The sequence below is a fragment of the Porites lutea genome, chromosome 8 (genome assembly GCF_958299795.1).
Source record: "Porites lutea chromosome 8, jaPorLute2.1, whole genome shotgun sequence".
NCBI lineage: Eukaryota > Metazoa > Cnidaria > Anthozoa > Scleractinia > Poritidae > Porites > Porites lutea.
In genome coordinates this window covers 17,737,629-17,808,164 of record NC_133208.1, presented here as the reverse complement: position 1 = coordinate 17,808,164, position 70,536 = coordinate 17,737,629, and the positions used below count along the sequence as shown (strand labels likewise).

The window sequence follows — 70,536 nt, the reverse complement described above, 5'->3', positions numbered from 1 at the left end:
GGCAACGGATTCCGTGGTAGGGAAAAAGGCTTAGGAATAATACTTTCGACGTTATTTCAATTTTACCACAGATTAATAACGACCCGCTAAATTTTAGTTCGCGGGAGGGGCAAGGTATTTTTCGAGACTCTAGTCTAATTTTTTGATGTTTTTGTTTGCCAAAATCGTGTTTCCAAATAAAACGCATCTTAAGCGAAGATAGAATTTTGGTCCTAATTTCTTTGAATCAGGCCGGTTCTGCTTTTATTTGTGGAGCAAACATTTCTTTTGTTAGTCTCAGTTGGGTACCAAAAGAAAACAGTGGATTAAAATTAATCCAACTTCAGTTTAAAAACAATGAGTTCACTAAGCATGCAAACATTTTCTCTTTGGCTTTACATTTATTTTGTTAATTACACCTGTCCAGTGTTTGTATTTCTAATTAGAGAAATTTCCCTTCTAACGAAATATTATTTTATCCGCTAAGATTCTTAATCTGTCGACTACTAGTGATAAAATTCAATGTTGGCTTAGCTTAATTTAGAATTCATAGTTAATACGTTCCAGTGATTTATTTTTTTCCCTTTGAATTCACCTTGTCCATCCAATCCAAAAATTCTGTGAAGGAGACTGTACCACTGCCATCTTTATCCACAACACTCAGTGCTTTTTCGATCACTGAGTCATCACAGCTCCGCCAATCTTTCCCACCAGCAGCCAGTAGCGCGCGGAACTCGTTCTTGTCAATCACTCCGCTTCCATCTTTGTCGTACCTTTTAAAAGCGTCGGCAACTCTTCGGAGGAAAGAGTAACGGTTCGGATCGTCGACTACCTTATAGCCTTCGCCTGCACGAAGCCAGTCCATCAACTCTTTCTCGGACACGTTATTGTTTCCGTCTTTGTCAAGCATCATGAAACAAAGCTCCGCTTGCTTTTCATCCAGTCCCAAGTCTCCCATCATCGCTAGAACCTCCTTTTTTTCCAATCTACCGCTACCATCTTTATCATATTTACTAAAAATGCTTTTGATCACCACTTGTGGAACATCAGGCCCAAATAAACTTTTACCAGACATAATTTTTTTTATCTGCTTCTCTTGCACCGGATCGATAAAATCGTTCTTTTCATGCGAACTCTTGAAAACAACTGTCGAAACACTCTCTGTTAAGACATGTTATTGAAAATTTGGCCTTGCTGATGTCGTTTGCAGTATATTTTCATCGCGTGGTTGGTTAAAATACAAGTGAATGTTAATTCAGTTTAATTGACACTCTGGGGAATCTATTCAGAAACTGACTCGTTAACGATTCGGAATAACAGCTGCTAATTACCACTTTGAACCTACAGTGTATAGGGTTTTGAAATACAAAGAGTCAAGTTCATTTGTACGAGTGACTGTTTTAAGTAACACTTTAAGGCCTGAGAACGAACATACCAAAGATTTTCATAGAAAAATAAAACAAAGTAAATTTCAGCTTTTAATAAAGAGTGGAAAACAAACAATACCGTCTAGAAGAGCAAAGGATTCTGTCAAAAGATTAAATCTTATTCGCGCTAAATAAATAGTAACTTGTGAAAGTGTTTCTTAGTAACTTCAAGGCCTATATGCCGTCCACGGGTATCCATTTCCGAAAACATTCTCGTATCACACGAAGCTTATTCGAATCGTTTTCTCCCGTCCACTGCACGAAAACTCTAAAACAATAAAAATACGATAGCATCTCTAACAGGGCATGCGCTGTATGATGTATGGAATCGTATTCGAAACCTCCGTTTTCGTCCGGCCACCCGAAAACGATAAGTCGGCGTTTCAAAACCCTCCGTTTGGAGACCGTTTTCGAAAATCTGCATTTTTAGTGCCCGAAATTGTTGTTTACGTTTGGGCGGAAGACTAAAACGGGGGAAACAATCTGGATTAAGTGGACTTATTTGAATGGTCAAACCTTAGGATTTCATCGCAAAAGTTAGAATTGACTCATGACATAACCGACTTTGAAAATAAATGGCTGAACTATTAGAGGCTTCAATGGATTTTTAGGGGCAATACCTCAAGTTTGAACACTAAAAATGGTTAAGGTTCAAACTTCGCATTTCATTGAGCCGAATCATGCAAATGAGAATGAGCCAGAATTATAGACCTTCCTCATTAGCAAAGATAACGGAAAACGATCACCCTAGCCTTGACCCTAGCTGTCTTGGTGAGAGAAGAAAATCTGTTACGCACAATGCTTTATTGACTGCGGAGTAGTCATAGCAATGTTATGACGTCACTACCTATTCTGCTTAATTGCGGCTGTATCCTTTGGTATCACCTGCAGACATTTTCACTTCAAAAACATTTACGCGAGCTGCTACCAAACATGCAGGCCTCGATGTAGGAAAAAAGTCTATGAGAGTGCTGTCGAGTTATTTCGAGATGAATATTTGAGGATTGGAAATATAGTAAAAACTTAACGATCGCGATAATTGGTAGGGAAGCGCTTTGGATATGCTATTCACTTCTTAGTTGTTCCATTATATTTTTAAAGTGTGTGAAAAGTTCATGGGGATAGCTCATTGGGAGAAGGATCTGACTAGAAGGGGTTGAGGTGCTGTGCTCTTTTTGGCGTTTGTAGATAATGTGGTTAACTCCTACAAATGTGATAAACATTTACTAACTTTTTTTCGTGTAAGCCAATAAAATAAGCCCTCCAAGGTACAAATTTTGTTGCAAGTTTCGTTTCGTGTTTAAGAGTGAGTTAGTCATTGTTGTTGGTTAATTTGCCGTTGACGTCACGACGACCATGTTGGTTAATAAGAACAAAAGCGTTTCCAGCGAGGCTAGTATTAGAAACATCGCATTGGCCAAAAGTACCTTGGACACCTTATGAAGTTTACACAACGGTGTACTTTTAATCGTTTCGTTTTCCCTTGAACTGTAGAAAAAAATTGTAGAAACGATAAGGAATACTTCATGGTGTAGACTTCATGGGGGGTTCAAGGGGTTTTAAGACGATGGTATCTAATGCTAACCTTTAAGCGGAAACAAATCTGTTTCGTGAAAACTATTTAAAGGAAAAATTGCTTTGCTTTGACCTCCAATATGGCGGCATTGTCACGTTGGTTGCAAATCAAGGATTCATGGGTAATGTCTCCGAGGCTAATACTGAAATAATCGCGTGAACAAGAGTTGCCTGAGTAGCTAAACATTTCTGTTTTATTTCAAAAGTCATCTTGTTAGGTAATGCTGTTCACGTAAAAAAAAGCAATCTTTTAAATTTCACGCTCAAGTTGAAAACAAACTTTTCCGTCTCCACCAAACTTTCACGTATCCACCAAGCTTGGTATTGCCCGGGCAATTCTTAGCCGTTTTGTCAGTTTTAAAAGGTGATGCTGGCTTTGTCATTGAGCTTAAATAACAATATTCGCAGGCATTATCGTTAAAACAATTCTACAACTCACGGCAATTAAATTGACCGCATCAGCGATGCGCTATGTGAACTAATCAGTCCAGGTCAAGTGACTTCTTAGTCGCCTAGTCTCAGGGGAGAGTGATAAATGTCCGGGAGGTTCAGTCCCTAATTCCTTTTCAGGGATGTTTTTCCTTTTTTAATGCTCGCAACGCCTTATGGTGTCAAATTGATTGCTCTGTGGAGTTATGAAATTCTTTCAACCCTGTGCCTTCGTCACAGAGGAAAACAATAATATTCACAGGGTTTTGTCTAATACAGTAAATGCTCGAATTAGCGTCCGAGGCGCTTATTTGATGCTTTTAATGGAGAGGGGAGCGTTTTTTCGAAGCGGGGGGCTAATTTAAAGGAGGGGTGCTTATTTCATTCTTCAAAATTCGGCCCTGAAGATGACTCTTGTCATCGTTTCAAATGAACGAAAACTGCAACCTTAACATTAAAGGGCCTGTGTCACGGCTGTATGGTTCATTTTCAATTATTAATATTGCCAGTTACGCTTCCTTGCGGGCTATCAAGATTGTGGCTCTCGGAGCTATTTAACTTAACGCAAACGAAGGAATTACTTGCAAACGATGCAAAAGGGGGAGGCGCTTATTGAATACTTTTAGGCAAGGGGCGAAGGAGACGTTAATTTGAGCATTCACGGTAAATTATCTTAAAGTATCCCGGCCTATCATGGGAGTTCTTGTCATCGCTTTGATCTAAGGAAAAGCTGCTTTAAGTTGTCAACGAAAGCTTTTTTCCGCTGACTAGGATCCCCATAGCTGATATAAAACTTGATAAAGTTTGACACTAGTACAGGTGTAGGAAGACAGAAGAATACCACTCCACTCATTGCACAAAAAGACCCTACAAATTTCCCAATAGTGGTGGTGGGAGTCACATCGCCATAACCAACACTTGTCATAGTGATCACCGTCCACCAAAAGGCGTCTGGTATACTTGAAAAGTTCGGGCTCCCTTCCACGTAAAATATAGCACTTGAAAAAATAACTACGGAAACCATGAAGCAGAATCCCAGAGATCTCAACTGCTCTAAACTGGAATATATTGTATTTACTAATAACTTGATGGCATCGCTGTATCTTGTGAGTTTAAAAACACGCAAAACGCGTATGAGACGAACGGCGCGGATCACGGCGAACGAGTCCACCTGGTTGGTTCTTTTTTCAAGCGCCAGAGTGAGATAAAACGGAAATATGGCTAGAACGTCCAAGATACCCATCCATGACTTAACGAATTTCCAAAGCGATGGAGCGGAATAGAGACGCACAGAATATTCCAGTGTAAACCAAGAAACGAACACGCCTTCCGTGACAAACCAATAATCCACAACCTGATCTGCGGTTCCACCATTGCTTGTGTTGTGGTAAGGTTTTTCGTGTTTTATTTGCAGTTCGGGTACAGTTTCGAGGCAAAACACAATGGTAGAGAATATTATAAAAAAAATACACCACAATGCAAGTATGCGTGCGGTGTGGGAGGACCTGGGGTATTCAAACCAGAGCCAAAGTTTTCTTTTAAGAGGATTCAGGGGTAGAATTTCTTCCATTTGCTCTTCTGAACCCGAGAGGTGATCCATGCTGTCCGAATAATACTTATGGGGTAAACCATAAAACTCAAGCTCCTCTTGAAATGTCTCTTCGCTAACGTCTTCCGGTTTCGCTAAAATGCCCCGCGATTGGTAGAAAAACAAAATGGCGTCAAACGACGGTTTGTCTCGGGCAAAGACGTATTCGTCGCGCGTCGGGTTGTAGTACTCGCTCCGTTTCGTCGGAGAACCGAGCAGAGTCTCCGGATAATTGCCGAGGGTCTCCTCGTAAGTCTCATATCGTATTCCGCTGACGTTGATGATAACTCGCTGGCTGCTATAGGCTGGAACAAAGCATGAACTTGAAGTGCGAAGTCTTCGCGGGCGTGGAGTCTGTAAGCCAGCAGATAACCCAGTGTTGTATGCTTTTAACATCTTGTGGAGTCTTTACTGATTACTTTCCTTTGTAACTGCTGACCATGAATGCTTCCGCGGTTCTTTCTTGATAAGGTCGCGAGTTATGCATAATTAAAGCACAGCACAGTACATCTTACCCACACAAAACTAACCACGAACCATTCATTGTGCATCGTAAAGGACATTGTCTCAGCAGGGCTGACCTTGTATTTTTGTAAGCAACGCCACCATTCTTAGATCGAATACACAAGCAGTACACACTTAGGGCTTTTTGTGCCTGAAAGAAAATTTTTGACAAGTAAGTAAGTTCACTTGATATGAATTTGCCAGAAAGCTGTTCATATTAATTTATATTACTTCAGTAGAAATGTCTATGTTATGTACAAATTGAAACAAAAAATGTGTAAAGGTGTTTTTGTTTTTAGAAATGCTTTCTGGAAGTATCGAAGATTTACCTTTTTTCAAACGTTGCCCCTGAATTTATCGTCATCGCGAATTGACAAGTTGCGGGTTTTACGGCCCTCGTTCAGCCCTCTAATCCTGATGTCCCCAAGATATCCCCAAACTAGCTGTTTGCCCAAACGTTAAGAGTTTTACGATTGTGAGAGCAATGTTCATAGTCACCAGAAGCCAAATTATGGAACATTCGCAGACTTTTATGGAAAGACAGCAACACACCCTTTTCTCCTTTTTTACAAACTTGTCACTCTCAAGTATCTTACTAGGTTCGAGGATTGCCAAGATCAGTCAAGCAGTTTCAAAGATACTTAAAGAAGTAAAGATAATGAATTTACTGACTTTTTTATTTTCCTACCTGAATCCAATGACTAACACAAATGCAGTATCAATTCTTGCCAGTCTGCACACATTCTGTTCAGCTATCAACACAGCACATACCAGACTCCTACTAAGTTTATATTTTTGTTTATTTCGCCACCTGCCCACCCTTAAAAAAATTTCGTTAGAAAAATAGAAAAAACAGCTAAATTTTACACAGTCATATTATAAAGGATATGTCTTATTTTCAACCTAACGGTAGATCTACACGACCCATTATCTGTTTTAACAAACCGCGTGCACAAAATCATGACTGTACACCTATTTGCTTTGTAATGACGAATTTATAAACCCTCAGTTTATAGACACTGTTAAACACACACAAAAATATACACATATATATCAATATATATTAGGCAGTAGCATACCGCAGCATATTTTCTCTTCTTGCAACTCCATGCAAGTATTATCGTATAAGCGCAAAACAGCACACGGGCAAAATCAGTTTATACACATTAATCGTTTAATACGCAATTCATGAAGCCTCGAACGAGAGAGAAAAAAAAATCAAACATGTTTCTCTCGAGAGCTGGTTTTCTTTTGCCTACACTATCTGAAACGGCTATTATTAAACGTTGTGGGTTTTCTCCTTTTTCGTCCTTCCTTCGGTGCAGTTAAATTAAAGTTATGTTTTTGTAGGTCTCTAGAATATTCTTTTGCATACTTCGAGGCGTGTATATTTGTTTTCACTAATGCATGGTATTAACCACAAATTAACAACGGGTAAATAATTACAGGTCTTGTTTCCTTCCGCGTTACCTCCGCCTGATTCACAATTTACTCGCCACAACCCGACTGATTTATCATTGAACGAAAATCACAGGAAAATATTAATATTAAAGAAGTCGAAAAGAGGCTTTAGCAAATTTTCCCTCATCGGTACGTACAGTCAGTATTCAACTTGATATTATTCTTTTTACTCAGTGCTCTATTTGAAACCGAATAGTTTAAACATCGTTTCCTTCGTCTTGGGGTTGCTTTGTCTGCTAGACAAACTCTGCATTCATTCGTATACTATACAAAAACGAATATTGTATGCTTTAGTTTTGTACTGCAATTTAGGCTAAAAAACTAAAATGAAATAATTACAAACCTTACGGGCAACTCCTTAGATAGAAAATAGATCAGTTTTTTTCGGGGAGTTTACCTTGAAAAATAACTGCAAACAAATATAATGTATACTACCGATGACAGCTATGAAGTAATTTATTTCTCGTATATGACCTTGGACAAAATAACTAGAGGAGGTTATTTTGTTTTGACGATAAGGAAATTTGGCTTTGCACCGTTAGACAAATGAAATATCACCAACCTGCGTCATGTCGTCAGTTTTACAAACTATAAAGTTAAATTACATAGATCATTGGAGAAAATAAGAAAAACCAAGCAGGGCTCATGAATTACAATATCCTATAGTCTGTCAACAGTAATATACATTAGAATGTTAAATTAGCCGTGGTTGTAGTTGCCATGAGGAGGAAAATTTCAGGAAATTTTCTGAAGGGCTGCAAAGAAAAAGACTGTTTTCAGGCGCCAGTGATATACCCGGTAGATAATTCAGTTATCATACGAGCTTAAGCCTCTCATGATTTGACTTTTACCGTGGCCTACAATATCTTTGAAAAAGCAGTAGTATAAAACGACTGAACTATATTCGGAAACACAACTGGACAAAAAATGCAATATACGTGATGTAACAGCACTAAACTGATTTGATGATTTTAGTAGTGCTCTTTGTGTCAAAACCGCTATTATAAAAATTGTTCAAACATACGTTAAGCAGGTGTATATTTATGAACGCTGTTATGTTGGAGCAACCAAATATAAATTCAAATTTTTCGCCAGTAATTATGCTGGAGATCGTTTCCTTGGTCATCAGCATGCGGATTCACTGTATGTCTGGCCAAGGTCTTGAAATAAATCTTTTTGCCAAGAAGCATCGAAGTCTAGAGAAAATGCCTCAAAGTATCACTAATCTGATTTGAGCTGCTTGAAAAAAATCTATGCCTTCTGAAGCGCCAATAAATACTTCTCACAGCAAGATTCGAACATATTAAACAATATATTATATATACATGTAAACTGTGCTAGTCCTTTAATGTGCGTCCCTAACGATACCGTAGCCTAAGAGGAAACATGATTTCAGAAATATTAACTATTCCACCATGTAAGTTATTGGCAAAAACAATTATTTTTGTTTTGATTTAAATGGTGTAAGACCCATCTTTCTTGCTAAATTTATTTTCAAGTTTTTATCATCACGAGTAAGCAAATGAAATGGCGACTGAACTCAATCGAATGTATCTAACCGTATTGACAAGAGTTTAAGTGCCTTAAGTAGCGCTATAATTTCTTCACTCTCTTAGAGTGTAACTTTAACTCTATTTCGCATTGACCAAGTCATGTTTCGACCGTTTGAATAAAACAAGAACAGGCATTTTAGCAGGCGTTCGTGACAGTATCGAAGGTAATTATTGAAATAATGGCTGTAATGTGCTTCGGAAGCACGCGGCCAGAAACTGTTTCTCACTTATATTCCTGACATGTTCTGTAAGAATAACTTTTAACATAACAAGCAAGAATCTGTGTATCTCTAACTTAACATTAGTTATCGAATACTAAAATTATTTACCTTGAGTATAAATTAACAACACAGTAAGATTTCTAATTACTTCTTACAATTTCAAAAAAAAAAAAAAGATACGCGGGTTTTGTGGAATTGGATTATGCTAAGTCGATGTGACTTTGACTGTGCTATTTACGGAAGCGGCGAATTAGCCAAAGAAGTCAGCTCACCTTATGTATTTAGGGGTTAAGTCTTCAAATTTGTAGCGTCGGCGAGAAGGCTTTGATGGATCACACGAGGTTTAAGCGGTTCGTTTGTTTTGTCACTTGTAACCTGCACGATTTCAGGTGAATCTGAATATAAATCAACTAGCTACTACAATGATTATCCTTTCGATGGCTAATTTACTCAAATTCAAGCGCAAACACATGCAGGCCCACTCAAAAGCATCGTAATTGGCAAATGAGGGCAAACGATTATAACAAGCCGGTGTTTAAAGTTTTTAACTTACCCGATCTAAGCACATAATTGACGATGCTACAATGGCGTCATAGGGACTTTATAAGCAGGTGCTCTCAATGTACATTAAAGCACTTAGTGAAACTAGCCAGCCTGTCAAAGAGATTCGTCCGTTTATGGCGATACCTTTGGTATTTTAATGGTTTCATTTTCAATTTCAAAATCTTTGAGATTCTTAACAGAATTCTGACCTACCTGCTAAAATGTGGTCAAATATGTTAAAAACAAGACATTACATCTTAAACGCAGGTTTTCGTTCCACGCCAACGTAGTGGTTCAGTTGTTGGTAACATGGGATGAATTGTGGTCATGAGAGGAAATAATTTGGTGAGCGTGGAACGAGAAGTAAACTATTTCAGTCATTCACTAAAAATAAGATTGATTTTCAGGTCTTTCTTAAAATGACAGAATTCACTTAAAGTTCAGTCTTGACGAGTAAATATCAATCGGTCATTTTGTGATTGAAACGATAACAATGCCACATAAGTCCTGTGGCCTTCCATTGCCCGATAAAAATCATGTCCGACTGACTTTATAACAAACTACGAGGATGCTTTGTGATATTAATTTAATTAGATAATTCTGTTATAGAGATATTTCTAAATTCACATACGAATTCGCAGAGTAAACGGTTGATAAAACAATCGAGTGTAACATGAATTTTTCAGCAATGGGATATAGCGCATATCTTGATCACAGGCCTCCCACGCTATATTGTTTGGCGAACTGACCTTTACTGTTGTTGCCATGTGTTGGTCAATCAATAATACGCTTGAAAGAAGGGGTAAAAGAGGGATCAAGATAAAAACGAAAGAGTTTCATTTTCATTACCAAACCGAATATATACAGAGCAACAATGTTTAAAAATGTCTTGAGTTTCTCAAGTTCAATTTTAGTAGTTCATTCAAAATAAGCCACAAATTAAACGTCACGCTTTAATAGCAGCTTTTAATTTTTAATCAATAAGCCATCGATAGGTATATGATCACCGAGGACAGATGTTAACCCCGAGACAGCAATTGACGGTCGCAGCAGTTACTTTAGTTAACTTTAAAGTGTATATGCCACGATATTTTTAATCCCCAAATATGTGTTAACTATCTATCGGAAATTTAAAATCGCCAAAAACCTTGCAAAACATTTTTTTCTTCTTCAAAACACGCAAATTTCCCTCCAAAAAAAATCACCCTATCGCGCGGCCAAATTGACAAGTATGACAAAGAACGATTTGAAAGAATGTAGAATAATTAACAAGACGGCGGCAAATACCAAGGATTGTCGTTGTTGACGTCTCCCCAATCATCAGAACCATTATTTCACTACTTCGCTACACCTTTCATTACAGTAACATAAATTGCCTGATTCTACGAAACACAGAATCAGAATCGGAAGCGAAGGCTGAGCAAATCAACTGGCATCACATGACGTCATCAGCCTTTCTTTCATCCTTTACTAGTTACCAGAGTCTGCGACATTTTTGGACGGCCGATATTCAAGAAATATTTTGAAAGACGCATTTTTAAAGTTCATAATTGTTAATTAAGCTATCTAACGACCTAAATCAGTTTTAAAAAATTTCACATCATCTACGCTAGCTTTAAATGATTATGGCGATTGATTAATAATAATGAAAGAGTGCACAGAATAAGACGTCAAGTGACTGCTGACATAATGTAAAATTCTCCTTTTGTTTCAGAAGCAAATGTCGGGCAATTTGCAAGGAGAATCAAGCAGTCTATCAGGTGTGGTTAAGGGCTCTTTTTCCAAATGCGCCCTCTATCAAAATGAAGTTGAACAATAAAGAATAAGCATAATACTACTAATAAAGAATGGGACTTGTGTAGTATTGAGAATTATCAGCGTGATGCAGTTGGTTTTGTCGAACAGATACACTGTGAGAGAACAATGACACAGGCGTGTACAGGAAACAGGATATTCGACAACAAACGTTCTCCCTACATATCCACTCCACGCCCAGTCAGCAAACGTCTAAAATAAACCCTGAGAACTAATTTTGCAGTTTGAGCTCTAAGTTTGCAGAATGCATGGTAGCACTTTGTATTCCAAACAACCGTGTTTTTTGTTTTGTTTTTCAGCCTATTTTAACATTTTTGGGGAAGAATGGCGTTACAAGATTGACAGCAAAATTCAAATTCAACTAATGACGTAACAATTAGGTACTTTTTTAAGAGCCCCACGGTCTTTGATAAAAGGTGTGGAGACAAGGTCTGGAGAATTTGTAAATGGATGCATGGGATTTAAAGGGTCATTACTCACTTAGCAACCACTCTAAAGGTGAAAGTCTTTTCGAAAAATGAGCCTAAACAACCACATAAACAAAGGCAAACAACTCCCTGTTTGAACGAACGGGTTTTTAAACCAGGCTGAAGTCAGGCTGCAGTTATTAAGTCCATTGCGTGTTCGCGTCTGGGACATTAAACGAGGAAAAATACTGCATTCTTTTTGTTTGGAAAATTATCTGAAAATAGTTAAAGCGAAGTAACATAATAGGCAACAACAATACCTAGAAATGGGAAATTTGTATCGCGGTGTATCGCAGAATCAACGCGAATCTTGAAGTTAAGTCCTGACGAAGTGGGGTGGGGTGGGGTGGGGGGGGGGGGAGTTAAAAAACGGATGGGAGACTAGCAGTGAATATATTCTGTCGTATGGACTTCTCTTCATGTTAGAAACTGACGTGAATTTTTTTCCTTATCTTTTCCTGTAATGTATAAGGGAAAGATTTCATGACAGTTTGAAAATCTCAAAATTTACAAGAATTTGTATGGAAAACATGGAGAAACCGTGAGTGGATGAAAAGACTTGTTTTTCCCGTAAAAATCCCTCTAGTTTTCGGCGGCCGTTGCAGCCACTAATCAAAAATACTTTGGAGACATACGGATGAAAAATTACGAGTTACTTAATTCTTAAATACTCTTTCAGTTCCCGCTAAAATCGTTTCCCCAAACGAATAGGCCACTCCGAGTTGCCCCAAGAATCTATTTCAAAGCAAGGCTAAGTTCGAAGCCATTGATTTAAAAATAATTTTTTTTTATCCTCATGCAAATAGAACTCATTTTCACAACAAAGGTTTTAAACTTAGCCTCGTTTTGAAATTGAGGTTTTTGGAACTCGGAAATGGCGCATTGTTTTCTTGTTTGCAGAAAGTAGATCACGTGTCCGACTATTGTTAGTAGCCTATATCGTCACCGTTTACAAATCATTCTGGTCCTTTGATAACCGTTTTCAAGTCAAGTCAAGTCAGGTAATGGAAGACACAGAAGTTAATAAAAATAATGAGTATTTGTGTTTCATTAGACAGGCATGCAGACAACAGAAACTCGCATATAAGTGTGGGTTTTTCATAGACTCAAACATTAGCCGCATGTACCACACGCCGTCATATGACTTATATTTTCAATTAGGGTATACGTCAGAAAAAGCGTACTGCCATATAAACCTAACTAATTGATGTCATCCTGAATTATTTCAATTGGTTTGATGGATTCGTCGGTTTGGACCACGCAGAAATATCTTTTACTGATTGAAAACATAACTTGCTAGCCTTGTATGTGAAACTTACGAACACTTGGTAAAGCCGTCATTATAATGATAGTTAGTTATAGTTAGCTTTAATTTTAAAAATCTTTTTTGTAAATAAAATAGCGGAAATTGGTATGGTAAAGTATATAATATTATGAGTACTAATTCGTTTTTGTGGTTATCCTGATTGAAAACGTGTTTTTTTGTTACGAATCAACCCGACTAATAGGCCATTTTCGAGTTCCTAAAATTCTCTCTTTTAAGACGAGGCTAAGGGCAGAACCTTTCTTGTGAAACTGAGTTCATTTGCATGAGAATAAAAAAAAATATTTTCGTATCAGCCTCGCTTGGAAAGAGAGACTTGGAACAACTTGGAAATGGCCGCCTATTTTTTAGCAGATATATGACATCGCAGATAGTGTTGATTGAAACAGACAAATGCTTAATTTAATTAACCTTCAAGTGTATGGGAAAAAATGTCGTTGACAACTAAATAATGATCTCTTACTGGACGCAAACAAAGTAAAAAATAGCATAATTGAAAGTGGTTAAACGAAAAAGAAGTCGAATTGAACACAAAGACATAAATTACATGTCTCAAAGGGTAGACCATGCATTATTCTCTTTATTGTATTTATTATAAGCACCATACACTCCAGTGAAATAATTATATTTCTTGATTAGAAAAGAAGGCCAAGGCCTAAGCTCTTTTTGGTCTCTTTTTAATCAAACCGAGGAAACGTCAGCTCCACAATTAAAAGCGACTACTGCCGACTTAAAAGGCGGGTGTTGTCATGGGAACACGAGTAGGTCACTGATTGGCTGATATTAACACATGTAAAATTAGTGGATTTCAAGTACGTGTGTTTGTAAAGAAACAATGTTTTCTTCCATAGCAGAAATCCCGGAAAAACACTAATAGTTTATATACAACATGTATTTTTTTGTCAATTCAGAAGAATGTTAATTTGATTCTAATCATTTACCAGCTTCTGTGGCATAGTATGCAAGTATTGGGAATCATAAAAATTCAACCGGTATTTTCTTTAACTTTACTTCAAAAAATATAGAGTTAATTAAGGAAGTTCTATGCTTGGGCTAAATTGAGTATTATAAGATTTTTTTTAGTGGCTTAGGGGCGTGTCTTGATAAGGCAATGTTTTTATTCGTTTGGTTTAAATACATTTTATGAACGCGGTTGGCATACGGTGGAATTTCCTTCTTCCCGTACGTTTTTTTTTTGCAAATATAGGTAAAATTAAATTAATTAGGAATGAAACTGATATAATGAGATAATTAGGGTAATAGAAGAAGTGCCTATTGATTTTCTATCGAATAATAAACGGGATTACAGTGGATAAAGAAAACCGGAGGACATAAATACCCGCTGCTTTAATTGGTGTGTTTGAGGATCACTGTGTTATTTTGGACACTTGTTTTGTTTTGTTCACGTTTTTTAAATGCATCTGTGGACAATACTAATGTTTATCTTAATTGAAAAGAATAAGTAAATTGATTCTGAGTCTCGGAACCAGGTTGAACATTTCACCCGACCACAAGCCTCAAGATACGTGCTCGACATTTCTTTTAGCCAAGACGCAAACTCGGCTATACTGAAAGCTCGACCATTTAATAATTGATGGAGCGCTTTCGCTCCTATGCTTTTAAATCTATTTTTTTGGAATTTACTCTCGCGTTCCGATAAAAAACAAATAATTAACGCACCTGCTGAGGGAACAAATACATATACGACGATATACAGGATAACTGAGAATTTTTGTGACGGCTTTTTACCGCTTAGTGGTGAACTCGATTTTCACAAACACAAAGAATAGTTTTAAAAATTAATCGCAATGCCCATCTGTTTCGGCAATTGACGGCTAGTTTACATGGGAAACCTTGTTTATTAGCTCATTAATGCGCACAATATAAGGTCAGACCGGCGACGTAGACAAACATTTAACTAGCAGTTGTAAAAATTTGAAGCGCTTCAGGTTCCTGAGGTGTTTGGTGCACTGAATGCGCTGTCTGTCCATGGGTATGCTTGTTATTTCAAAGAACATTGTTCTAGCTGTGAAGGAGGTCGTTGGGTGTTTACATCCAGCTATTGAATCACCACGATTACAATGGAGCACAATACTCGACGAATAATTCTTAACGTCCAAGGATGTCGCTTTGAAACTTTTCAGGCCACGCTTGATGAATTTCCTGATACTCTACTGGGTTCGGAGGAAAAACGAAGCAGGTTTTACGACCCGCTGCGAGACGAATACTTCTTCGAGAGAGACAAATATGCTTTTGATTCCATTCTCTTTTACTACCAATCCAGGGGAATTCTTTCTTGCCCTCCAACTATATCACAAAATACGTTTGATGAAGAGCTCAAGTTCTACGAGATTAGACGGAAGGAGCCCGAACAACAGGAAACACGAGTTTCAGTTATGCCCGTGAAAAAATGGCAACGAAAAATGTGGAAACTTCTTGAGTACCCGGAGTCTTCAAAACAAGCTTCTTTTTTTTCTAAACTCTCTATGTTCGTAATTGTACTGTCTGTTGTAGCGTTCTGTGCAGAGACTCTCGACAAGGCGTCAACAAGGTCCTCCATATCGTCGTCCTTACACAATAACACCAATAACGAAACTGCCAAGATAGATCAATCACAGATGAATATGAAGAGGTCAAGAGTATGGTTCATAATTGATACCTCTATTATAATCTGGTTTAGCATGGAATATCTTTCCCGGCTCGCATCATCGCCTGATAAAGTCAAGTTTATCCGCTCAATGTTAGCGATAATTGACCTGTTAGCGATAATACCATATTTTCTTTCTTTAATCTTAGGCGATAGCTTCGCGCCTGCGTTTTCGTTCACCATAATGAGAGTTTTTCGTCTATTGCGAGTAGTGCGACTGTTAAAGCTCACGCGCTACGTAGCGGCTCTAAGAATTCTGGGTCAAACTGTCCAATCTTGCCAGGAACAGCTTACAGCCCTGATGTTCCTCATATTAATCTCAGTCATATTGTTTTCAAGTGCCATTTTTTACATCGAAAAGGAGGCAAACCCGGACAATTTCAGCAGCATTCCCGCCTCGTTTTGGTGGACAATCATCACCATGACGACTGTCGGTTACGGCGATATGACGCCACAAACACCCCAGGGGAGAGTGGTTGGAGCAGTTTGTGCTGTATTTGGGGTAGTTGTAATGGTTTGCCTTCCTAGTCCTGTATTTATTTCAAGCTTTAATGAAATTTACGTGCGATACATTACCAACCTCAAGAAGAACCAAAAAAACACATCCAAAGAAAGCCGAAGTAGTGAAACTTGGACAAAATGGTGGAAGGCTCTCATTCCTTCAAAGATGATGATAGTAACTAGACGAAAGCCTAACACGATAAAGGATAAGACGTAGATTTTTAAATTTATTACTCCTTTATTTTACCAAAGAATACATATAAATTGAATATAATTTTAAAATAAAATCAGAAAACAGCTCGAGACCTCCAGTCTTCGAGGTAAATAGAAGTGAATGGTTTTAATTAATGATTTTTACAAAACCATTTGTTGGCTTTAAATCCACTTGATATTTACGTTTTGAATTCATTTTTACTTTGACTTCTTGTCTTATGCAAACAAATATAGGAGTCGATATTGAGTATCAGGATCAGGTCGGTTCCTGCTTAAAACTCTCGAAACCTTTAATGACACTTCTTCTCTCGTCAATGCATAGATAAAACACAAACCTCAACCGATCCCACTGGTGTTTTCGTGATCTCCGGGTTACCGGTGGTTTCGATACAAAGTCCTTGCGATAAAAGTCGTTTCGACACAAGTTAATTCCTTCGAGGTGTAAACAGTTTCACGTACTTGGCTTAAAGAACGTAGAATATTCACCCAAAATGATTTTCTTGTTCAAGGAAGCTTTCAAGTGATCGAAATTTTGTGCAATTTCGTATCGAAACGATCGACTTTTATCGCAACCGCGACCGGTTTCCGGTCTCTGATATGCTTCACGCATCTGTATGGTACGTTACAACAGGGTTAACGTCATAGATGATAAAGAGCCATTATATATAGGAGCTGTGTCTCGAGGATATTGCTGTCTTAGGTCAGTTCTGTGCTGGAGTCATTACTTAGTGTCTTCAGTTACCTATACTGACACAAAAAGCTCCTGTCGAGTTATGGACAAGATATCATGCAAACTACATCGGGGAGCACTACCCCAAATAATTTTTTTTGGTGAGTTTTGCAGCCACAGCATTAAAACTTAAAAAAGTTGGGCCAAACTTTTCAAGTGTCAATCCAAGTCAATCCTTGCCATCCGTTGCAATGGACGGCAGGAAACAGTTTAACCCATTAAGTCCCAATACCCACCTACAAATTCTCCAAACTGATCTATATATATTTCCTATATATTTTTTAAGAATTAGTTAAGAGAATCTGATAAAAGATCAAAGTATTTCCTCTTAGGTGATCATTTTATTAATTCTCATAACCTCATCTCATGACAATGTACGGATATCGTTAGGAGAAAATTGCTGTTGGTCACTGTTGGAACTTAAAGGGTTAAAAGCCTCAAATAAAGTCTTAAATGACAAAATTGGACCATTATTTTTGTTATTCAATTGATGTGAAAACGTTTTGGCTTTGAAAAAGCTTTCGACTCGCTCAATTTAAATTTTCTTTTAAGAGTATTACATGCATTTAACTTTGGTCCTTCTTTTATTCAGTGGATACGGGTCTTATATAACAACGCCTCTAGCTGTGTAATGAACAATGGTTTTACAACAGGACCTTTTGCACTAAGTAGGGGAGTAAGGCAGGGAGATCCCCTCTCTCCCTACCTGTTCATAATAGCTTTGGAGACCTTAGCTATAAAGATAAGAGAAGATGATGGCATTAAGGGCATTACGATACGAGATGAACCTGTTAAACTTTCCCTTTTCGCTGATGACATGACCTGCTTTATCAAAGACAGTAGTTCTTATACCAACCTATTCGTTACGCTGAAGACTTTTGGTGAATGTTCTGGTTTAAAAATAAATAATGAAAAAACCGAAGCCTTAGCTTTAGGAAATAGCAGTTCTCTTTGGGAGGGGTATTCTGATATGCCAAATCTTTGTGACACTATTAAAATTCTAGGCGTCTACTTTGGCTATGACGCTAAACAAAGAGATGAATTGAATTTTAGGAATACTTTGAAATCACTTAAGAAGACGATCAATTTGTGGAAATGGCGTGGTCTTTCTCTCTTAGGTAGAATACAAATTGTAAAAACCTTTGCCATCCCTAAGTTTATGTTTAGAGCGTCGGTGTTGCCAATTTCTAAAGACCTTATCAAAGAGGCCGACTCGCTTTTTTACTATTTTATTTGGAGTGGGAAAGATAAAGTAAAACGAAATGTAATGATTTCGGAAGTTGAGAAGGGTGGCTTAAATATGCTCGATATTGATTCTATGGTTCGTACCAGACGAGTGATATGTATGAAAAAATATTTGGAAGACTATAAAAGTCCGTGGAAAGCTTTTTTAAATGAGGTTCTTATCCCCGTTGGTGGGAAGCTCATATTGCATTGTAATTTTGATACTTCTAAATTAAGAATTTATTTACCAAGTTTCTACAAGCAATGTTTCGATGCGTGGTCAGAAGTAAATGCAAAAACACCCAGCTTACTACATGAAATTGCAAATGAAGTTATTTGGAATAACAAGCTTCTCTGCATTAAAAAGAAATCTGCATGTGTATCGTAGAGATATTGCAGATTTAGGGTTTTTAAAAATTTGCGATTTATTTTCAACTAAAGAAAATCTCAATCCAGAGCAAGGTTTCTTCATTATGGGTATTATTAACTCTATGCCTGCCAGTTGGCGCTTGACAATTAAAAGGGCAACTACTGCACCGGTGATTGATCCACTTCCGGATTCACCTGCTATCCTAATAAGTAACAATTTGGTTCCAATTCTTGATGCTTCCTCAAAGCAAATCTACCGGCTTTTCCTGGAGAAAAAACAAACAACGCCTACTGCTAAAGTAAAGTTAGCTGCAAAGTATTCAAACATTGATATTGATTGGAAAAGTGTTTATTCGCTACCTTTTCGCACAACATTAGAATCTAAACTTAGAGAATTTCAGTTTAAAATTTTAAACCGTATTGTCTTTACAAACGAAAAACTGTTTCGTTTCGGCTTGGCTGAGTCGCCATCCTGTGCTTTCTGCCAAACAGAGGTTGAATCCGTTGAGCATTTACTCTTTTCCTGTAGAGTATCATCTAGTTTTTGGAAACATGTCTTGTCCTGGTTGCGCGATAATAACATCTCTGTTGATAACCTTAACGAGGAGGACGTCATTTTTGGTAAGTTCGATATTGCAGAAGATTTTCTCCTGTTTAACCATATGTTGCTTCTGGGTAAGTTTTATATTTACTCTCGGAAATACCAGAATGGTATACCTTCTCTTCAAGGTTTTATAGCCAGGACAAGGCGTATTTATAACATCGAACTCCATATTGCCAGGAAAAGAGACAAATTAGACAATCATTTTAGAAAGTGGGAAAAGTTAATAAGCGTTTTTACGTAAAAGTGATGTTATGATTAATTTCAACAATTAGTTTAAAGTGATGTCATTGTAATTTACATGCTAAGTAACTGTATTGCTGTAATAGCTTTGTTTAGCTTTGTATTTTTTGTTTGTTTGTACTATATATATGTGTGTGTGTGTGTGTGCGTGTGTGTGTGTGTGTTTTTTTTTTCTCTTTCTTAATTTCTATTTTGTATGTAAACGTAAGAAATGCTTTAATTAAAAAATATTAAAAAAAAAAAAAAAAAAAAATTGAAAAATAGCAAATAGCGTGACCTAGGCACTTTAACGTCTCGCCAGCTGATTGTTTTTCTTTGTTCCCTGACAAAATGGCATTGTCTGTGATAAAAATTAACAAGGATGCTATTATTGCCTCTTTCGTGTCATCTTACGAATTAATTTTAGTTCTTCTCGAGTCAGTTTTGAAATAACTGGAAAGAAAGGATTACCTTGTCATTAATTTTTCGAGCAACGTTGGAACCTCAGATTTTAAACCATTTCGTGCGCGTCTCTTTTTTCCGAGGTGTTTTTTATACATATTGCTAAAATGTGTTACAAACACAGGCAAAGGCAGAATGAAAAGCAGCAAAATCCCAAGGACCATGCAAGCGCTGGCTGCCAATTTACCCACAATGCTCTTGGGAACGACATCACCATATCCTACTGTTGTCATGGTGATGACTGTCCAATAAAATCCATCCAAAATACTGCTGACCACATGTCTGTGTTCTTCGGCGTAAAAGAAAAAGCTAGAGAAAAAGATGACGGCCATAAACACACAAAGCATTAAAGACGACAACGCCGGCCATGTACCTTTGAATACTTTTCCTACTGTCTTCAAACCCTCACTGTAGCGACTGAGTTTAAAAACTCGAAAAACGCGGCAGAGACGAATGATTCGCAAGAAATTGAAGGAGGTTACTTGGGGGTACATTTCCGATTGCCAGCCGCAAAGTGCTGCCGCTATGAAATACGGAATGATTGCAAATGCATCTATGAGACCAAAGAAGGAAAAAACAAATCTGCACCTGCTTGGAGCTGTTAAAATTCGTATGAGATATTCCATCAAGAAAAACACCACTAGAGCTGTCTCCAACACAAACCATACTCCAAAATGGTAGACGCTTGCGCCGGCCAAAGTGGTACAAGTGGCTGAGCCAATCAGATGACAGCTTCTGTTAAACGTTTTCTCATCGCTTATATCAGATTTATTACTTTTGCCACCGGTGTTGTTTGTAATATCTCTGAAGCAGTTAAGGGCTGGTATTGTCTCTAGACAAAGCACGATGACAGAGAGCAGTATAGCTGATATAGAGACTCGCCCCAAAATTTTACCCGCTAAACTGAGTCTTGGGTATTCCATAATCAACCAACAGTTGTTACGGAGTTTTGTTGCACGTTGGTGGCAGTTATCATCGGGACTTATTTCCATAAATGTTTGGACATCGGAAGGGGAGCTTGAGACCTTGCTGTTAGAATTTCGCTTAGAAGCATCGTCTAGCTCTGTCTTAATCTGGAAGAATTCTAGTTCCTCTTTGAAAAGGTCTTCAGGGACGAATTCCGGTCTTGCGAGAATACCATTGGACTGATAGTAGAACAAAATGGAGTCGAATATGGCTGGATCTCGATCCAAATAATACGTCTTTTCAACAGGATCGTAAAATTTGTTTCGTTCACTCGGACAACCGAGCATGGTATCTGGATGCTGTTCCAGCGTGTCCTGAAAAGTCTCAAACTGAAGCCCTCTCACATTGATGCGAATGCGTCTTCTTGCTTGTAATGCAGGGCCATACTGAACCTGTGCCAAACTCGAGTGAGGAGTTTGCAGGGGTTTGTACTTTGGAGGAAGCGGTGTAAATCTTCGTAGGCTTGAGTTCATGTCCTTAAGACAGCTAAACTTAAATACAACAAAGGACAATTTTCAGCTGTCGCCAAAACTTTAAACTTAAATGTGTAAATACGCGCATCAAAGTCTCTTTGACGTTTTCACGGGACATTTTACGTTTAGCATATGTGCTGATATGTTATCTGGATGTCTCATTGGTTTTGGGTTGGGATAAAATCAAAAGAAATAAGATCACCCGCAGAGCGAGAGAAAAAGAAAAGCTCGCTGCGTTGATTAACGTATTTTGAAGATAGCCTCATGTCGCGTGTAATGAGCGTCTAGTTGCACTTAAAACGATCCAAAGGCTTTAGGTGCAGGTGGCTTTTAATTTAAGATGGCAGTTTGTGATCGACATTACAATAAGAGAAGCACGATCTTCTTTTTTAGTTTTAATATTAACCTGCATCTTGCGTATGCAGTTGCTAATTCCATAAAATACCATCCTTAATGCAGCATTAGCGCCTACAAGTCGTGCTATGAATGAGCGAATTATCCGGCGAAGTTACTTTTGTCAGGCAAGTAAGAGTCTACCCACAATTCCTAACGGGAGTTAGTCTTTCAGAAAAACAAAACAAAAAAATGATGTTGGAAGTTGATACTCAGGTAATTCAAACGGTATTGCGCATGCTCAACGTGTACTAAGTTCCTTATCCCCGCAGAAGCAACTAAAAAGTAATTAAAATCTTTATCGGGCTTCATCACAGTGGAAAATGGAGCGTAACTAATAGAGCATGGGAACCAGCGCCGTTCACGATAGCAGTTTTCATAAATGAATTTTAAAAAAGCACTGATTTTCTCTTCAAACGTTCTTCTACTATAGGAAGAAATTAAAAGCTATGACTTCTATGTGCAGGTAGTTGGTTGATTCCCAGTTTGATTTATGCGTCTGACTGGAATCATTTTTACTAGAAGGTCAACAAAACAAACTATCACAAAGTTATATGAATTTTAAAGAAAATAAGGCAATCCTAACATTTTTTATTAGGATTAAGGTGTTGTGCTTGATACGAGGCTTGAGATTGTTGGATCTTGTTGTAAATATGAAAGGGTCTGGAGTTCGGTGTATAAATACACAACAAATCCTCTCTAAGGGTTGAATATTGAATGAAATTCTATTGACATTTTAACTGGATATAATTGCTGGTCGATCTCTTAGTCTCTTTCTGCCTTACAAAATATTTTTCCCTTGTTTTTTAATATGGTAAATAGTTCGTAATAAATGCTATGTCTACATACACCGATATACATATATTTTTTACCGTGAACTGGCATACTGACAAAAGCAGTCAACTACTTAAATAAACATGAACATTCTCAACTTAAAGGCAGCTGAAATTAAACTTCGATTTTAAGCGGCGCCAACTTAAAGGCAGCTACTGAAATTTTAAAACTTCAGCGGCGTCATCAGTTAAAATCAGTGACACATAAATTTCAATAAAATGTTTGTATTCAAAAAAAAAAAAAAAAAACACTAGTAATAATTGTTCGCCAAGTTTCAGTAGAAATCTTTTGCTGCGTGTATTTTCAATAGCCGTCCTCTTTGTGTTTTTAAAAGAAATTGATAGTTAATAGCTCATTCTTCAAGGAGCAGGTGGACAGAGCAGTTATTATAAGCTATGAGTATTTGAGGACTCACGTGAGACATTCAAGACATTCAAGCCCACCACCGGGGTGACATTTCTTCAATTAAAGCTGCATAGAGTGCTCTCAGATGAGCCTCAAGGTAATTACCATTTACACAAAACAATAAGCGGGTGGAAATCTCATGCATAAACAATTAACGATTAGATACATGACCTTCTGAGAGAAGTCCACTACGAGATTTAGCAACGACAATAAAACGTGTAAACAAATTGCATCGCCTCAAATGACTCAAATTACAGCCTATATTTTCTGAAGCCTCCCAAACGGGATGGCGTTAACTGTACAGCCCCGAAATGATCCCCGATCCCAAATGATCCCCAAAATCGACCTAAATACGACCCGAAATGATCCCCGACCCAAAATGATCCCCAATTTTTTTTACACGCGACCTGAAATGATCCCCGAGGAATTATCGGAATGGAATGGGATGACGTTTAATTCCCGAAGATGCTAGAATTACCAGAATAAAATACAATATAATCTGTTGGGCTCTCGGCCATAATATACTTCAAAGGGTGTTGCCATCCCTAAGGAGCTATGAGGGGACTCATTGTACAGAACCTTTTTATTTCTTGTGTACACGGTAAAAGCTCATGGTTTCAATGCTCTGATTCAGTATTCAGTGGATAACCAAACAAAAAAACAAACAATTTTAACGATAATACTTAAAAATACGGTGATTCTGACTTAACGTGCGTAAATTTCTGTGATATAAGTAACCTTCCATTGTTTGCACTGTAATAATTAATGAGACTCTGCGCTCTTTAATATCAATCTTCTCCGAATTCTATACACCTGTTAAAATGAAATAGTTCAAAAATTGCTTGAAAGCCTCCATACGAAACAAAAAACGCAAAATTAAAATAAATCTTTAATGAGGATGTGGACGTCACGCAAAGTGGTTTACTGTGGGGTCCTCAATTAAAAAATACAAAATAAGACATCAAAACTAATGAGTAACAAATATAAAGCAAATAATAAAAAATAAACTAAGAAGTGGAACAAATTAAGAGTAATTCAGTATAAACTATAAACATGCAGTAACTACAAGGATAAAGAAATAAGGGACTACGGATTAAATTTTGGCTTTAGAAAAGACACGCTAATTAAAAGAGGGCGGTGTTTGTCCTATGATAGGGAAGCGTATAAAGCGTTCCATTCGTCCACTGCAAAGTTTAGGGTAATTAGATGTCCCCGTCTCCTAACAGCAAGAGATTTACGGATATTATGCTCAGATCTACCCTGCGAGCAGAGGTTTCTCTCTTGCATGGCTCATTAAAAAAACGCTAAAAAGATTTAGTTGAAAGGAAATTAACATAGTTGTTAGTACTTTGCGCTGTAAGGGCTTCTAGCGGAGCCAATCAAGTGCGTCGCTCGGAAATAAAATGGACCGCTCAGAGATTCAAAATGAGCCAGGAGAACCCCAACGACTTTTTTCTGTAAAATAACTTTTCCATGGAGCAAATTTTGCCCACTGAAATTTCTGAAGCTCCAGAAACGCTAAAAAGGTTTGGAAAAGCGTCCCATTCGTTTACGATATTCCCAGAGTTTTTCTACCACTGCCATGTACACTGTACCTACGATTTTCAAAGGTTGTAATTTTCACATTTTTATTACCAAGATATTGCGATTATTGTTAAAAAAGTATCTGAAAATTTTGGTTTAAAGACAAAATGTCTCCTAGAATCTTATAATAAATTACGATTAGTCCATAACCTCAACTCTCGACCGGACCCGACATCAGGGTAGCCGTAATTTCTTACCCAGATCGCCCGCGGCCAGGGGAAAGGGAGACTGGGAGATCTCACTTTTCAGCGTAAGACAGAGTGAGATCTGGATACGAGATTAGGGTAGCCGAACTGTTTCGAATCAGACGAAGAAGCTAACTAAAACATCCAAGACGACCAATGTTCCCTTAAGACATCCGAACTGATAAATAGTATTTAGGCAGCTACAAATTAGCCTGTTCCAGGCTCCAAGATAGTGGTGCAGTCGTTTAGTAAAAAGAGATGCGAAAAACGCACGGGGGTTGGAGAGAGACAGGGCTCTCCCTGCCATTTTTTCCCGCCGCCACCTCCCCGTTTCCCAGATCGCGCGCGTCTTATTTTCGCTTTGCTCATTTTAAATACGTCCCTACCATTGACTGACACTACCATCTGACGTATTAGGAAACATTCAGTGGTTGGATACCCCTGCTGAGTCGCGCAGCCTTAGTGTAGCTTGTAGCTCGCCCCTCCAATTAGTCAGTGTTGCATAAGGTAAGTGTTTCCCCCTGTCTCCGCAAGTAAGAGAGAGTAAATTATTCTCTCTTGCCGAAAGTTATCTAGCCTCTCCGCAGTTGTTTTTAGGGGAGCTCGTTTTTCATCCCTCCTGGGGAGGGATGAAAAACGAGCTCCCCTAAAAACGCCTACGTGGAAGGCTACAAGTTATCTCGTCGCCCGTCGAAAAGGGGGTAAAATACCGGAGATAAAAAAGTAGGTAGGCAGGACTTGATGTGCCACGAAAAACCTTTTTTTTTGTGTCCTTGTTTTTGGTATCTAAGTCCTCGCGTTTTAGTTTTACATTGCAAGTAGCTAGCCGACACATTATCGACTCGATGTCAAATATTTGTTTCATGCCCGGGGGATACTGTTGGGAATTCTTGGTGGGGGTGTGCCGCCTGGTTCTCAAAATCCTGACCCTTTTTCAGGCCAAAAACTATCATTTTCCACTCTCGTTTTTAGACCTGGCGTCGAAAATCCATATCCGTTTTCAGACCTGACCTCTAAGAAATTATGTCATCAATACTTAGATTAGAACGCAACCAAAAAGATTTCTTAAAATGCATTTCGAGTTCGCGCAAATCCCTTTCCTTCTTACCCTTTAGGCGCGGATCTAGGATATAAATACTGACCGATTTGACGATAGCCTAAGGCGCAAGCTTCTAGAGGGGCCCGGGAGCATGCCCCCATGGGGAACATTTTAGATTTTAACTCCCTAAAGTCCCCTTTCCTGGGTTTTGGCCAGTTCCAAGACTCCTCGAATGAAGCCTTTTCCTTATAAAAAATACATCTATTATGAAACATCTGACCGATTCCGTAAAACGGTAGAAACCGGTGTGGATCCGCGCCTGCTCAGATTAGGCCCATCACTTTTCACGGTTTATTCGAGAAAATTATTTCAGATAATTAACAACAACTTAATACGTTTGATGTTCACGCCAACGCTGATGACACTCAACTATACCTTGCCTTTTCACCGGGTGGCACTGGTCAGGCACAGGTTATTGGAGCCATGGAGAGATGCGTCGAAGAAATAAGAACATGGATGGTCACTGACAAGCTTAGGTTAAATGACAACAAAACCGAATTCTTGATTTTTGGGACGAAGCAGCAACTTTCAAAGACTAGTCGATGTCATCTAACCATTGGTAGTGCAACCGTATCTCCGGTCAACTCCGCTAGGGATCTTGGAACTTGGATGGGTAGGAGCCTTACCCTCCAAGATCACATTAACAAAACGTGTAGAGCTGCTTACTTTCACATTTACTACACAGGCACATACGAACGTTTCTAACTAAGGAAACTATACCCAAATATTGGTGCACTCCCTCGTTATTAGTCGTATTGATTATTGCAATAGTCTCCTGTTCGGCTGCCTGCGGTTAACGTCGCCAAATTCACTGAGCTACAGCGCTTACAGAATTCAGCGGCAAGACTTATTTCCTATAACTCACGTTTTCATCATATTACGCCGGTGCTGAAATCCCTTCACTGGCTCCACGTTAAATATAGGATCTTATTCAAGGTTGCTATATTAACATTCAAGATATTGCATGGACTGTCACCTGACTTTTTAAAGGAACTTTTGACAATAAAGGAGATCTCTAGATACAATCTACAGTCCAACAATGAACTTATTCATAGACCATCTATTATCTCAAATTTAAAAAAGACACTGGGTGATTGCGCCTTTGAAATGGCAGCAGCTCCGGCCGCTGTATGGAACAAATTGCCGCCGAACAATATACGTAACCAAACTAATTTTAGCAAATTTAAATCCTTGCTTATTTTTTCTTTTTACATTATAATTAGGATCTTTTAAAATACATACTTTACTTTTAATGTTAATAAAGCATACACATACTACTTCAACCTTATTTACGCGCCCTTTTGTAATTAATGAATATTTCATTTACACCATTTTCGAAGTTAATTATTTTTATCCCGCATTTGATTATATTCATATAGATATTTGCGCGCGATAAATTTTTTAATTATTATATTATTATTATTACTTATCTGGAATTGAAACAATAAATACGTTAGTACACTCCCGTAGTTCCCTCGAAAACCACACCCGATTCCGGACAAAACTGAGCAAAGTATATGCCCGTTTTCAGACCAAAACGGCGCCAAAACCCTACCCTTTGGGGCGGCACTTACCTATATGGCTTATATAGGGGAGTACCCCCCGGGGTTTTCATGAACTGATTTTATGACACTAGTACGTGAAAGAGAAGTCTCGCTTTTCAAAATACCTTAATCAGTATTAGTTATCTAAGCCCTATTTTCACAGATGTGTAATAACTAGAGCTGCACAATATGGCGTTTAATTCTTACCACAATTCAACTCAGACTAAAAACCGACCCGTATCTTAGCGTGACAAACGATGACAAATGGGTTTTCATGACCTTCCTTGTATGATATTAAACACGAACTTCCGCATTGTCTACACACTTCCATCTGAAATGACCTTGACAAACTGAAACACTTCCCTTTTTATGTCAGGTTGTTGGTCAGGCATTCTAGTTGGGCAGCTTTAGCTATATAAATCCTAGTTTTCACCTGTTAAAAAGCCAGACCTTCGGGTATTCTGTCTTTCCTCATGCAACAGTCCTAGATTTTGCCGGCAGATTAAAATTTGAAGTCTTTCTAGATTTGAGAAATGGTAATGATGCATGCGGCAAGTTGCTCACGTTGCTAAGCACGAAACTAAGCGCAAGAGTTGCCCGTGGCGTGTAAATGATGGTCGGGGACAAATCGGGAGCGTTTCGCTTCCCCGATTTCTGCGATTGTCGGCGATTATTCTTCGGCAGTAATTTTGTATTGTCGGGGATTTCGTTGATGGCCATTTCTGCTCGTTTCAATCCTCCAGTTGGTTGGCTACCCTAGTCTTTGGCAGGTTCTGGAATCTAGGACGATCGGAAAACGGGGGAATTCAGCGAATCCTTGCTCGTCTGGGATTTTCCCGACACTTGAAAACCAAGAAGAGGTTGATCCTATTGTATTTTTGATTACACTGATTGGCCACGTGATTGTCAATGGTGACCCTCCTGAATCTCACGAGCTTTTCACGTGTTGTTCTTGCAAAATTGAAACGCAAGAGAACGAACACATTTTCCTCGTCTTTCATTCATTTTAAGCCACCAGAGCGCCCTCAATCTACTGAAGTTTTAAGCGCGATTTCTGGCAGATGTAAGCGCTCTTCGATTCGGTGAAGAAGCTAGGATTTCAAGATCTGCGTGACATCCGAGTGGATGAATTAATAATTCAATGCATGCTCAATATTGATCCATGAAATCATGGCTCCGTTGTAGGTCTTTTCCGCAGTTGGTTTATTTGTTTCTCTTCGCGTCCACAGTTGCTCGAAACTTGAGAATAAAGTTTTACTTCCGGTAAGCTATGTCAAAAAGCAAACCCGCATGAGTAATGAGCAAACCTGAATAACTGTAAAGGGCGAGATTATAACTGAGTCTGAAAATCTAAAACAACTTGGCGGAACTATTGATAGTCGACTCAACTTTTTTGAAGAACACATCAATAGCGTCTGTAAGGTCATGTAAGAAAGCAAGTCAGACCTGGGCACTTTTGAAGGGCCTCAGACTCTTGTAGATTGTAGAGCGGGCTTCATGAACGGGGTTTGAGGGATGTCTTTAGGGACACACATCTCAATTAGCAACAGCTTTTAGATAAAGCAAATTTACCCACCCCGTGTGGAACAGACGGCTCCAAGATCATGATGCATTCTAATGTACAAAGCGAAACACTGACTTGTGTCCCAGTCCAATTTGTAATCTATTTTAGCCTTAGTAACCATACTTATCGGCTGAGACAAACTGACTTTGCGCTACCAAGATTTATTAACACTACTATTTATGGCAAACATTCGTTATTGGTCCCAAACTGTGGCATAACTTATCCAGAAAGGTCAGAAAGGAGAGCCTTGCAAGCAATCTTAATACCTTAAAATCGCAAATAAGAAAGCGTGACTTATCAAGCCCTTATCTATGCAATTCCTAGATTTCCTGTTTACAATACTGTTTTCACAGTAAAGACATTTGTCCTCGATCTTTTGTCATTGTTGATGTATTTTATATAAGATATGTAACATGTACAGTTTTAGATTTTTAGTTAGCTTTACATAGATTTGGTCAGTTTCACACATTTTTATGCTTAGTTAGGTGTCCCTGTTAGCTGAGGGTTTCGCTTCTGCTATATATTTTATTGACGCATAAGTAACGTTTATTCATTCATTGATTCTTTCATTCCACGGAGGTACACATGTACGTACAGTCACCTTTTTCCCATTTCAGGTTTTTTTGTCGCTTCTTCACCCTCGTGAATTCTAAGCACAGGATTACATCGTGGAAACAAATGCGGACATTTTAAATTCTTTTGTTTATCGAACTTCTTCACCAATAGCGGTGGACTTACTGTCAATGTGGTTTTCGCAATGTAGGCTGCTCGAAACTTTAAACTCGAGCCTGGAGGCCCTCAGTTAGAATGGGGATGCAACAAGCAAATCAAAGACTGACTGCGATGGACGATATTATATTGAGTGCGCGAAAATAATTCCATGCTTGTAAAACTTCGAGGATTAAGTACAGTTCGCGAGGCGTCACATAGCCTTGCGTGCAAAACAGCAGTGGCACTGGCAGATGATTCAAGTTTCGGTGGATCCACGGATGAAACGGAAGAGAGGGCAGGCGCTGTCACTAAGCCGCTATCACGTCCAAACCGAAGGAATGAAAACGGAGATCAAGACATAGAACAGCCCCGTTAAGCGAACGATGTCAATCAACCTATCCGTACGGAGGGACAATTTTGAGGTAGGTTTGTTGTGTCTTGCTAAGGTGTAACACGATCTCCAGACTAGAGTTCGCGTTAACATGCTTGAAATGTTTTTGACGATTCACGGGTCCTCCGCTGGTCAGTCGGTAGCTCGGTCGGAGGGGTTATATTTGATACCCCCTGAGAGTGACTCACGAACTGAAGTGTCCTTTTGTTGACGTTGTTTGGCTGTACCCTGCGAGCTCTGCACCTCACGAAATTGTTCGCCACGTGTCTTTTTACTATTGCTTTTGCAGAATCAGCGTAAGTATGCCTTTTTTATTTCGTAAATTATGCATTCAAATTCTGCTTGGCTGGTTTTGGAGTTTTCCCCGCCTCCTTGATCTGATCTTTGCTGTACTTTGTGCTCTGCTATCGATTGCCTCGTTCGTTTTCCAAAACAAGCTCTTTTAACCCCCCAAAATGGATCGCTCTTCGATAAGCATTGTATAACTGTGAAATATTTCGAGGTCATGAAGATGGAATTGCAAAGGAAAATCGCGTTTGTGCTGGGTGAGTCAATCGTTTCTTGTTTCCGTGTGTTGAGCTGTCTGACAATCGAGCTGAGGTGGAGCATTTTTTAATGTACATCCGATGCCTAATATTGAATTGCAACTGAAATTTTCGCTTCAGTCACAGCACATTCGACCTCTTTTCCCCTTGTCAGATCTCGATGATATAATTGCAGGTTCTATTCTGCTAATTTCGTGCCGACCTATATAACATCACTCGTGTGTGTTTAAGGTAAATTAAGCGTAATAAACCATTATGACATGCTTCAGAGAACCTCACGGACTCGTGCCTTTTGGAGAAAGTTTCGCCAGCCAGGCGTAACACTTCGCTCGCCCTTTTAATTAAGTTCGTTTCCGCTGCTTCTGTCACAGTTTTGGCCATAAAAAAAAAAAAAAAAAAAAGAATCTACCGTGGTTCGATTATCACATATCTCTTGGTTTAAAACCGCGTGATGTTCAGCGTTCTTATAGCTTTGTTGTCGTAATTTCTGATCGCGTGCCAGTTCAACTGTAACACAGCTCGGCGGGATGTTTATTTCACGAAGTTGCAATTTCTCAACACGAGACTCGTGTTGTCGTTTTTCGTCCTCTATTTAACGTTTCGTGAAGAATCTTTTTCACCGCTTTATGCATTCCTTCGCGTGTTTGTCTCGTATTTGGCTTTGTTCATGCTTGCATGACGTGATTTGTAATTCGATGCGTTCTCTGCGCGGACTTGTGTCTGTTTTACTAATGCAATTTCAGTACAGTAGTATTGTTATGTCTTTTCATTACCTTCGATTGATAATTACGCGGACATCGTCTCACTGTGTTATACAGTGTAGGCACTTTTGCAATATGCCCTTCATGAGATAACGCGTCAGGGCAGTTTCTCTCCGGATATTGCTCCACCTAAAAAATAGATGTGTCATAGCATTTAGCCTAAGTGGCTTTTGAGGTCTTTGAATTTTCTCTATTGTTCTGAATGGATCTTATATATTTACCCTTGTATTTATACTTTGACCTGTATGTTATATTGTGGTGATTTTTCAGTCTTACCACCCTGTATTGTAAGATATCAAAACCAGAAACTAATTCCCGTTCTTGATCAACATTATTTGGGTTGATTTCCCGAGAGTCGCCCGAGGTCTGGTTTCTTTCTCAGCTTTTTGTCAGGCTACAATAATGCGTCAGTTGGACTGACTGCTTTGACTGGGGCAAGTGTTATTCTTTTGTGGGTTAAATCTTAGCTTTTTAATCTCAAGTCAATCATTGAGACGTAAGAATGAAGTAATTCTATAAACTTGTAAGTCTGTGTTACTAGACCTCTGATGTGACCATTTGTTCACCAGCAGTACCTTGAGGCCCTCATATGGGTGGGTGGGTGGGTGGTATGCATGTTCCTAGCCTGTCATTTCATGTATTGAAGAGAAGGCTATGTCCCTGTTGGTATTTGACTATTTCACTTGCACTTTTTTTGTTGCTGTTGCTGTTTCAACCCATCTTTAACCCTCTAAGCCCCAGTATCCACATACAAATTCTCCAAACTGATCTCTATACATTTCCTTAAAGAATAAGTAGAGAGAATTTGATAATAGATCAAGGCATTTTCTCTTGTGTGATCATTTTATTAATTCTTATAATTTATCTCTTGTTGACAGTGTATGGATATTGTTTGGAGAAATTTGATCTTGGTCACTATTGGGACTTAGAGGGTTAAGTCATTTGTCACCAATTTTCAGCAGCTGTCTTGTGTCTTTTAGTTCGAGTTCGCTCGAAATAAGCAAGCAGTCTTGTGTTGCTTTTAGAATTTTAACCTAACAAGATCTCAAATGAAACCTCTTCATTAGTACTTTCCCTCCTTATTAGTTTTTTGTTATGCAGTTCTGACTTTTGAGTCTATATGTGGACAAATGTGCTATGGTGTGACCTTGCATTAATGTGCATCTATTTGGAATAAATTGTAAGCTTTAGTGTCTTTAAAGAGCGCTTGAGTCTCAAAAATTGATTTGTTTGATTTGTCAATGACCTTTTGATTTAGTTTATTTTCTGGTTAATAAAAATTTTGGGGTAATTCATTTGTTTCATCTTTGGCACTCTTAAATTTAAAAGGAAATAACAAAGTGCAGTTCTATGATGAAATCTTGTAACCTTGTGAAACAAACCAGATTATAAATTCTTAACTAAAAGCCTTAGGATTAATCAAAATTGCCAAAGTAACCATTATTATTGTTATTTTTATTATTATTATCATCATCATTATTCCTATTACTATTTTTATCTAACCTAGAACTGTATCATGGCTTGAAGGAGAGACCTTCTTACTGCTTGTCAAATATTCCTTATAACCCACAAACAATAGCATTTATGGGGCATGGTTTTGTGAGTGTTGTTATCCAGTGATCAGTTATCCCTTTAGAATTTTTTAAAACTTTGCATATGGTACTTTGTTAGACTGCTTGTGACAAAGTTTATAATTTATTATTAATGAAGTTAAGGGTTAGGACTGTCCCAGAAGTAAATGTAATTTGAGATTAACAGTAGGGTGGTCAATGCCAGACTGATTTATTGTATCTTATTGGTTCTCAACAAATGTACCACAAAGTCGGTGTAAGTGAAGGTTAATTAACTGTGACTTGGGGCATGCAGTTCTTTGTCCTTTTTTTTGACTTATGGACTATAAAGTGACTAACCGTTTGCAGATGTCAGAACATGAAGGCAGCAATCCTCAGTTATTTATTATAAGACCCTGAGTGTTGATCATCATGGGCCTATTGTTTCACGGTAACTTAACTTACTCATCCCTATAAGATATCAGGGTAGTAGAGTACCACAAACCCAAAGAAGAGCACCCCATGTTAACTTCATGGTCAGTTTTTCTCACTATCTTTTATGTTTGTGTGTGTTTTTTCAAAACCTTTATTGATAAGGTTATCATCACCATTGGCAAGAAACTATATATGGACACTGAACTCATTCAAGATAGTTTCTTTCCATTTCTAGAGTACAGATTTGATAAAAATCTTACAGAACGCTAACTTGGGGCTACAAGGACAAATACCATTTCTTAAGGAAGTTACGTGTTCTACAGAACCAGTGGACTACTGCTTTGAGAGTAAGTGTCACTTATAGTAACAGCGACAGCAGAGTTATGGGAGAATGGGGGGTGTGAGGGTACAGAAGGCAGGAGAGGAAAGGGTGGGGATCAATCAGGGGGAATTAACAGGCAACAATGCTTAAGACGGAATCCATCAGGAAATTGAGTAATTTTAGCTTTCAGGGGACAAAAATCTTGTACCAGAATAATTTAAAGAATGTTGCATTCTCTTTTACATTTTCCAAGGGCTAAAGAAGTATGGGTAATTATATAGTCATCAGTAATAACACCAAAGAAAATTTCTCATAGGAGTCCAAGAAAATAAATGTCAAATTTCACAATAATTGTGAAAACACTGGTAAAATTCTGAAAATTTCATGTGTAAGATGTAATTTTATGAAATTTGACATTCATCTTTTCGGCCTCTCATCAGAAATTTTCTTTGGTGTTACTACAGATGACTAATTACATCTTTAGCTCTTGAAAAATAAAAAAAAGAATGTGACATTCTTTAAATTATTCTGGTACAAGGTTTTTGTCCACTGAAAATTAAAATTACTCAATTTCCTGGTGGATTCCGTGTTAATATGTCACAATAAAAAAAACGTTCTCTGAAATGTCATCTGTCTCCTTGCCCCATCCCCCAATGGGCAGCGAGGCAAGAGAGACAACAGGGTGGGTTGAAGAGATGGATGACATCTCAGACTAGAATAAAGGTGATAGGGAGCAAAAATGCAAGGTCCTGGAGGCGGGAGACTCGGACCTCCATACCCCCCACTTGCAAGACTGTTGCACCGTCACAATGATCATATGTATTAAAAGTGACATTGGATTGGTCTTTCAATGGTGTGCTTATCCAATATTAAAGATTATTCATATAACACAGAATGGCCATAATTTATCCTGTTTTCTTTGCTCTTTCTATGAAAATCAATAAATTTTGATAATAATTTATCACCCTTTTTAGAGTGCTCAAGGTATTTACACTTCCAGCTAATTTGCTACATCTACAAGACAAAGAAATTAGAGAAGGCTGTCAAAACCAAGGATGTTCTATGTTCCTCTCTTGCTGATAAGCTAGATGTTATGAAGGAAGACAAGAAATTTAGGGTTACGTCAACAGACATGAGCAAGAACCGGATGAATGAAAACGATTATAAGGTGGGAGGGGATAGTGGGGAATATAACCGTTGCAATGGCACAAGTGAACCAGATCGTATTCGAGACGCGAGCGGTGACAATGCATCGAACGAAGAGCAAATTTTCAAGGCAAAGTTTGAGAGCACAGAAAAAGAGTTGAAGAAAGTTAAGGAGGACCTGAATAAAACAACTACTGAGAAATCTAAGGTAGGTTTTTTAGAGAAGATGGGAAGACGCATCCACTTAGCTGAATAACAAAACTGATGAAAAGCAAGCAAACTTCGCTTATTTTTATTTGTTAGTTTTTTAATAACACGATGGACTATTTGACGCCTGTAAATGGTAATCATAAAATTAATTGGATCCACAAATTCGTAGGTCACGTGTTTAATGACTCCCAGCTTGCTTTGATTTTATAAACTAAATTTATAGGGCAGTACTTACCAGTTTTCATCATTTGAATTTAAGTAGCTGTTCCGGTTGCCAGTGACGCTAGCTGCGAAACAGGATTACTACTAGCTCTTTTTGTGTAGCGGACTTTGCTTCCGCTCCTTCAGAGCCTCATGCCCGGGCTCTCTCTACTCCCTTTTAAAGCTTGCGAAACTCAGAAAATAGAGTAGTTTTCTTAGTAGATCAATTTCGCCTTTGTTATTGACAAAACGAACCTTTTTTTTCCATTCAAAGTTTTGTATGATGTTCATGTTTCTGAACGTTTATTACAGTTAGAGGAGAACTTAAAGGACTTGCAAGAAAGTCACGCGAAAGAGGAAAACGCGTTACGCACTCAAATTACCAAGCTTCAACAAGAAAGAAGGCAGTTACAAGAGGCTATTACCCAGTACCAGACGAACGAGCAAACACAGAAACAGGAGTTCGATCAAGTGCTGTTTCGCGCGCAAGAAATGCACGAAATGCTTGAAAGAGAAACTCACGAAAAGTTTGTTTCCATCGCTGAGCAAAAGTCTCTGAGGCAACAGGTCGAGAATCTGTCCAAGAACATGAAATCATTACAAGTGAGTTTAGTTTGTCACTTGACCCACCGTCCCAAGCAATGACACTTAAAAACAAACAAACAAACAAACAAATAAACAACAACAACAAAACAGCAAGAACAACAATGATACACTTTGACACTGAATCAAACCTCAAAAAAATGTACTGAACTATTATAACTAAACATTAAAAAAGTGTCATAGATATCTTAAAAGAAACAGACGTTTCGGGTGTACTTTACGATAAAACAAGGTAAATATATAAATATAATTTAATTCCAGTGTGGTGAAAGTACCTTGTATAGAAGCCTAAACAAAAGAAACATGTTGTTTCAATTTAAGTGGTATAAAAGAACTGTGAATTTCAACGAGATTTTGCGAGTGTAGATAGTAAAGCTCGAGTCTAAGTTATCGTTTCTAAAGATTTCCGGCGAAGATTTAGTTGTTAGTTTAATTAGCCAATTTTTGTGCTGTACTCCCTACACCAGAGTATGCTGAGTAAGTTAATCGTTTCTGACCATGTTTTTTTTAGGTGAAAAGTGAGGAATTTGTTCGTTTTCACTGTGATCAAGAAGACCAGATTGACGACTACAAGAGACTAAAGAAGATTATCCATGATAATGGCTTGCCAAGTATTGAACAGATGATTGCACTGCAAAGACAGGTAAATGAATGCTTGCCACGCACCTCCTTTTTAGCCGGGATTGTCTCATCCCAAGCTAGTCTTGCGTGTCGTAAAATGGACAGCGTATCTTGCTTAGTCCCTGTACGGCGTCTTCCCGGGCCTTGTTGGTCAATGCATTTCGGTGACGTATCCGAGACGAAGGTTCGTGATCGGACCACGCGATCCGAAACGCATCGGGCGCGCTCCATAACGAGGCCTAGGGACTAGGCAACTGCATGTGAGGGATTGCACCATTTATGTGAGGGATTCCACCATTTTGAGATGCTGTGCATTTAGCGTGCCAACAGATGAGCGTTAGATAAAGTTTTCAATTTCCTGGGAGCAGTAAAATCTACGGTTCTCTACTCACTGTCTTAATTGGCGTAAATTGTGTACCTGTTAGGACAGTTAGTGAATAATATGTTTTTAATAAATAATCGACTTAAGAAAGTTATATATCTACAAGAATCTCCTGTTTTTGAGTCTGTACCGGTCTCATGTAATCAACGAAGCGTTTCGTCCCGGTCTCATGTAAACGACGGCACAATTACAAATTCGTACGGGCCTAAGTTCGTCCCGGTCTCATGTAATAGCCCCCTTACTCGAAATCTGTCGATCTGTCCACGTGCGGTTTACGTGATATCATCGCACAGGTGAGTGAATATCCCGGATAATAAGAAAACAAATCGACTGCGCATGCTTCTGATCGTACAGCCAACAAATTTTGGCTTTTTTCCCTCTATTGTAGAGAATAGTGTACTGGCTCACATTAGGCTCGCCAGCAACTAAATGAATAGTAGCATGTTAAAGTACCATGGAAGAGGTTTCATTGCATGGTTACACTGGCCGTAAGATTTCATCTACAGATCTACAGCTTAGAGGCACGGTTGATAACTCCATCATAACGGACTTCTGAGTAAAAGAGATTCCTTATTATTATATGATTTACAGAATGAACAATACCGTGAAGAGTTCCTGAACGAAAGGAAAGAGAAGGAACGTGTGCTTTCTTTAAAAGACAAACTGAAGCGAGACTTGGAGAACGCACAGTCCAGAATCTCCTCTCTACAAGAGCAGGTACGTCTTACCCTCTCTTCAGTAGAATTTGAATGCGGTATAGCGTCAACAAATATGCATGAAATATGTTAATACGAAAGATCAATCGAGCAAGTCAGTGCTCAAAGGAGTTTAAGTCGCGTACGCCCTAAGGAAACCCACCTCGAATAGCTTTAATAGCTGCAAATAGTCACAGAATTTGTAATTATACCCTAAAAGTTTCAATGTCTGTTGTTGTTACCTGCTGTTGTCGCTTGGTTGAAGGCTCCGAATAAAATTTGTTACAAGGATCAGCTCTTTTCCGGTATATGATCAAGAAGACGTGTCCGTCTTGAGTTATCAGTATCTGTCATATTACCTTACCAGGTGTACAAGTACAGGGAACATATCTTCTTCCTGCAGCAGAAGTTCAAACAGGATGGAAGCAGCCCGCAGCCAAGCTCCCCGATGTTCGATACACCGAGCAGTTCGCACGGAAACAGTCTCAGTCGACTGTACGGCAGTACCGCCACCCAGTATATCAATGAGATGTTACTTCAGGGAGCTGCTCATTCCAAATTCCCCACGGGAGTACTTCCCGAGGGGAAAAGGCCGGGTCCTGGAAAGCAGGGAGACGGAGGGAAACAATGGCAATATCAGCAGGTTAGAATAAAACCGTACTTGAGTCATCCTCGTTCACAGGGTCCTCTCTCGCTACGGAGGACGAGTAGAGGAGACCCTGGGAACGAGGTTTTAGTTGAGTTATCTTACGTCACTGCCCAACGTGTTGTTCGATGGCTTTCTCTTATATGACCACTGCACCTGCACCTGTACCTATTCCGTAGTCAATGACCGTTGGGGCGCCACGGACATAGCAACCCTCTCCCTCCATTTGATTTTGTTTTCAGCTTCCCTTACAGCGTTGCAAAACTTCAACCCTGTCCAACGCTTCTTTTGTCGGCCCCTTCTTCTTCCTCCTTGCACTGTTCCTTGTAAAATTGTCTTGGCAAGCCCGATGATCTTGATACATGCTCAAACCACTTTAACTTGCGTTTCTTTACTGTGGTTAAGATATCATAGGGCCCAATGGCTTGCCTGATTCTGTCTCTGACTGCATCGTTAGTGATGTGATCTCTGTATGAGATGCTAAGCAGTTTCCTAAAGCATCTCATCTCAGTGGTCTGCAATTTCCTCAGGATGTCCGCTGTCAATGCCCAGGTTTCGCTGGCATACAATAGTACTGAGATAACTAGGGAGCGCATTAGTCTGATCTTCTAGCTTAGAGAGATATGTTTATCGTTTGATCACTAATGGATTTTACACTTCCCACTACTTTTTCACACTACTGGATTTTAAACACACGCTCAACTTCAGGTAGGGTTTGATCCTGAAATTTAACTAGAAAAACTGATCGGAAATCTAATAAGTAAAACATTTAAATACGCAACTTTGTAATTGTCTTTTCAAATGGTCCAGCGTTCTTTGTTATGTTTCCAAAGGCGACACATAAATTAGGGTGAGGCAATGTTGTTAACTGACTATGCTGCTTGATCCTTTCTTTAATAAAAATGCCAAATGCGTGGAAACGGATGCGCCAGAGCCGGTGAACGCCATTGCTTACTGACGACGTACATTGACCGGACGAAACATTGCGATCAGTACTTAAAAGAACGGAGACCAACGAATTAGAAAACTAAAATTCTTCATTATTGACTGTTGTCGATTTTTTTAAAAAAGTCTGGTTAATTTTCAGGGTGGTTACGGTCGGTATGGCCGGCAAATGTCCGCCGAGGATTGGAAGCGAAGCCCAACCCAAGCTCAACCTTGGGACAACTTTTACGGGTCGAACCAGTCTCCTAGTGGTAGGCTGCCCTCGGCAAGCAGCATCTCCTCCGTTCGTTCAAGTTCCAGTTCGTCCGAAGAAATTCCTGTTGAGGGTCAAATGGATGGTCGAGCACCATTTGGGATGGGTGGTTTGGGTGGAAGACGGCAAGGACCTCGCTCTGCAGGCTTACCTGATAAAGCTGTCGATGAGTCGCGTTCCATGCCACAGAATTATGGGTAAATCCACAACAATCACTTCATATATTGTAACGTTAAAATATGTGTAACGCTTGGAGGCAGATCTTTAACGACAACTGTTAACACGAGGCTCCTGCTGTCACGTAAACAATCGTGACCTAAGAAGCTACCATTTCACTTCTTATGAGCCCTTGTGAGGGATCGACAATTTTTTTAAAAAAAAAAACTCCAAAATAGATCGAAAATACCCGGTGAAGAGCTGTCAGGTTTATTTTGTTAGTTTTTCGGCAGAGAGTAGGGGCCCATCACCATAAAGATTTCATCTTTCCTGTTAGGGCTGGATCTTATGGTGCTGTGTAGATTAGATTTACCCACACAAAACCTCTTTGCTAACTGAAACACCCAAGGCGTCCTATGTATGGCAATCCAGATTCCGGATTCCGGGAAATTTTTGCTAATGGAAGGTGGAATTGTGGGCTATGGAATCCGGAATTCAGCTCTAGAAATCCGGAATCCAACAAACGATTATCAACGCAGCTGAAATAGTTCCTGGTAATGCGTCCTTTAGCATTTGAAATAAAATTAGATGCAAGTGACATTCCTGAGATATATTGTCATTTCCTATGGTTTTATTCCAGACCTCCATCCTCTCCATTTGAGCCCTGGTCACCCAGGCAGCAAGGTTTTCCTATGAGAGGTCAGCGGCGTTATTCGTCCCCAACTGGAAACGGTGTCCGTTCTCCGAACACTGACTTCTGGAATCCGCAGCAACAAATGGGAGGCTTCCAGCGGTCTTGGCCATCACCCGCTGATCAGGCCCAGCTTTCTGATTCTCCTCAGGTCTCCTTGTCATCTGGACTGAGGCCCACAGCCGATCCTTGGCCTCCAGCGGTTTCAACTACTCCAAGCAGTAGTCATGCTCAGTCTACTCTGGCATCCAGTGGTCAGGGAGACACGATGACGTTCATGTCTGGTGGGATAGGTATGCGTTAAGGTGGGAGTGGGCACTTGTTGCCACGGAAGCATGTATAGGAATTGAATTTAAAGGGGCATGGTGCATCAACACGTTATGCTATCGAATATTACACAGCTTATCTTAAAAAGGTAACTAAAAAGAGCTGTCGCATAGCTATGATGAAACCTGCTTTACATTTTAACCCATTAACCACTTTAGCCATAGTGTAAATGTATAACAATGGAATGTAGATTTGGCATTATCTTTAGACAATAATTGCCATTTATATACGTACAAGGTTTCCACAAACAAAAGTGGTAGACCTAGTGCTGAATTGCCTTCAATTCAAGCAATTAACATAAATGCTAATGGATAAAGTTATGTTAAATTGCTCTTAAATGTCTTGCTTGTTATCACAAATTTAAGGGCAAACATTAATGGTAGTTAACCAACCGTTACTTAATGTTCAGCCATGAAGCTAAAGAACTAGATGATTAACCTTTTGTAAAAAAAAAAATAATAATAATAATAATAGAAAGAAATTCACTTTGCCTTTTTCATATTTAGGAACCTCAAACTGAATCTTTGATAATCTCGAATAATTTAAAAGCAGTATTTACAAACAATATTTGATGAAGAAAATTTCATATACATATTATTGCCAATCCATGGAGAGAGATATTTTTTTTGTTTAAATATAGTTATTCTTATTTATCATATGGACCAAAAATCTTCTATTTGTTGAATAATCTTTGGAGTAAAAGAAGAGTTAAAATTTAGGGATAAACTTGTATTTAACAAGAGGAAATCATTATAGAATAACAAATTTTGTGGATAGAAAAGAGCTTTTGTTAAAATGTGTTTGATGGTTTTTTACTATTTTAAGTAACGATTTAATTGAAAACATTTCGAATTAGTTTGACGTTGTTCGTCATTATAGTTACGGCGTGCATGTATCACCTGCTAGGGTTTAGGGATCTTTATGCAAAGCTGTTTGATTTCGTAGCATTCAACTTGAATCGCTTTGGTACACAAAAAAGTATTGTGTTATAGCAATGCAAAGACTAGGGTATGAAAAATGAACGAGTTGAATTTTACCGAAATTTCACTAGCTAGTTCTGAATATGGCAAGGGTTAATTTCAAACCCTTACATTCCTCCAACCCCTAACACCCTACCCCCACCCTTTCTTAAAAAAGGAAAAGAAAAAAAAAACAAAGTTTTTAGAACAGGATAAGATAGATTTACTAAACTGCTGAGTGTTGGTATATGTCCGGACAATCGTAGACGCGTCGCAGTCTGTCTTTTGCGCAAACATTTGTGCGTGCACGCGCGCAATAATGCGAGTGTGCAAGGTGTGCGAGCGATGATAGCTTGTTCCAGGCTCTCAGATAGTAAGGAACACGCACAGTGAAAGGCACGCGAAAATATGAGCGCGTGATCTGGGAAAAGGGGGCGGTGGTGGAAAAAAGTTTCCTCTCGTTCTATTTCGTGTTACTGCTGTCTCACTTCCGAGGCCCCGACTATCTCGGAGCCTGGAATAGGCTACTGCGACGAAAGCACGAGCAACGGTTTATTCGAGCAAAAGAGATCCTTCTAGCAGTCTAGGACAATCATGTCCCACAAGGCAGTTAAGATTACGTCCAATACGGGCCAATTTTAGTGCAAAGACCGACTGTTATTTGCAGCTCTGTTGTGATTAAAATCACTTTATGATGCATGGCTTTAAAAAGGTAAACGGGTCTTGTTTGTTTATGCTCCTTAAGCATCATTTCAACGTGGGATTAGAGCATTGGGCCAGGGCAGCGTTCCTGGAGTGCTATTTTGTATCAGTCGATTCTACTTTTTCGGTCTATGTGGGAAATCTAAAACTGCGACCATACAAAAGTGGAAGCCACTGGGCTTTCACTTCGTGTGGTTCTGCTCGTGATGCTGTACACGTGGGTCGAGTCGCCCCTTGTCAGGTAATCCGGATTCCAGAATCCGGGAAATGCCTTGGAATCCGGAATCCAGGACTCTGGAACCCAGGATTCAGCTTAAGAAATCCGAAATCCCGCTAAAGATTGAAATCCCGAATCCGAGTTCCATTGACAGGAAACTTGGAATCCAGTACCTGGAATCCGGAATCCACATCGTGGAATCCAGAATCCAAGACTCTCTTGGATTACCGCACTTATACTACTACATGAGAAATTGCTGCAATTTGATTGCCTCAGAGCAGTGGTATTTCACCTTAATTTGAAATACCTATATGTGAAAAGTACAAACCTTTCGTAGGTAGTAGTATAAACAAATAATAGCATGATTTGTACGTGATATTTGGCATAAATACCACTCGTGATATTTTAAAATTGTTTCAAATTTCACTCGCCTTACGGGTCGTGAAATTACGTATAATAATTTCGAAATATCATTCGTGGTATTTATGCCAAACATCACTACAAATCATGCTTTACCTATACTAAGAGGGGCGAGTTAGGGATTCTGTAGATGATAATCTACAAGTGCGACCATTCAGAATGAAATCTTATGAGCAGTATACTTCCCTGCACACAGCCAACTGCTTTATCAAAGTGGACTATAACAGACGAAATCTTTGTATGCATGTAGAAGCGTATGAAACAAGACTATATTTTAAAATTCAATTTTCTCTTGACCACTGTTTTTAACTACATAATTTTTTTATGCTGAATGCAGTTTCATTTATATACCGGTTTGTGGATATTTAGAATTAATTAGTATTTAATACGCTTCAACTGAATATTGAATCAATCGTATCAACAGAACGTGTATCTTGTTACCAAATTAGTGCCATTGAGAAAAAGTAGATTGAATTTTTGATTTGTAAATAGCTAGTATTGGCTGTTTTGTAACAAGACGAGTTTTGTGTAGATTCAAATATTTAGAAGCTATGAAATAGCCGTTTACAGTATTTAAGAGTTGGTAGAAAAATGTCTTTTTTCTAGGAGTTAATTACAAAACGTACTCGCGTGAACTTAGTTAGTTACACTTGTCGCTTTGATAAAGAACATATAAATATGATCATAAGTAAACAAAGTTATACAGTTTCAATTTATATTCTACATTATTTAATATCTTATCCATCTTATCCAATAGAAATATAAGTAATGCGTAAAAAAATTCCTTTGTTGCTCGTGAAATGTGCTCTGATTTTTCCTATGGAAAGCAGCTACCATGTAGCCTAGTTTCTAGATAAAGGCTAAGAACTTGCCTCCAGGTATAACGAAAGTATAACTTTTAGCTTAGCTTTATGTTACATTAAACAGAAAAATTTAAATTAATTTTATAATTAAAATGATTTGTTGAAGACGAGAAACTAAAATTTATAATAATATAATACTTAAGAATGATTTTTTAACAGCATATCTGCATAATGTGTACAATCAATGATCATTATTGGCGTGACTTTCTAATAAAAATATTGTTATATTGCCATAATATTTGTGAATTGTGTGTTCAATTTTCTTTCGAGCAACTTTGCCAGACGTTTCAGATTAACCCTTTAAACCCTAAGTGTGATCAGTATCAAACTTCACCAAGTGATATCAATGCTTTACAAAACAGATTGGTGATGAGAATTAAGGATATGATCACACAAGATACAATGAGTTGATACTTCAACAACTTTTCACTTCTAGGAAACGTACAGGGGCAGCAAATGGGAATTTGAATTTTGATTTCATGGCTTCAAGGGTTTTAGAGCCACATAAAGCGTTTTCACTCACGTGGTCGGCATCTATCCTAATTTACTGGAACAAAAGAGAGTTTTTACATAAGAAAAGAGTTCAACTCCCACAGGACTGGTTTGGAACACCAACATGGCCTTCGTTTCATTGTTTTGGAACACTAATATGGCCGCCGTGACGTCATATGAAAACGCTCCATATCTTAGGCCCCGTTTACAAAACTTGGCGAACGGTTTACATGAGAATTTGAAACAAAACGTTGGCTCGGCTAGAGGCGGGTCACCCCCTTTTCAATGGTGTTTTTATTTTGTTTTATTTTTCTATTAGCTACGCCGATGAAACAAAACAACAACAACAAAAAAACATACGACGTAATTAAACTAAAGAAGGGGGTCGGCAGGGACACCGCAACAGCTGAGGCCAAGTACAGCGCGCCCGAGTAGAGTAAAAAGAGTGGAGTGTGCACGTGAAATGTTAAGAATGACAAAATACAAGAAAAGAGACTAACTACATACAACAAACGATCGAACGAGACAGTCTTAAACGTACGCGGTCATCGCAGTCAAAAAAGAAGTGGCTAACGAGGTCTTCTAATAATGGGAGGGTCACCCTCCTAGCTGAACCAACTTTGGTTCGCCCAGCCTGTCAACTCGGTCAATGCGAGACAATCAGCGCATGCGCAAGCGTTGTTGTCAGCTCTTGGCTCGGGAAAAGGAGTGAACTTTCTTTTCATATAAACTCTCGCTTAAGTTTACTCGGCTATGAGGTTGAGCCTCTTTCCCGGGAAAACCTTTCCCTATATAAATTAACGGGGCGTAATCTTGGTATGACATTAGTCCCTTCACCTACACAACCTATAAATATTGACCGCGCCCTTGGGGCTTACGCCCCGTGTTCCTTTTAGTTTGGAATTATTTGAATGAGGCGGAGTGTACATAAAGAATTGGCAGATTGAGTGTTTATGCACATTGGCGGGTTTTCGTAGCCTGTTTCAGGCTCCCAAGATAGTCGGGTCCGAGATCAGAAAGCGCGAACACAAAAGGAAAACGATAGAAAATTGGAGAGGAAGGGCTTCCTTTTCCCGCCAGGCATCGTCCCTTTTTCTTAGATCATGCGCTCATATTTTCACGTGCCTTTCAATCACGCGTCATCCCTACTATCTGATAACCTTGAAGAGACTAGTGTTTTTCCGCTTAAGCAGAAAACAGCCTTTATGATCCACATAATTCTTCATATCACAATCAGCCTCATTCAATCATGGTTTCATTATTCATCCAAAATAAATGAAATTTCCACAAAACCTGCTTACCTGAATCTCTGTGAAGTTTCCGTATTCATAACCGTTTGCTACATCCTCAATAGTGTCAGGATATGAAGGGATGTTTTCAGCGTCTACCAGACTTTCTTCAAATCGCAGTTGCTATCCGTTCAGTGGTAATTTTGCTATTCTTGCCACGTCTTCAAGCAGTAGTTCGGCCATTTCTTATCCGCTTATCGCTTGAAATCTTTCGCCACGTCACGCTTTATGCTGCCCATTTTTCTGTCGATATCTGTACAACTGACGTCAATTGTATTCAACATTTCCATGTAAACCATAATGCATTTTGTTTACGCCCAGCTTCCCCCAAATTTTATAAAATGACTGTTCCCAAAGATTTCATCTGGGTATATCAGTCGTCCCAAGAGACGTCGATGGCAATGGTTATGCAATTTTTTTTTTGAAGGAGCAGGGGGGGGGGGGGGGGGGATGTATAGGAGGTGTATTATGGGCTTTGCGAAAACGGTGAATTGACATCGGCAAAGGACTTCCAAATTTCGTCAACGTTCGCTGGTTATGAAGAATTAGCCGCGCAGGGGATTTAGGCTATTCAGAAACTGAGAAATATTTTGAATGACCAATAAACAATTCTTGGATGAGGTGTTTCTGATATCCCCAATAATCAAGGTCGAGGTAAGTGTTTTCAGCCGAGCCGAAGGCCGAGTCTGATAACACTTGCCGAGACCTTGATTATTCCGGATATTACAAAAAACAAATATAATCATTGTTTATTATACATTGTTTTGAAATAAATAACGACAAATACACCAAACGCAAGGGACTGATTTGACATTTCTCTCAGAAATCATGCATTGCGCGCGCAACCTACAGATTAGTCAGTTATCTGCTGGCAAATAACTAACTAATCTGTACAGTGTAAGTTGGGCTGATTTCCAAATTAACTAGAGGCTCCTAGACAATGAGAAGACAGATACTGAGTACGATGTATAATAATGTGGGTTATTTTGCCTTCCTTAAAATACAACGCGCGCTCGTGGCCAACAATTTTTTCGCAAAAATTCAGGTAAAATAATAGTATTAACGTATGGTTTGTTCATAATCTTATGCCGAAATAACCAGAATCTCATGGCATATTTCATCTCATTTCTATTTATTTTCTAAAACAAAGTAAAACAAACAAAAAAGAAATGACATTTAATTTAAAAATAATAAATAAAAAATCCATTTCGTCTTGAAACATTAACCTCGTCCTACATGTATCTCAAGTCCATGAAATGACGGAGCGGTGCAAGAACATTAAAATGATCTTCGATAGGAGAACGTCTGGTGCGTATATTATTCCTAATGTCTTGTTCTGTTTTTCCGACTTCTGGATCTGTTATTGGGGAGCTTAAAGGGGCTGTGTCACGGCAGTCCAGTTCATTTTGTTTAATTTTGCCAATTACTCACCCACAATCGCTATGGAACTTAAGGTGAGCAAAGAAATTACATGTAAATGACAAAATCAGGGATCCGAGGCAAACAAATATGTCTCCTGAGCACAATTTTTGAAGTTGCAAGCGGCATCAATCAACTTTGAAAAACTTTTAGGCTGAACAGTTTTCAAAAACCATAATTTCAATCCGTTTCAATCTTGTTCAGTTTTACCCATCCGTGGCATCTGTTGTTTCTGTTGTGTCATTTTAACCTTTCTTTAACGTTTTAAGCGGTTATTTTTATGTGTCTCTTAATTTAACTGGCATTTTGTAATTACCTAATTTGGCTGAATTTCCTGACACAGCTCCTTTAAGCAACTATGACGGCGACGGCTACAAAAACGCCTTTTAAAAAATGAAGTCGCGCTGTTTCTGGAGTAGAATTCTTAAGGAGTGCATCTTCCCAAAAAAGAAATAGAAAATCGTTATTGTACTGCTAGCTGCGATCGAGTCGCCAAGGTTTCAAATACTGCACATGGTTTATTTCATCCAAAATGTACAGAAATACAGAGGATAAAATTCGAGATCCGTTGGTATCTCTCAAGTTTCGCAACTAGTAGTAATGATCTTTCTAATCAACGATTGTTACGACACGTCATTAGTCGTGATTATACCACGCATGAATTTCGTGTTACAGTCAACTCTCTGTAAGACGGACACCTTTGGGACCGGCACTAAGTGTCCGTCTTAAAGAGGTGTCCGTCTTATAGAGAGTCAAATAAAGGAGGTAAGGAAAGGCAGGGACCAACTCTAAGTGTCCGTTTTACAGAGGTGTCCGTCTTATAGAGGTGTCCGTTAAGAGAGAGTCGACTGTATACCGAAACAGTTATCTTATGTTCACGTCCTCCATTAAACGTGAAATTAGGAAGGTTCACGTCGTACTCGTGCAACGACCGCAAAGAAATGTACAAAAAAGCGTGATGCACGTGCAAAGTTTGTTGTTTTGCTAATCTTAGGGCCTGTTTACATGGAAGTGGGGGACCCCAGGTAGGTGAGGTAACCCACCTGTCCATATCTTATTTTAATTTGATCACGTTTAAATGATAGGTGGGGTGACCCGCCACATGTTACCTCACCTATCAGGGGTCCCCTGCCTTCATGTAAACAGGCCCTTAACTTATTGCTTTTTTGCTGTTCTCGTTCCCGTTCCCGTTCCCGTCGCCGTTGCTTAAGCTCTCACTGTTTTGACGTTTGCTGGTACGACACGCATGACCTAGTAACATACTCAGGTCCTGACATAGGCTCTGTTTTCATGTTTCCTAGCGTTTCCTTGTTCTTTTTTTCTTTCTTCTGCTGTTTGATCTCATGTCCCTTTTGTCTTCAACGGTATTAACTTCAACCCGCATTTTCTTAACATACGCATGGTCTCTTTCGATAACTTCGGGGTCAGGAAGAAAATCTTTTTCATCCCACTGCGTTGCAACGGAGACAAGGCAAGGTTTGGCCAGACACGAAATTTCTGTCGTTCGCTTGGTTACAGTTTGACACGAAATGTCTATCAAGCGTCCATGCTTTATTCTTCGACTAATGCTCGGCTCAAACTGGGAAGTCTTTGGGTTGTAGATGAGGAGTGTTTCGCAGATTACTCTATGACTAGTGGTTAGGATACTTTTACCATTATTCGAGGTGCTGTCGGTGCTTACTTTGCAATCACCTCCGTAACCAACGCTGTCAGTAACAGGGGTTGTTCCGCTTTTTTCGTGGGTGTTTGATAGGAAACTATCTCCGTGACTACTGCTCGGCTCGTCGTTGTCAGTATGCGTTTCATTATTTACATCGTTATCAACGCTCGTACCTGCATCCCTTCTACTATGTACACTGTCGTTATCTGTCGTTTGAACCCCGAGGGAGCTGCCGGATTGATGACATAATCCACCATAATTGCTCTGTTTTTCGTCGGTACGGTTCGAAGCGCCCTCGGTAGGTTTTCGGGCGTAGTCATGGTCTATTGGTTCTTCGTTTTCAAGAGCGAGACTAAAGTTAGGCAACAAGGACTGGATAGTATACTCACCGAAGTACTCATCCTCATTAACTTCAGTAATATGATCTGGTGGTATCAGTTTCATGTCATGGTAAGGCCCCAGCATGTCTTTTAGCATCTAGGATTAAAAGAACAAAAAAATTAAGGAGGCGAGCAGCCTTGAATTGTGCAGTAAGCCGGTGCTGAACCCTGTTTCTGTAACCTGAGAAAGCGGATCATTAAACGTTTCTGGAAAACTGCCCACCTACCGCTCCCCTAAGCCAACATTAACACTTACTTCTCACTTAGGGAAAAATGTTAGCTTAGGGGAGGGGTAGGTTGGGCAGTTTCCCAGAAACGTATAATAGCCAACATTTTGCGACACCACCATTGCTTTCCCGCGAAAATGACGTCCGCGAAACGAGTGAAGAAATTCCATACTAATGACTTATCTCTACCCGGATCTGGCTTCTGATTGGTCGTACCACGCGGGAAATTTGCTGATGCCAACCAGGAACGTTTTCATAAATGCATGTTCATTACTGGCCTATCACCTAAGTACCTTTCAGATTTAATTAGTATTCAACAGCCTTCGTCCTACAATTTGAGGCGCAACGACAATGGTCGTTTGTTGGAAGGACCATAGTTAATTGAGTGGAATGGTTATGAAACCCGAGACTCCTTTGTTATATGTTTTTGTGGACCTGAAAGTGCACAAAGTTCAAAAGAATTCCTATCATTTTGATTGTCTTGACCAATAAAAACGTCGCATTAATTTATTCCGTAACAATTTGCCAACAGAAAACAAAGGATTGTGCACTTTCAGGGTGCTTCCGACATAAACTACAGCACTGTTGTTTTTATCATTGATGTTTGCCGCTTTTCATAACCAGTCTCCTCTAATAACTATGGAAAGACCAAGTGCGAAAACCAAGAAAACAATGGGAGACAGAGCTTTCCAGGTAGCTGCTCCTTTCCTATGGAATAAGCTGCCAAGGTCCGCGCGCGAAGCAACGAAGTTAGAATCTTTTAAGACTTTAATTAAGACATTTTTATTTAAGGAATCATTTCAGCTATGTTAGTACATCTATATCTATATATATTTGTAATTATCTTTCACTCATTTAAATGTAAATATTTTTAAGATTTATGATACAAAGATTTGTAAAATTTAGTTATTAATTACTATTGTGATGCGTTTTTGAATATTTTATAGAAAAGGCGCAATACAAATAATAAATATTATTATTATTATTATTATTATTATTATTATTATTATTATTATTATTATTATTATTATTATTATTATTATTATTATTATTATTAGTACTGCTTTTTACGTGTTGAAATTTTAATCAAACCCAACCACCTCCCAGTTTGTCTCTATTCTGACTTGGCAGCACACAAGTTCAACGCCATCAAATGAGACAATGTGCAAAAACCAAGCAACATACTTCAAAGTAAAGGCTGTTACATTCCATGTTGCTGTTTAAGGTTTATATTTAAATGATAATAGGTTAATTATCTAAACTTGTAGAAACGGTACTAAAATATTTCTAGGAGCATCAAAAGCAAGAACTGGTGTTGCTGTTGGCGCCATTAACTGCCACAATTTTACTTGCTGCACGCGGAGGAGCACAACATATAGGAATGATGGCCAAATAACTTATTATAACACAAACAAATGTCAGAGTGGCATTTCTAAACTTTGACTTCAGTGTAATTTACAAGTGTAGCTTTTGTGTTCAGTCTCTAAAACAATGGCCACAATATCATTGTAAATTACACTAAAGCCTCGTAAAAATTTTCATTAAATTGAGCCCTGGCATATATTCAGGGCCCAGCATTTAATTTAATGAGAATGATGAAAATTGAGTATTAATCTATTTCTCTGTACCTCTTCTTTATCCTTTTTTCTCCTTCTTTCTTCACTCAAGACTCTTTTCTTTCCACCTTTACCTTGAAAATTGTTGTATTGAAACAACGTAGGAATTGAACCCTTTTTTAGTTTTAGTGGGGCCCTGCTTTTTTCTCCCAATAACTCTGCCTATAGGAATAAAAATATCAATATAAAAAGTAACAGTTAAAACAAGGGTGTAGGACTGTTGTGTTTCAAGTTTATCCTTGGTTTTATTCTCTCTCAATGCTTGAGCAAGTTACTTTGTACTGTAGTTTGGAAGTCTTCCAGTATTTACAGTCAAGCCAGGTCAAGCATACCCCCTAAGATTCCATTGATGAATTTACACACCCAGCACCCAGCATCAAGTTCAAATCTCAATTCCTGCATGCATTCTCTTTTTATTTGGCAGAAAGAAATTAGGAATTTTAGTGAAATTGTGGTGTTTCTGGGTTGTCATTCTGATTTGTTTATTCAGGAAGTCGGTTCTACGGCTTTGCCATTCAGGCAAGTTGTTGCTAGTATGTATTAGCCCAAGAGTCTCTTAAGTAGCCCCACAAAATTTTTGATGAGCAGCATTGATTACGGTTCTTCTGTCATTTGAATTTTCCCAAAAAACTTCACTTGCCCTTCGGGCAAGTTCAGAATAGAATTCACTAGCCCGATTGCAAAATCCACCAGCCCCAGGCTATTGGACACGATTTTGTTTGCCCGCTGTTCTACGGGCTAAAGTGTAGTCTAAACCAGATCACTCAACTTTAACTCTTAGTGTCAGAGTGAGGGTAAACCCCAAGTGGGGGGGGGGGGGGGGGAGGGGGTACTCCCTTACATAAGCCATAGAGGTATGGCTGCTCCAAAAGGTACAGTTTTGCGCCTTTTGGTCTGTAATCAGGTGTAGAGTTTGTCCACGTTGGTCTGGAGTCGGGTACGGTTTTTCGAGGAAACTAAGAGAGTGTAGGAACATATTTATTGTTTCAATAGGCCACTTGCACTAAGAGGTCACGTGACCAAAACTTCCCTTAAACAATTAGTTGGAATCCTGCTGATGCCAAAAATTGACAGAGCTCATAAAAATTATCTTACATGTGAAATTTGAGAGGAAAAGCATATAAGGGAGATATTTTATGGCACTTTGATTTTTCAACAAAGTAGTATGATTTGTATTGGCCGCCATGTTGGAGGGCATACCCTTGCCCTCCAACGTGGCGGCCAACACTACATTTTGCTTACATCTTGTTAAACTTTTGATAGTTATGGTCAGATGTGCTGCAAACGTTACCACATCATTTTTTCAACATTTTCCATGAAGTTTAAGTGCAAAATTTGTGTTCAGAAAGAAGTAATTCGTAATTTTCAAAATCACATTTTGGTCACGTGACCAGCTACAAACTTACTCATTTTAAGACAACGGTGCAGGTTTGAAAAACCAAATCACTTTTATTTTGTTTAGGATATGACCCACTAATCATTTTTGAAGGCAAAATCATATAACCTTCATCTTCATAAAAACGATGTCACATGACCTCTTAGTGCAAATGGCCTATTCTAAATCAATAGGAAATAAATTTGAAGTGGATTTTACGAAACCTTTTTGGTTGGTGTTCTAATCTAAGCAATGATGACATAATTTCTAAGAGGCCAGGTCTGAAAACAGGAGTGAAAAATGACATTTTTTGGTCTGAAATAGGGTCAGGATTTTGAGAACTGGATGGCACACCTCATGAAGAATTCCCTGGAGAACCCCCACTGTAATTAGTGTTAGTATCCCAAGTTTGTTTATTATCATTTTTATGCAAGGCTATATTCTAGGGAACCTAGTTTGCTGAACTTGTAAAATACAGGGCATCCAGCATATGATTTGTATTAAAAAAACTAAGATTTTTTTTGCTGCCCAGGAGCAAAAGTTAGATGCCAAAGGGCCATCAGAGGCTGCTTGAGCACAGCCCTGCTATGTAATGTCAGTACATGTTGGACGTGTACGTATATTGTATTGTTTTCAAAGAGTATCCATATTGGTCCAATGGCAAATAATTTAGAATTCTAAAGGGGGAAGTAGGGTCTGAAAAGCCAAACCAAATGTGCTAATGGGAAGTTGCCATTTCTTCCTCTGTCATAAAATCAAAGATGGTGGCTACAACAATATGAACATAACACATAGGTAAACACTTGTTTCCATATCTCAAACTGCCCTTGCATACCTTGTGATGCCTACACAAAGTAATTTCATGAACATGACCTACAATCTTGGACAAAATAAATGGAATGCCTAGACCCCCCCTCTCCCCAAATCAAGGATAGGAAAATGGCGCGTTTTTGCCCTTCACGCTACTTCATCCTTGATTTGGGGGGGGATGGGGGTTTGCTGTTCCATTTTATTTTGTCCAAGATTGTAGCAAACTACGCCTGCACTGCAGGCTAGCTTACCCTGAAGTCTCTGTCAAAGCAATCAGGTTCAAAGTGTTTCCAACAAACGAGGTAATTTTTTGAGTACAAACGAGGGATTTTCTTATCAATCCGCAAATTAGCAAGCCATTTTTTCGACAATTTCTCATCTGTTGGCAGTGTATAGAAGAAAATGCCATTCTTGTTTCCCTTTACTTTTTTGTTTAAACAGTCTGGTGCCGAACAGGGTCTGCCTCGGAAAACCATTGTGGCTGACGATCTTGTAGAGTCATTTGCACGCTGCCATCACTAGCGACACTAGCCCGCCATCTTGCTTTCAGGGTCCGTTGTGACGTCGGAGTGACGTGCCGTACTCACTCATGCCCAGGCTTTTCAAGAAGATGGCTGCACCCAGGAAGTTTGTAGCCTTCCCGCAGACGTCCTTTGGGGTTCGTTTGTCACGCATTCATTTCTCCCCCAACGGACGTGGGGGAGAAATGAATGCGTGACAAACGAACCCCAAAGGACGTCTGCGGGGAGGCTAGGAAGTTTGTGAAGCAATAAAAACACAACCACTCAGTAACAAGATAGCGTCCGCTATTGACTTCACTTTTCGTTATCTGACGCTTAAGAAGGCTTTTGAATTTAATAGTCTCAAGTTTTCTTTGTCCTCCCACCCATCCCTCCTCGTTTCAAACTCAATCCTGTCAGTACAGCGGTAATCGATCTTCTCGATTATCGCTTCATCTATACGCGCTCAATGATTTTTTTCCAAAACTACTTTATAATTTACACATATCGTTTTCATATCCATTATTAACGCTTCCAGCGGCCATATAACGGACATCGTTGCGGACTGCGACCTACTTGATCGCTATGCAAAGAATATTAGTGAAAATTTTGATCTGCGTCCTTGCAACGTGCTGGATTTCGAATGTTTGGCGCGTTTGTGGAACGTTGTCGAAGAAAGATAAAAAGGATAAGAAAAATAAGGAAAATCGGATGGTAAGACAATTTCTATTGTTTTTGTTGAAATAAATAACACCTTAAGCTTCTTAAGAAAAAAAGGACATAATAACCTTTTAGTTGTCGCAAAGTATGAATAGCTTGCACTCCCCTACTGAATGTGTGGAATTCTCCAAAATAATATACTTCTACCTGATAAGTTAATGTATGGAAAACTCAACTTAATACAACCACACATAGCTGTTTTAGCTTAGAGGGCCACTGTGCAGGGTCTTATCCGTGAAAAATGTTTTATTTATTATTTATATTTCAGTGTCGATCTGGATGTGAATAATTTTGAAAATATACTATTGTCCATGAACTTTTACACATTGCTAGCCTGAAAAAAAAACTGATGTAAGGAAAGGGATGTTAAGGAAAGGGATGAAATTCACAAAAAAAGGAATTTTGTTTGTTGTATAGCAACGTTATTGATAAAAATGTTGAATCTTAATTAACTTGAAAAGTCAGAGGAACTTTTTTTAGATGCTGACATTGAATGCAAATTACTAACTGTAAATTAAACACTGAGCAGGTGGATTCATCGTGACTTTATTAATTTAAAGTCTTTTTGTAAATTATCTGTCAATATTTGTTGACCTTTTAAAGTCTTTTATGCTCATGCTCAAATAACAGTTATCTGGCAATAGAAAGAAAATTGAAAAAAAAAAAGGAAAAATTATCTTTCATGGCATTCAAATTTCTAAACATGTAAAAAACCTTTCTGATCAATTCTTCTTAATGTACAAGTCAGATCACTTAGAGCAAGATAAAGTCAATTCCCATCACATGCACGTTGTTTTCAGTGAGACATGTAATATGAGCCTTAGTTATGTTGTGCCACCTGGGAGACTAAACATGGAGTGAAATAAATTTTTTACAAAGTGTCTTTTGTTAAAAGCAACCCTGTTAATTACTATAACCTTCTAAACATTTCTGATTAGACAAGTTTTAAATAAGAATTTTCATGCGGCAAGAAAGTCCTCTTTCACTTTTTTTTTCCATAGTTAAAAGCAACCCTTTTAATTACTATAACTTAACAGTGCAAAAAAAATAATTGGAAGTTTAAAGGAAGTAAAATTGTTGCTTTCAGCATAAAAAATATTACTGAAGATGAGGAGAATATCCCTTGGGGAGTTGTTTTAGCCGGCTTCCCTGTAGAAAATTCTAATTTTCTTTTCGTTTTAATACCAATGTTATCTAATCCATCTTTTGCAATATTAATATCCACTTTAAAAATTACAATAATGGAGAGAAAAGGAGAAAAACAGAAAAAAAATAATATCCTATGCCATCACAGAATCTCTTGTGAATTTGAAGGACTTTCTTTTTCTTTTCCATTTCAGCCTCACCTAGAAACAAATGTTATGTCAAGGGGTTTAGTAGTGGAAAATCCCAAGACAAGAGATATTATCAAGTTTCACAGTTCATATTACAAAAACACAACAGAAGTTAACTTTGAGGGAGAGGTTCTGGTTTATGTTACCCCGGTAAGTAGAAAAAAAAGGATAATTAAGAAGCGGAGGTCATACACAGCTGTAAATTTTTGCCCATCCACAATATCGTGGCCTTTAAACCAGGTATCCCAGAGATCCAGATTCAGCAATTAGCTGCCCTAGAGTCCTCAAGGGGTCCTTCTACCCAGAACCAAAACCTTATTTTTATTTATTACACAAGAAAAGGTCTCATCCAGTTGTCCGGGACAAGCAGATTTTCCTCCGGGGCAATTGAGTAACTTTAAAATTCATTTGTGCAATGGGCAAGGGTCTATAAGCAGGTCATCTTCTAACTAAATCGTTAACTAAGATGAGCAAGAAGTGGCCCCAGGTAAGCAAAATGTGAGAGCTGATTGCTGAAAGGACAAGCTGTAATTCAAGTTTTTTTCTAGGCCTGCAATATGAGGTACTTTCCTTTGTACTTTGTCAGCTTCTGTTGGGCAGTATAGTAGAAGATTGCCCTCGAATACAAAGTAAAACAAAGCAAAAACGGAAAATTTACTTCCAACTACAAGGCTAGCCCAAATTTCCCTCCATAGATAAGCCCCTCAAAAAGGGCCTTTGAAAAATATAAGCCCTGGGGCTTATTTTCGGAATTTTTCGGTATGCATATGTATTGCAATGCATATGCATCATACAGGGCCTACCCCTTTTGTGGAACTTCCACTGAAAAATGGTGCCCCTTTGTCATACCTATGAACAGTTCCCAGTTTTTGAGTAATGCTTAATAAAGGAAGTGATAAAGCCATAAGGTGCATCTTTTCGAAGCCTATTTTTGTATGATATGTGCGTTAAAACCTAGAACTATATAAAAATATTATTTTTCCCGCTCTTTTCATATACCATATTTTTAACTCGTAAAATTCCCACCCTTTCTTTAATACATGTACCTGAACTGTGAAAAGGTGGCCCTTTTAAGCAAAGTGGATGAAGCTTTGTTTATTTTCTCTCTTCTAGTGGAATTCTCATGGTTATGATATTGCAAAAATATTCAGCTCAAAGTTTACCTACGTGTCCCCAGTATGGCTTCAAGTAAAAAGAAGGTTTGAATAATAATATTATTAGAAATCCTTTCCATCCTATCTTGATCATGCAGCCTGCTCTATTTACCAGGCCCTGCTATTTCAAAAGATTGATAGTGCTTTTCACGAAATAATCACTGTCTAGAGGATATGTTAATGTTAGAAAGACTCATTGTACCATCCAGTAGGTATAATTAACAATATTATTCCTTGACACCAAATGGGCTCTGAGTCAATAGCCTACGAGGCCAAAGGCCGAATGTGCTATTGACTCAGAGGCCATGAGGGTGAGAGGAATAATAATGCTTTAGTAAAATCCAACTACCATAGTTGGTCAAAAACAACTCTAGCTAGCAAAACGCAATTCAGCCGCCATTGTTTGATGTTCAGAGCCGGTGCTTTTTGCTACTAGTGTGTTATAACATATAGCCTAGTAGTAGCTCAACCAATCCGAACACATTATTGATAATAGACCACTAGCTGGATTTTACTAATGGCAATTAACTCTCTTCCTCATTCTTGGTAATTTAGTAAGAGCTGCAATTTGGTATAACGAAATTAACCCTTCCACCTCCCGTCTTTCCACTGAGCTCCCCTCTGCAAGTGTTTGCAAAATATAAGCTCCAAGGTAGAGGATTTATGTTAATTATTGCAGGGTTGTCTTTAAGATTTCAAGTTGCTGAGTAAATACAACAAGTAGGTGGGGAATCAAACAGCTAGAGGATTTCTTTTGGTTCTATTTTTCTTCTATTTTCCAATGAAAGTAGCTGGGGCCTCATTGATCATAGTAGTCGGGAGAAGTCACCAGCCCTCGGCCCTTAATGACAGCCCTAGGCCTGAACTAGCACAAGTTCAGTGTTCAAAAGGTAGACAGTGCTATCTACATATAGAATGAGGAAGAACTGGACTTAATTTTTATTTAAAAACTAACTGCATTTTTCTTTTAGAAGATTTTGAAAGTAAAATGGCAGGGTGAAGTTTGGGTGTAGGCTTGATTCCGAACCTAAGTAGGGCGGGGTTGCATTATATTCCTTTTCTTCTCTTTAAAAAGCAGTTGGGGGAGGGGTGGGTGTTAAAAAATTGATTGTTTATGATTTTCTAATATTATTGGTGCTAATTGGTTTAAAGAGATTTTATGATCAACTTTTTGTGAGGTGGCCATACAATCTTCAAGCGTTATCAACTGATATACGTGATAGGTTGTTTTGCTTAAGCAAATTACATTTAGCTTGTGATAGTTGAATTGGATGATAGTGGCTTCCTAAACATTATAATCATGAATGTATAGAGTTCAGTTGGTAATTTCATTATGGATTGTAATCACAGTAAAGCTGCAGTGTTTTTCATCTTCTCTTCATCAGGAAAACTGGCAACTTTGCTATTGAAGGAGGACATGACATTGATCAAGGTTTGGGCTTTTTTTTAAAAGAAGTATAACTAAAACCAGCTTTTCAGCAATTGCTGGTTTGTACGTGACGTCACGGCCATGTTGGTGGTCAAGAGCAAAACTATTTGTCTCCTCTGGAACCAAAACTCTGTTTTCATGTAAATTCTTCGAGAAAAAACCTTATTGTATTGACCCCCAACATAGCCGCCTTGTCACGTGGTTGCAAACCAAGAATAAGAGGTGAAATTAGAGCCTCAAGATTTAACTAAGTCTTGTCTGCGAAGTCGACCACGAGTTTACGAGCCAGTTTACAAGGAGGGATCTATCTACCACCTGTTCACAATAAAGAACCATACATGTATGTTTAGCCAAAGACACTAATAGAGACCTTTATATTAGTGGACGACAACGACTATGAGTAGGAAATTTGATTTCAATTTTTTTCGCGTATTCTCAAAAAAAAAACGCCCCGGAAAGCTACATTGTACCAAACGATGCGAACGCTGCATTTTGCGCGAAGCGCGAAACGAGTGCAAAATGCCGCGTTCGCCTCGCTTGGCTCATAAAGCGCCTGTTATGCAGGTTACTTTATTGAAGGGGGTTAAACCCTCTCCCGGTCGAAAAAAAAAAGAAAAGTACTTTATTTTAGTGTCAATGTATTAAGATGTAGCACGAAAGTACAAATTGGGAAAACTATTTGTACGTCTCCTACTGGTAACGGGACCGCCATTTCACGTGGTCATCCCAGCCACGCGAAGGTTTAGCCATTTGCAGGGCAAAGGCAGTACCTTCTTTTCTCAGTCATTTTAAGACCTGAGTGTTGGTCCGGCCAAATGATAAAACTTCAAACATTTGATAATTTGTTCGCGTTACTACGTACTTCTCGCTGAAATTAGAGACTTTAAGATCCAACGACGCAACGGCAACGAGAACGCCCACGAGAACGTCGCTCAGAAAGTGAATTTGCGTTCTTTCAGTTTTTATCACAATTATTCCTACCCACTTACTTTGTCAAATGTAGGCGAACCGTCCTGGAGTTGAATGCCTAGGGACCGTATCCAAGTTCAGAAAGAGAAATAAAATTTCGTCGCTGCTTGTTTGCGTCCTCCATAAAACGCGAAATTAGGCATTTTCACGACGTAGTCATGCAAAAACGGGCAAAAAATGTACAAACAAGCGTGATGCACGTGCAAAATTGTTTTTTCCTTATAATGGCCTATTGTTTTTTTCACGTTCTTGTTGGCGTCCGCGTCGTTAATTGGATCTTAAAGTCCATATTAGTACAATAGCGACGGGTATCACGTTTTCCCTCCAAAATGACGCTTGTTCACGCGCTAGCACTGCTCAGTTAAGGCTGGTTTTCACTAGCGACACAGTCGGAGTCGTAAGCGGAGTCGTAAGCGGAGTCGTAAGAGCGCTCCTGACCTAGTGAAAATCAGAAATCGGAGTCGTAAGCAGAGTCATAAGTCCGACGGAATCGGAGTCAAAAGAATCAGGACGTTTCCATTTTCTTCCGACTCCGCTTACGACTCCGTCGCTTACTTTCGGCTTATGATCTAGCGAAAACCAGATTGTCGGAGTGGGAAGAAGAAGCGGAAGGATAAACCGATCACAATGCATGTTCCCACGCTTTGTGATTGGTTAGGTCTTCCTCTTCTGCTTGCGACTTCGACGACACAGTTTTCACTCGATCATGGCAAACGGCGGAGTCGTATGCGGAATCGGAACACTGTTTTCAGTAGATCGTATAGTTCTACGCTTCTGATTACGACTCCGACTCCGTCGCTAGTGAAAAGCAGCCTTTAGAATAGGGAAAATGTCGTGCACGTAGTCGTCCTCGTTTTAGAATCTACTAAAGGTCTCTGTTTATGAAAGTTCACAGATACTATTATGGGTGATTTACCCGGCTTCCGGTTCACCAAAAACGGTGTATTATGACTTTAAAGTATACTTTACTACTTTGGCAAATTTCCGTTCATTCTGTGTTTTCGAGATACCTTGACAGTCTCTTTTTTTTCAATCCTAGGGTGGATGGCAGATGTTAGAAAAGGTGGAAAACATGTTAAAATAGGTGAGAATTCTGTCTTAATTTTCCAAAACGTCGTGCGTTTAGCAACACACTTACCTGGCCCTCAAATACACCCCCCCCCCCCCCCCGCCCCCCCGCAAAAAAAGAGAAAAAACCAACACGAGAAATCTTAGACGAAATGGTTTTCGCGCGTACTTTTTTTCGCTATCTTCGCGTTTTATAAAGCCTTGCGAAAACTACCACCCGCAAACAAAGAAAAGCGCGAAATGAAAACACGTGAAATTTGATAATAGAGAGATTAAGATTCGCGTTTATCGCAAACGGCAAACGTCAGACTCAAGTTACGAATTTCACAGAATAGAAAATAAGCAGATAAAAACAGTCTTGAACGATTCCTATGGTTAAAACTGGCATAAAACTACTTCTTTTTGTGTAGAAGCAATAAAAAGTAAACGGAAAATAAGGGGAAAACTTGGTCACGTCGTACAAATTCACGTTTGCCGTCTGGCGTAAACGTGAATCTTAATCTCTCTATTAAATCTTCGTCGTGGAAAACAAAACATAAACCTTTTTCAGTGTAAAAAAAGGGCCCTCAGATAATAGTTTGAAAAAACAAGAGATGCTTTTACTGTATTTTCTCGAATAATAGCTGTCAATCGCCTCCCTCAAATAGTCACCCCCTTGCCGGAAATATTTAAATAATCGCCTTCCTCGATAATCGCCCCCCAGCCCCTCGGCATCTTACCTGCAGGGACACCCATAACGGTAAATCTGTAGGGTGGCGGTGAAGTGGAGTCTAATCCAGCAAATGACGAATCAAGCTCTGACGCCGAGTATATTGACATTAAAAATTATCTAAGAACCAGTTTTGGAACACTTTAAAAAAGCCCATGTTCAGTTTATTTGATTTGACTATTGTTTGATTTTGAATGGGATAAAAGAAATATTTGGGGCACGACTTCCACAATTAATCACCTCCCTCGAATAATCGCCCCCTTTTGGTCCCAAAAAAGAATCGTCCCTTGCTGTTATTCGAGGAAACTCTGTTCACTCGCCAAGTCTTTATAGGTTTTTGGACGAAAACAAGGCGAGTGCGAAAACTTGGGAGAGGATGGGACGATATAGGCTGAAACGTAAAAGACATGAAGCCATTTGTGTACGTTGACACCAACTGACAGAATTTCACTCGTTTTTTTTTCAGTGCCGCGAATACTGTTTGACCAGTGGTCACTCAACGATTTCCATATAATTTTCTCAAGTGAAACAGCGTTGCTTTCTCTTATCGACACTATTGTCTCATTTCTTAGGGTAAGTGTTGTTGCATGAATCTTGAATAATTTTGAGCCAAACGAGGCTCAACTGTACGCTAAAAGGAGTGGCTGACACGGGCGAAACGTGAACCAAACGTAACGGCTGGTGCAAGCGCAAAAGATGTTCTTACATCACTCAGGAGCCCATAACCGGGCTCTTGTATCAGCTCGGGCCAGGCTCTCGGTCACTGGTGCCGACGAGCGAAAAAAAGCGAGCAAGCAGTGGGGAAAAAAGGCGGGAAAAGAGAAAGGGAGAGCCTCAGTCCGCCTACAACCCCGCCCACTTCCTTAAAAACCGTTTCTCGTGTCAAAATGCAAATTCCCAAAACGTCAAAAGGTGCGGCGAAGAAAGGTTTCACATGCTCTACATGTTTGTAAGAGTCTGCGCGCGCGAAGCCAAATGATTGACGTAAATGTTTAAGTAAACTATCACAACTGACCAGTCATTGGGTATAACAGGTGCTGGTATACCGGAATGAGGTAATTAAAGCAATGCTTACATGCTCCACTATACTCCGTCTCTCCCCAGCCCCCACGCGATTTTTGCGGAACTTTTCTTGATCCGCTTTCCTCACTATCTTGGAGCCTGGAACAGGTTGTTCCTATGTCCAACGCAAATCCAACTTAAACGCAAGCACAGTGCACATACGCATTTGAGCATCCTACTTCACAACTTCATAACGTAAACATTAAAATAGTAATAAAAAAAGAATAAAACGATTTGATGATGTTTAGAGAGGCGACAAAGGAAACAACAAGAAAACAAAGTTTCCGAAGGGCATATATACAGGTTGGGTAGAATACCCGCTCCTGGAAGGCCACTAGCTGAACCTCAAGAATGTCCAAATGGTGGATAGAACTATCCACCGGATAAATTACTATAGAAAATTCCACTGGGTAGCGCAATTTCTTTCTCTAATATTTACAAATCCGATGAATAGCACTACCCATCTTTCGAACAACGGGGACATAAGATCCTTTTAATTTCCTTAGGTAAATCATTTTGATGGTCTCACATTGGAGGTGTGGAGTCAATATAGAGGAGACACGAAAGAGTAAGTCTGTTGCTTGACAGAGTTACCGTATTTATTCGAATAAGCGCTCAACTTCGAATTAGCGCCCACCTCGAATAAGCGCCCATCCTAAAGGCAGAAAAAGTTAATAAGCGAACACCCCTCCTCCTCCCAATCAAACTCAAACAAGCGCTCACCCCCACCCCACCCACTTGAGTGAATAAATTCTAATAAGAGACTTCCCCGAGGACGGATTTTTCTTCAGAGTATTTTACAGAAACCTTGCTTTGTTACTTCTCCTCGTTTTGTTATTGCATGTTTAGTTTTGTTGCAAAATACACATACTTCACTTGCTGAAAATGGTGAAAATTTAATAAGCGCCCAGCCTCGAATAAGCGCTCACTCTCAAGGTCCTAAAATTTAATAAGCTTCCAGGGCAGTTAATGGAATAAATATGGTAAATGTAAAAACACAACTTGACCGCGGAAAAATGAATTCATTTGTTCCAATGTCTTGTTTTTCGTCCTTTTAGGAACCTCTATCTCCTTGTTAGTAAAATGGCCGACGTGCTTCATAAAGAAAAGATGAAAATAATTTTAGTAATTCCACCGCCGTTCTATGCTGGGTAAGCATTATAAAAGTATTTCTTTGAGGTTTTCCTTGCATGGGAAACGTTTGCAACAGTTTTTAGCCATTTGAAATTGAAAAAGTTTGGAATTTCTATCTGCAGTGTAGAGCTCCTTAGTCAGTCAGAATGGTCCTCGTTTGCTCGTTAGAGATGTTAAGCACGACTCTTACAGGGAACGGCAAACTGCCGACTGCAGTGATGTTCAAGAACAACGCAGTAACGCGGCCGCAATGTAAAAACACAATGCGTAGCGCTGTCTCTGGGAATCAGATTGCCTTACCCCCCCCGGGGGGGGGGGGTACTGCTAGATATGGGCTATATAGGTATGTGCCGCTGTGAAGGGTACGGTTTTCAAGGAGTTAACTCTGGGATAGGGTATATAAATCAGAGAGTTTGGGTCTAGAAGAGGGTATCATTTTCCATTTAAACTGATCAATTCGCTGATGATTTTAGTCTAGACTAGGGAAACCGGGAATTGCCTTTCAAGAATATTAAAAAAATCAAATCGGTTTTGTTTTGGCTGGACTGTGCTAGTGACCTCAGTTGTTTCTTGAAAACGGCTACTCTAGGATAGGGGGGGATTTGGGGAGTTTAGCCTAGTGTATAGGTAGAAAAATTCATTTGAACTAGCTCTGGTATAGGCTAAGGGTTCCAGGGTCCCAGCGGCACATCCCCGCCCAAAACGTCCTAAAGTGCCCCCACCCCCCCCCCCCCCCCCCCTCGGGTTCCTTTCGCAATTCCAAAGGAACGTGTGAGGAAGCCATAAGAACGTCGGCGTAGGAAGCTACAAACGTGATGCTTTATGGAGAGATTTAGAACCCCGTTTGCAGCAAACGGTACGTGTAAACGTCAATTTTAACCACGTGACCAATTTTTCCCTTTGCTCGTCGTTTTCTGTACATTATGTCTGCACAGAAATAAGAAGTCTCATGTCAGGCTTTCAAGGTCCATAAGAATTATGTACCTCGGTGTTTACTTGCCTCAATGAGGAATTTGCAACTGCGTTTGTCGGAGAGGAGATTCCAGATCGCTATAAATCCTTTCTACCTAGTTATTTTCGAACGTTATACCTCGTTTTTAACTGAAACTATTTGCTTCTCGCCCTGTTTGTACAAGATCACTGACAATGTTGAGAGTAAAAAGGTACAGGTCTTGAATGATTACTTCAGAGTAACTGTTTAAGTTGTAGATCTTCTTAAACAAGACCATCTAGAACTTTGTTTAGATATTTTCATTGGTATTTGACAATGTTACGGTTGCATGGTCTGTTTTTGATTAATTTGACGCAGAGAGAAACTAGGCGCTTTTAACAAGCATGACTTTGAACTGTTGGCACCGGTACTGGATGGATTCAGTCTCATGACATATGATTACTCATCTCAAGGAAGGTATTGAACAATAGCTGAACTCTCCATCACCTATAATGTAATGTTGTGGTTCAATTTTATCCTTGGTTAAAATTTTACTTTCTTTTGTTTGAAACTCAGTATCAGACATTACCATACCCAAATATAAAAGAAAATAAAATTGAAACCAGGGACAAAATTGAACCACTAAATACACATTGTTACAGTGATTCATTTTAATCCTGTAAGACTCTTTTGTGGTAATACACATGCATTGATGGTTGGAAATGTCTCCCTCTGCTTCTGTATCACACGAAAATAATAATAATAATAATAATAATAATAATAATAATAATAATAATAATAATTTTTAAGTTTTCCTAGAAAAAGATTGTAATGGGAAAAAAGATCGTTGTGCCGTGTTTGGATGTAATACTGATCGCCTTTTCCCCAAGAAATATACAGTGAAGTTCTCTTTTTGCCCGAAAGGCGCGCGTAAATACTGAGCGAGTGCCCCCTGGGCATCCCATAATACTCCTTAAATCTAATAAATTCAAAATGGCCGCCGTATCGGTAAAAAGGTCTATTGGTGCACTGGGAACCGTGTCGAGAGGATTTGGAATGTGGCTGAGACAGGAATACCATATTGCATGAACCTTTTACAGCGAATAACCTTGCTGGGGTCAGGAAGGATTCTGCGAAAAGTGCAGGACACTTGATTTTATTAAGGACGGAATAGATGGCACGGAGTATCCTAGGTCACAGGCTGTGACCCAATACTCGGTAACATTACCTGCGTTGTGTAGTGATAATAGTGATAATAGTGATTATAGTATAGTGTAGTGATTATAATGATAATCAGGGACCTTTAGATTCTAAGACGAGAACAACTACGAGTAGGATATTTTTTCAATATGTAGTAAGAAGTGTTCGCGTGTGAGCCGTTGTTATTCTACAACGAGTTTTAGCGAGAGTGTCGTAGTGGCAGGAACAAGTTATCAAATGTTAGAAGTTTTAGCATTTTGCAATCTGGAAAGGGGATCAACCTCCTTCAATAACGATAACAGTGCTAACTTTTCTGGTGAAAAAAAAAAGTACAATGAAGAATTCCGGGATGTCTATTTTTTGTGAGAATGCGCGAACAAACTTTAAATCAAATCTCGTACTCATATTCGTTCTCGTCCTCGAATCTAAAGGTCTCTAATGATAATGACAATGATAATGACAATGATAATGACAATGATAATGACACCATGATAATTGTAAACAGTGTGTTTCACTCTACGGAAAGGAAAGATATATCTAGTAATATTTACAAAGTCTGTGATGTGTGTTATTATAGGCCAGGTCCAAGTGCCCCTTTGGAATGGATGAAGGATTGTGTTTTAACACTAAGCCCAGGGAAAGGGAAGCAGCGCTCTAAAATCCTACTGGGTCTCAACTTTTATGGACAAGACTTCTCTTCAGGGGGCGGAGGACGTATGTAGTTATGCTGTACTTTCAATGCTTTGAAATGTAATTTATGGAATATCTGATGAATGACATTTTTCCCCTGTTCAAAAATAAGATTTTTTTGTATAGGTAATAGCATGATTTGTAGTGATATTTGGCATAAATACCACGAGTGATATATCGAAATTGTTATACTTAATTTCACGAGCCATTAGGCGAGTGAAATTTGAGACAATTTTGAAATATCACGAGTGGTATTTATGTCAAATATCACGTACAGATCATGCTATTATTTGTTTATACTACCACCCGCAAAAGGTTTGTAATTTTCACATGTAGGTATTTCAAATTAAGCTGAAATACCACTGCTCTAAGCCAATCAAATTGCAGAAATTTCTCATGTAGTAGTATAATATGGTTAAATCCACGAGCGGGCTTTCCGTGTGGACGAGATTGGCCTATGCTGCCCGCTCGGCATTTCCCGTGTTGGTTCCGGGAAAAAAGCTGTCTCATTTTGACCTTATAACAAATCCGTTATTGACCAAGCTCGTTCGGTCAAGATGGCTGAATATTGTCCTCGTTCCTTTTTACGTTTTTCAGTGATCTCGCGGGCTGCCTCTTGGTCGATAAAAACGCAAAGAAGAACTTGGCCGATCCAGCCATCTTGACTTTACGCTTGGTCATATAATGCATAATTATGTAATCACTTGCCTCGTTCCTAGGCGTCTCAAGTTTGGTAGAAAACGCGACTCCAAACGATCAAGGAGTATCGCGCAATGGGAACTTTAAATCCGCTCCAGTCGCTCTCGATTTTCTATTGCGAATCCGCTTGAACGCGCCTGGGTACGAGGCAGTGTAATCACCAGCACATGTATTGAGACAAGTTTTCACTTGTAAAGGTAATGTTACACGGGACGATTCCAAACGACGATTTTTAGCGCAACACAGCGTTTCAGCATTGTTGCAACATTGTTTCGAACACTTCCAACTTTGTTCCAACATTGAACCTCAGTGTTGCGCTAAAATTCGTCCTTGCGAATCGTCTCGTGTAACATCACCTTAAAGCGTTCTTTATACACTCACGATACTTCACTGTGTACCCACAGTTTTTTTCCTAACGTTCTGCATGGGGTGAGGGATAGCGGAGCAGACAATTAAGTTTCTCAAATTCTAGATTTCACAGGTTTTTAAACATCAGCGGCTCAAGATAGAAAACTGGCTAAGCCTCTTGTCTGGGCTCGGATCCTGAAACCTTAAGGGACGAACAAATAGGGGTGGGAGATCACCCGGAGCTTGAACGACAGAGGAGGACCTTGTTTTATGTCATTTCTAAATTTTTATTTGATTATGTCAGTTTTCTATCTCACCTATTACTTTATGTTTTTTTCTTTCATTTCGTTTTGTACAGCTATCTTGGGGTCGAGGTGAGTGTGGTTTAAAGGGGCGAGGTCATTAGATCGAGGGATATACTATTCTCTAAAAATACCCGTTACACGAAAAGAGCTCTCGCCCTGGGTAGGTGGTTTTCTAACCATATTCATTGCATATTTCAACTTTAGAATTTTTTTTTATTCTCTATCGAATTACGTAAACCACTTCTAGACAAAATTTCGATTTGTGTAGCATATCTTAGGTCATACAAACTAGGCGCCCCGATTCTTATAAGTGCCTCCAATGCTTAATCGTCCTCTCGTCCTCAACCCAATAAGCTGCGCCCCTTTTCGTTATAACAACACCTTCAGTCCACCCTGGTTGATCTTTCTGTCGTAGAAGCTCGCATATAATAATTTCCCCGAGCGCTAATCAAATCATTAAGGTGGTTTTTGTACCGGGAGTACCCCTAGCCCTGGTTCTTTAAAAGTTGAAAAGTGCTGTCCACCGGATGAATCACTATCCAGTAGACAAGCATTATGAATTGCGAAAACCACCAGATAGTGATTGATTCAGTGGATAGCGCTATCTACCTTTTGAAGAACTGGGGTCGTGCTGCTGGAAGGACCTAGGAGCCCCGTATGAATTTGAAGTGATTGTATCTCATAGATATCTTGAGTTGCTGACAAAGCACAAAACGGAAAAACTGGTCTGGGAGGAAGCCGTAGCAGAACATTCCTTCTCCTTTAGGTATGTACAACTACTACATTACGGGTAGAATGAGATTAAATAGCGGAAGTTGAAAAGCGATTTTCGTGTAACCCACTCTATTTCTCTTTTTGAGGGAAATGAAATAATCATCATCATCATCATCATCATCATCATCATCATCATCATCATCATCATCTATAGTCTCATGTACTTTTAAGCTTGTGCAGTAACTTTTTTCAATTCGTAGCTGACATTTCTATTTTAAATTTATTTCAGTGCTGCCGGTTCAAACCACATCGTGTTTTACCCAACGTTAAAGGTAAGAGTTCCTAAGAATACGTATATAACACTGGCTGGTCGCGGCTGGGTATTATGGCTCAGTTGGTAAGGCGCTCTCGTGATAAGCGGCAATTATAAGTCCTGGGGTTCAGAAGCCGCGTAATCGGCTCCTGCTCGGCTCGATCAACGGCCGAAGCAATGGTTAGGGTGTAGTTGCAAGTTGCATAAAATAACTTTAGATTAAAAGCCAATTTTCTTCACTTATCCCCTTCGTTCCCGAGGCTTTCCTCGCATGGTTTTCACAGATTATTCAGGTCAAGGCGGATTAACTTGTACAGGAAACATGTGGGAGGGCGTGACGAGACGTTCGTCACTCATTCAGGGAACCGTTAAAAAACATTGGCGCTTAATATTAAGTTCCTCTGTGCCACCTGTCCTCAGGATCTTGATCTAAGTGACGATGATGTTACCGTCTTGCTGCGCAATCGACAATTTTGTGTAGTTCTTTAGTGTGACATCTCAACAAAACAACCACAATTTTTCTATTCCTTTTCCACATTCGCCTCCCACCAATGTGGCCCAGGTTCAAATCTTGATGTTGACGCCATAATAATGATATTTGGGTTGAGTTTGATGTTGGTTTTCTCTCTTGCTCCGAAAGGTTTTTCTCCGGGTACTCCGGTTTTCGTTTCTCCTCAAAAACTAACGCTTGCAAATTCCAATTCCAGCTCGAACGCACAGACACGTTTGAAAGACTTCTTAAGAACTTTATTTTGAGCGCTTTGTGCGTAAACAAATTACAATTTTACTGTTTACAAGTATAATTTACTCCTGTAGCTGGCTAAAATAACGAAATAAATTTTCGTAACTCAAACGGTGTCACAGCGTAGTTATTAAGATTTAAATTTAGTAACTAAATTTTTATTGTGTAATTTTGTAAGACGACGGAAACGAGGCTAAAAAGGTTGTGAACGTCTTATTCTGGGGACGTCTTCTTTCTTATCTCTTAAGCCTCTGTATCTTTGTAACTGGCCTTGCATCCTGCAATTCTAGCGACGTTTCTTTCGCGTAACATTTTGAAGGAGATCCGAAGGGAGAGTTTTCATAAATTGTCCACGAAAATTCACCTTCTTCATGTACCAACTGAAGAAAACGATTCAGCACCGTGTCCAACTATTCCTCTTTGCGTGTTCTTTCATTAGTCCATACAGGTTCGACTGGACCTTGCTCGTGAACTCGAGGTGGGAATCTCCATTTGGGAAATCGGACAAGGACTGGATTACTTTTACGACTTACTCTAAAATCTTTCACTTTAGGTTTCAAGTGTACAACGAATAATCATGTTTAGCATTTTAAAATAAATTATGCTTATAGAAATTCGTTACTTGTCCCCTTTATTGAGTGTTTGTTCAAATGTTAATTTTCTTTTTAGTTTCACCTTCCCTCTCATTAAACTACATGTTATTAAATACCGTGGGGCTTATCGCGATAAATTTTAAAACGCGACCTTCTCCTCGGCTTTGGCTTGCGTTCGGACGAAGACGTCGTTTCAACGTGGACTCACGTAATTTACCCTTGCTGTTTAAATTACGTGTTTAAAAGTTTCGTCGTGAAGGTGTGACGAAATGCAAGCACTAATGAGAACATTGGAGGCCGCGTACAGACGTAAAGGTTGAGGGAGGTTCGACTTTTACGTTTATGCGCGACCTTTCATACATTGCCTCTATTTTATTTACGGGCGTAGGCACTTAAAAATTACGCGACAGTGGAAATCCACCTCAACGGATCAGGAACGAACTTGCGTCGCGCCGATCTCTAAAGTGAAAAGTCGCACATCGGATAGGTGTTCATAATATACGATGCCGAATAGCTTTTCGTGTCGGGACGAAAAGCTATCGGTAGTGTAAAGGCATAACCTGAGGCAGGCCGCTGTGTTATTTATTTTAATTAATTAATTATTATTTTAATTATTTATCATTTTTTAAACCTTTATGTGGTAAATTTTCGTGTATCATACTAGTTAAACTGAAAAAAAAAAATCTAGAAACAAAACGCCAATGTTACCACAGGCAGACCACCCTTTGTTAGTGGGGGCCGTTGTTGATTGAAATCTGAGCAACGATCTTTTGTTATTTATAGAAGAAATACATATGAACAATACGGTGGCTATAATTTGTTCTAAAATGCAGAATTCAAAGCAAATTTTTCAATAAACGTTTGAGGAAAATGCTAACTGAGCCATGTGTCATGTTTTTTTCGCGTCCGGTGCTGTTTTAAGCGCTATTTTGCGAGATGAATATTTGACCTCGGCGGTTAGAACTAAAGAAGGAGACAAGGCAGGCAGCGATCAGCCGCC

General features: G+C 39.1%; 7 protein-coding genes across 7 annotated transcripts; 3 read left to right on the top strand and 4 right to left on the bottom strand.

Moving 5' to 3' along the window:
* Positions 1 to 526: 526 nt before the first annotated feature.
* On the bottom strand, positions 527 to 1,111 carry LOC140946988 (neo-calmodulin-like). The gene has a single exon (XM_073396070.1). The coding sequence runs from the start codon at positions 1,052 to 1,054 to the stop codon at positions 551 to 553; it is 504 nt and encodes a 167-aa protein (XP_073252171.1). The 5' UTR covers positions 1,055 to 1,111; the 3' UTR covers positions 527 to 550.
* Positions 1,112 to 3,168: 2,057 nt separating this feature from the next.
* On the bottom strand, positions 3,169 to 5,651 carry LOC140946312 (potassium voltage-gated channel protein Shaker-like). Its single transcript, XM_073395408.1, has one exon. It carries the CDS (start codon positions 5,392 to 5,394, stop codon positions 4,117 to 4,119), a length of 1,278 nt encoding a protein of 425 aa, XP_073251509.1. The 5' UTR covers positions 5,395 to 5,651; the 3' UTR covers positions 3,169 to 4,116.
* An 8,928-nt stretch (positions 5,652 to 14,579) lies between these two features.
* Positions 14,580 to 16,251, top strand: LOC140945271 (shaker-related potassium channel tsha2-like). The gene has a single exon (XM_073394320.1). The coding sequence runs from the start codon at positions 14,968 to 14,970 to the stop codon at positions 16,249 to 16,251; it is 1,284 nt and encodes a 427-aa protein (XP_073250421.1). The 5' UTR covers positions 14,580 to 14,967.
* A 3,511-nt stretch (positions 16,252 to 19,762) lies between these two features.
* Positions 19,763 to 21,633, bottom strand: LOC140946851 (potassium voltage-gated channel subfamily A member 7-like). The gene has a single exon (XM_073395955.1). It carries the CDS (start codon positions 21,292 to 21,294, stop codon positions 19,861 to 19,863), a length of 1,434 nt encoding a protein of 477 aa, XP_073252056.1. The 5' UTR covers positions 21,295 to 21,633; the 3' UTR covers positions 19,763 to 19,860.
* An 8,363-nt stretch (positions 21,634 to 29,996) lies between these two features.
* LOC140945270 (uncharacterized) lies at positions 29,997 to 40,558 on the top strand. The gene is made up of 9 exons (XM_073394318.1): positions 29,997 to 30,035; positions 33,531 to 33,642; positions 34,592 to 34,971; positions 35,487 to 35,777; positions 36,289 to 36,420; positions 37,372 to 37,497; positions 37,843 to 38,118; positions 39,209 to 39,516; positions 40,116 to 40,558. Exons 1-9 carry the CDS (start codon positions 29,997 to 29,999, stop codon positions 40,468 to 40,470), a joined length of 2,019 nt encoding a protein of 672 aa, XP_073250419.1. The 3' UTR covers positions 40,471 to 40,558.
* A 5,860-nt stretch (positions 40,559 to 46,418) lies between these two features.
* On the bottom strand, positions 46,419 to 53,439 carry LOC140946181 (uncharacterized). The gene is made up of 3 exons (XM_073395264.1): positions 53,174 to 53,439; positions 50,750 to 50,899; positions 46,419 to 48,991 (listed from the first exon to the last, which is right to left on the bottom strand). Exons 1-3 carry the CDS (start codon positions 53,396 to 53,398, stop codon positions 48,152 to 48,154), a joined length of 1,215 nt encoding a protein of 404 aa, XP_073251365.1. The 5' UTR covers positions 53,399 to 53,439; the 3' UTR covers positions 46,419 to 48,151.
* Positions 53,440 to 53,891: 452 nt separating this feature from the next.
* LOC140946051 (chitinase domain-containing protein 1-like) lies at positions 53,892 to 69,557 on the top strand. The gene is made up of 14 exons (XM_073395120.1): positions 53,892 to 54,136; positions 55,483 to 55,626; positions 56,590 to 56,675; positions 58,016 to 58,062; positions 60,068 to 60,112; positions 61,272 to 61,378; positions 62,374 to 62,435; positions 62,926 to 63,018; positions 64,311 to 64,409; positions 65,710 to 65,846; positions 67,228 to 67,243; positions 67,860 to 67,940; positions 68,178 to 68,220; positions 69,383 to 69,557. The coding sequence occupies exons 1-14, from the start codon at positions 54,008 to 54,010 to the stop codon at positions 69,479 to 69,481; spliced, it is 1,188 nt and encodes a 395-aa protein (XP_073251221.1). The 5' UTR covers positions 53,892 to 54,007; the 3' UTR covers positions 69,482 to 69,557.
* Positions 69,558 to 70,536: the final 979 nt, after the last annotated feature.

Excerpts from the sequence above, each read along its gene's own strand:
- LOC140946312 (XM_073395408.1), bottom strand. The coding sequence starts at position 5,394 with ATGTTAAAAGCATACAACACTGGGTTATCTGCTGGCTTACAGACTCCA.
- LOC140945270 (XM_073394318.1), top strand. The coding sequence starts at position 29,997 with ATGTCAATCAACCTATCCGTACGGAGGGACAATTTTGAG. Across the intron at positions 33,643-34,591 it reads AGTGGACTACTGCTTTGAGA|AGTGCTCAAGGTATTTACAC; the intron begins GTAAGTGTCACT and ends CACCCTTTTTAG. Across the intron at positions 37,498-37,842 it reads TCTCCTCTCTACAAGAGCAG|GTGTACAAGTACAGGGAACA; the intron begins GTACGTCTTACC and ends TTACCTTACCAG.
- LOC140946181 (XM_073395264.1), bottom strand. The coding sequence starts at position 53,398 with ATGGTTTTCCGAGGCAGACCCTGTTCGGCACCAGACTGTTTAAACAAA. Across the intron at positions 50,900-53,173 it reads GCTTTGACAGAGACTTCAGG|GCAGAGTTATTGGGAGAAAA; the intron begins GTAAGCTAGCCT and ends TTATTCCTATAG. Across the intron at positions 48,992-50,749 it reads GAAAAAAGGATAAAGAAGAG|ATGCTAAAAGACATGCTGGG; the intron begins GTACAGAGAAAT and ends TTTTAATCCTAG.
- LOC140946851 (XM_073395955.1), bottom strand. The coding sequence starts at position 21,294 with ATGAACTCAAGCCTACGAAGATTTACACCGCTTCCTCCAAAGTACAAA.
- LOC140945271 (XM_073394320.1), top strand. The coding sequence starts at position 14,968 with ATGGAGCACAATACTCGACGAATAATTCTTAACGTCCAAGGATGTCGC.
- LOC140946988 (XM_073396070.1), bottom strand. The coding sequence starts at position 1,054 with ATGTCTGGTAAAAGTTTATTTGGGCCTGATGTTCCACAAGTGGTGATC.
- LOC140946051 (XM_073395120.1), top strand. The coding sequence starts at position 54,008 with ATGCAAAGAATATTAGTGAAAATTTTGATCTGCGTCCTTGCAACGTGC. Across the intron at positions 62,436-62,925 it reads TATAGAGGAGACACGAAAGA|GAACCTCTATCTCCTTGTTA; the intron begins GTAAGTCTGTTG and ends TCGTCCTTTTAG. Across the intron at positions 68,221-69,382 it reads TGTTTTACCCAACGTTAAAG|TCCATACAGGTTCGACTGGA; the intron begins GTAAGAGTTCCT and ends TTCTTTCATTAG.